At 42.5% G+C, this 61,168-nt stretch overlaps 1 protein-coding gene and 1 long non-coding RNA gene across 3 annotated transcripts; one reads left to right on the top strand and one right to left on the bottom strand.

Moving 5' to 3' along the window:
- Positions 1-465: 465 nt before the first annotated feature.
- LOC144272777 (uncharacterized) lies at positions 466-21,491 on the bottom strand. 2 transcript variants are annotated; one of them, XR_013347676.1, is made up of 3 exons: positions 21,058-21,491; positions 15,268-15,475; positions 466-846 (listed from the first exon to the last, which is right to left on the bottom strand). It is a non-coding gene; the product is annotated as an uncharacterized LOC144272777 (long non-coding RNA). The 2 variants fall into 2 exon arrangements; XR_013347677.1 differs by having other exon boundaries at positions 15,268-15,471.
- PDP2 (pyruvate dehydrogenase phosphatase catalytic subunit 2) lies at positions 21,121-36,553 on the top strand. Its single transcript, XM_077831082.1, has 2 exons — positions 21,121-21,238; positions 28,808-36,553. The coding sequence occupies exon 2, from the start codon at positions 28,861-28,863 to the stop codon at positions 30,466-30,468; it is 1,608 nt and encodes a 535-aa protein (XP_077687208.1). The 5' UTR covers positions 21,121-21,238; positions 28,808-28,860; the 3' UTR covers positions 30,469-36,553.
- The last annotated feature ends 24,615 nt before the right edge of the window (positions 36,554-61,168 follow it).

Here is a 61,168-nt window from a genome sequence, read left to right as displayed (position 1 = left end):
CTAATTACATTGACCACGAGGCCTGATCTACACTTCAGACTTAGGTCGATGCAAGGAAGCTTACATCAACCTAAGTGTCTGTGACGGGTTAGATCACAGAAACCCCCTTGGGACTGCCACCTGATGTGCTGAAACTACCTCTGAGCCCGTTTTTCCTGGCAGCTTGGGACTTTAGTACCCTGTCTTGTTGAGCCAGACATGCTAGCCAGCTGCAAACACAGACCCAGGTCTGAACCACATCCCCCAAAACCTGCAGGCTTAACTGAAAACAGCTTAAAAAGTGCTCCTGTCTCCAGCACCCAGAAACCCAGTTCCCAATGGGATCCAAACCCTAGATAAATCCGTTTTACTCTGTATAAAGCTTATACAGGGTAAACTCATAAATTGTCCGCCCTCTATAACACTGATAAAGAGATATGCACAGCTGTTTGCTCCCCCAGGAATTACTTACTTACTCTGAGTTAATTAATAAGCAAAAAGTGATTTTATTAAATATAAAAAGTAGGATTTAAGTGGTTCCAAGTAATAACAGATAGAACAAAGTAAATTACCAAGCAAAATAAAACAAAAACACACAAGTCTAAGCCTAATACAGTAGGAAACTGAATACAGATGAAATCTCACCCTCAGAGATGTTCCAATAAGCTTCTTTCACAGACTAGGCTCCTTTCTAGTCTGAGCCCAATCCTTTCTCCTGGTACAGTTCAGGTGTAGTTAGGTTTCCAGTTCAGGTAGTAGTTCAGGGGATTTCTCATGACTGGAACCTCCTTTGTTCTGTTTTACATCCTTTTATAGCTTTGGCACAAGGTGGGAATCTTTCGTCTCTCTGGGTCCCCACCCGTTCTTCTAAATGGAAAAGCACGAGGTTTAAGATGGATTCCAGTACCAGGTGACATGGTCACATGTCCTGTGAGACCCCAAGCCTTCATTCTTCCTGGCCTAACACACAGGAAGGCTTGCAAGTAAACAGAGCCATCTATAGTCAATTGTCCTAGTTGATGGGAGCCATCAAGATTCCAAACCACCATTAATGGCCCACACTTTGCATAATTACAATAGGAGTTATATTTCATATTTCTAGTTTCAGATACAAGAATGATACATTTATACAAATAGGATGACCATACTCAGTAGATTATGAGCTTTGTAATAATACCTTACAAGAGACCTTTTGCATGAAGCATATTCCAGCTACATTATATTCACACTCATTAGCATATTTTCATAAAATCATATGGAGTGCAATGTTACAGTGTCTACACTAAAATTCTGCTCCCCCCTATGTAACTGCCCCACTAAGCTGACTTAAGCACTCCATCTCCACCAGAGGTATAGTGCTTAGGTCGATGTAGTTAGGTTGACGCAGTGTCAGGGTAGACACTGCATTGCTTACATCGACTGTTACTGGCTTTTTCCAAAGCCATCCCACAATGCCCTACACTGACAGTACAATCAGTACAAGTGCTCCTGGTGAAGATGCACACTCCCAACACAAGGAGCATAGTGTGGATACGCAAAAGTCATTTAATTACTGTGGCGGCTGTATGCCAACCTAACTTAGGTTGACACAATTTTGAAGTGTAAACATACCCTGAGTCTACTCCGCTCGAGGAGGTGGTGTTACTAAATCAGTGTAGAGATTCACTTACATCAGCAAGAGCCAAATTTAAATGAAGACACTTCCACAGCTAGGCTCTTGATCCAACTCTAGCACTCTTACTGATCCATACTTCCGTTTAAGATCAGACCCATAGCCTTTATCTGTCAAGTGTTTAAACTAATTATATTTGACTTTTAAAAGAACCCTCTATTTTGCATGAATCCTTGGCCATGTTTACATTACATAAACTTATGTCGACCTAACTTACCTCGCCATACAGTCACCACAGTTATTAAATCGCTTGTGTGTGCGTGCACACCTGGCTCCTTCTGTCAGCAGTGCATGTACTCACCAGGAGAGGAGCACTTTTATCAATTGTATTCTCATTGCAGGGCATTGAGGGATGGCTCCAGTAACAGGCAGCTTACGTTGACCTAACTGTTTAATGTAGACCAGGCTTTAGTTGCGATGCTGTAATACAATTCTGTTCTCAGCATTTGTAGTAGAGTATGATAAATATTACAGTACATGAGGCCATGACCATTGTATCACTTCATCTCCTGCTGGGATAACAGGCATTCCTCCACTGAATCTGTTGTACTGACATAGTTAATTATAGTCTGTCAGTGCATTTATCTTTACATCTATCCTAGTCTTTGCTATGTGGGCCATGATCTGGAAGCAGCATTTACAAGAGAGCAACACTCTCAGAATTATAATGGACAAAATACTAACTAGGGTGTAGTTATATCTAAAAGTGTAGAACTTACTGAAATGCAACCAATCCAAATAAACTTTTATAAGACAAAACACCCATGACAGGGTGGTCTTCCCTTTAAAGGCAGTAGTGCCCAGGGTCAGCCCACCTGCCACCTGGTATGGCCCTTTAAGGGTTTGAAGGTTCAGTTTAAGGACTTAAGGGAGATATGGAGAGAAAGTAAGTGGTCTGGGGAATGAATGGTGCTTGGGAGGAAATCTGGTCACTGTATCTTTAAGGGCCCAAGGCCAGGAGCCTTGCGGAGAGGATAGGGCCAGGTTCACCTCTGCCCCTAACCAACTGGGAATGGGCTGGGAGAGGGGAACCAGCAAAATGCTGCCTCCTGTCTCACAGTATGGCAGATGCTCTGCAGAGCCTTGAGCTGGTAGGGAGAAGATGCTTGTAGAAGAAGCCTTCCTCTGAGCCTGAGGAGTAAGTGGAGCCAGCTGAGGGAGAAGCTGATTAAGGCCCTACAGTGGGCTGAAGTACCCCCAGCTCCAGGAAGAGAGCTGGGGCTCCTGCTTTGAGAAGAGACAGTAAGTGAATTACCCCCAGCTACAGGAGGAGAGCTGGGAACTCCATGTTTGAGGGAGTGACCAGTTGAAGTACAACCCCAGCTCCAAGAAGGGAATTAGAGATCTCTTGAACAGTTGAGAGCTGATCAGACTCTTATAAGAACTCAGAGTGGGGTGACCTGGTGCCATTAACAAAGTAAGTTAGTCTTTCTATAAAGACTTTATAAATCAGACCCTAAAAAGGTGGTAATTGTCTAAGTTTGGAAAGGACCTGAGCTGGAGCTGAGTGTATGTACCCCCAAAGGGGTTGTCCTGGAGGCCAGTAGCCCTTAACACCAACATACTGGTAATAGGTTGAAAATGTTTTGCACTGGCCATAGAACAAACTTCCAACTTAAGCTCCCTCTGTGGCAGTAATAAAATAAGAGTTGTTTTCTTATATCTACTATATAAAGTGATAAAAATTAAAAAGTTGTACAAAATTCCAGCAAGACCAAAATAACATGTGCCCCTGACACTGTAATATTCATCAGCCTGTTCAGCTTGAATTCTTTCATCACGAACACATTAGATAACAGGGAGAACAACTGGCAGTAGGTGCTTCTGTGACAGCTCAGCAATGGTAGGGTATTTGAAGATTGCAAACAACTGTTAAATCTCATTATCCTCAAACATAGTTGTGCCTTAAACTGTGTAAATGATTGGACATACTTCTACTCCCTTACACTTCTCCAATCCATTTGCCTTACTCTTACATCCACTGTGCACCCATTTTCTTTTGACTATGCAAGATAAAAAGCAGAGGAGAACTGAGCCCAAGCTTGCTCTCTGCCCAAAGGAGATTTACTGGTACCGCACAGGCAGCAACAGGCTAAGCTTTCTTATGTTCCCTACAGGCATTAGTTTCTTTGCCTATTAAATCTTTGACCTATCTGCTGATACTGCCAATAGGGGTATTGATTACAGTGGTGGTGGTTATTTTGTGGACTCTCATAGGGTGAGCTGGCCCTTTAAGGGGGATCGGGCTCAGCTTCACATGTGCCAGCGTTAGCCCACCTCCCCAGGCAGAGAGAATGAGTTCAAGGGTCACATGATGGGGAATATGTGACTAAGACCTAGGCCTGCTGGGAGATATAAAGGGTAGCCTAGGGCCATTTGGGAGAGACTTCAGGGACCTGAATTCTTATTTCAGTGACCAGGTCTGTAGTGACCACTGCAAGACCTCCTTGCTGAGCCCCTGCTACACTACCCTCATCTTCGGGAACAAGTGGTAGAGCCCCTCAGTATGTTGGAGGCTGGTCCAGGCTGCTGTCATCAGAGTTGGAGACTTCCTGGATTATGGCCAGTAGGAGTGGGTGGACCCCATAATGCTTGCCTAGCAGGTGGGGCTGTCTCCCTGATGTGTCACCTGCCATGTATGCCAGGACATGAAGGCTGCTCTGCCTCCCTGGGTTACCCTGAGTGGGCTCTAAAAGAAGGTGCTCCCAGGCCCTCCAGAGCTGATCACTGAGCCCTTCCTCCCTTTCCCTATCCTCATCTGCCTTCATTGCATGACCCAAGTGGGCTGCATGCTGTCAGCTGGTCTGCCTGAACTGCACCTTGTGAACAACTCTGAGCACTTGTGTTCCATACCATCCACTTCTTGCCCTTAAGTCCTGCCTGGACACTAAATGGCATGACGCGTTTAGGTGGGTGAGGAGCTGTGGTGGGCCAACCTATCTTCCACTCAGGCCCCATAGCCTGCTGGGGATATTAGTTGGTAGCTCCTCCATGAAGCCATGGCTGGTGTGGTTCAGAGTCTCCTGATACTCGTTCTTTTTGTGGCAAGAGGGAGATCCTAGTGCATGTCTGTCTATAGTATGCCAGGTTACAGCCATTTTTCTGGCTCCTCCAGAACCTCCTGCTCAAGTGCTGCCCCATGAAAACTGAGACCTCCTACTCAATCTCCTTCTGGCACTGCCCAAGATAACAATTCAACAGACCAGAAGGAGGAAGCTCAATGGGCGCTGTGCTCTGCGACTGGGACACACTTCTGTTCCTTCCTTTCCTCATGTATCCAGGAAGAGTTCTTGGGGCAGTGACCTCTGACTCCTTGGACTCCTTTGTGGAGCAGTGGGTGACGACCCAGGTTCACCGTCCCTCTTTGGATCCCAACTTCTGAACAAACAACCTCACTCCTGCCCCTGTTCTCATTTGTTGTCCCTTGTAATCTATTGATCCTTGGTTCAGTGGCCCCTCCCTTGATTGAGGAAGGTTCTGAGTTTTAGTTGAACTTTACCCATCCTTCCAGGACATCAAAGAGGTAGAAAGTCCAGAATGAGTAGATCTGGCAGTGTGATGGGGTGTCTGCCCCACACTGGTGGAGAAAGGGTTAAAAGCAGCCATGGGGAGGCTGCGCAGCAGACAGCTAATCAAAGAGGGGCTGCAATGTGCAGCCAGTCAGGGAAGAGCAGGCCCATATATAAAGAGAGCTGCAGGACAGAGTTTCCTCTTGGGAGCCCAGGGATAAGGTACTGGGTCCCTGAAGGGATGAGGGAACCGCCAGCACCCTGGGCCGGGCCGGGAAGCGGGAGCTCTAAAGATCAAAGCCCTTATACAGGTGCTAGAGCTACAGGGAAGTGGCCCAGGGAAATGGACGGAGGGGGTTGAAGGAGACACAGAGTGTGGCTGCGGCCTAGAGGGTCCCTGGGTTGAGACCTGAAGTAGTGGGGGGGCACAGGTCTTCCCCCACCTCACCCATACTTGCCACTGAGGGGAGTGACCAGTGAAGGGCTGAAGTTTGCCACTGAGGCAAGTGGCTACAACCTTGGGCTGCAGTCAGTCACGGAGACGATGGCTGGACAGAAGACTGCTGTTCCCCCAGAATGGGGGGAGAAAGGAATGGGGCACAGCCGGAGGGCTGTGTCCTGAAAAGAATGCCACAATCCTTGAGGTGAGGTGGGTCCGGAGCAGAAGTGATGGTGGTGAGATACCAGCAAAGGAGGGCGCCCTGGGAAAAGACTGAGCTAATTCCCAGGATGGCCAGCAGGAGGCACCGTGGTGGTGTGTTCTTCCCCGTTACAGACAGTGAGTGCTTCTGTAAGGAATGGATAAGGGCCAGTGAGGAAGCCTAGGCTGAGTAACAGTCTAGGCAGAAGGCCTGGGAGGGAGACCTCCTAGGAGGAGAAGCCTCAGCAGGGGCAAGACTTAGAACCCTACACAAAGGTGTGCCCAGCGAGGGAGGCTGGATAGAAGATTGATGTTTTGAGCTTTATGTTAATGAATCAGACTCCCAAAAGAGGAGAAAACACTTGCAGTATGAAGTCTCATTCTCTAGGGAATTGAGGGGAAACTGAGGCAGCAGCAGGTCCCAAATCCAGACCTGATAAGCCCTGCTATGTGGACTTTTTTGATGAACACCAATTTATTTAGGCTGCTGAACAGCCTTCATTCACTAATGATGGTCTGTCATTGATGACCTAGGTCAAATCTGCAACCACGGGCTAACGATGAAAGGTTCTATATCCCATTACAAATCCCTGAGCCATATATTAGTCCATATGGAAAATATATATGGATATGTGAAGTACATTAAAGTTTCACAAGCCTCTTAGTAAAAGGAACACTTATCGGTCCTGTTTTGTAAACACGGGTGTGCACAATTGGAGGGCAAGTAGGGGCAGACCCACCCCGCTAATAATTGGCAGGGGCACAAACTCCTCTGTCCCCGGTGGAGGCACAGAACGTGCCCCTCCAAAAGCGGTGGAATTTAAATTCCTGCACCTGCCCCTGTTGGCAGAGTACCAGACTCATTTCCATGGTTTAGAAAGTCACTATGGGCCCAGTCCAACATGAATTGACTTCAGTAGGGAGCTGGACTGGGCCATGAATATGCATTCTGTGTTGCTATGCAATGCAGTGTTTCAAACACACAGTCCTCTGTTTGACTGTTTACCGGACTAGTGCAGGGTGTCCTTGTGTGCCCTTCTCTAGTTATTGTTTTGCCTAGGACTGTCCATTGTCGTTTCTATGAAGGCCTTCAGCAAATGTAAACGTTCAAAAAGATTCTTGTTTGTGAATGTACTCTTAAGCAGATGCAGACTTGTTTAAAGACAACAGATTTTTCTTAAAGTAGTTTACCACGGTGAACAATGAAATGGAATATTCCCCAGCACTAAATGATATACCCTTTACATCAGATATCATTTGTGATAGCTCAACAAAAATATAAATTTGATCCCTGAAAACTAAACCCAAATTATGTGCACTGTTCTCTCTCATGGAGAGGAGAAAATTAAGGTAAAATGAGGCCCTAAAGTTTCTAGAGAAACAGAACCAATATAGCATGATCCCCTCCTACTCGTTCTCCTATGCTGTAGAATATGCAGATCAGCTAACACCAGGTAGTTTCAGCTTGACCAGAATGTCACTTTTATTAAATAATAAAAAAAGCAATTGTATTGTAAAATGGATGTAGAAAGCTAATTATAGTTAGCCTTGGAGGCTGGCAGTCAGAACTCCTAGGTTTTGTTTTGAACACGGTCACTGATTTGCCATGAGACCTTGAGCAAATCATTAAACCATTCTCTGTGCCTGTTTCCTTGTCTGTGAAGTGGGGATAATAATGCCCCAGAGGAATAGTGAGACTCAATTAGTTTTTATCAAGTGTTTTGAGATCATCGGAGAGAGCTGCTATAGAAGTGCAAAGGTATTATGCTTAAATGTCAGCACTCATAAGAAGAGAAGGGGCTCAACGATAAGTAGTCTGAAAATGCCATCTAGTGGCCTGTTTTCACATCATTAAGATACAAGAACTACCCCAAGAAACTTTTTCTTTGAGAAAACTTAGCCTATTCTAGTCATAAATGCTAGTGACCAGGGGAGGGGGGAAAATGGTCTTGGTAGCAGGGCTAGAAATCCCTGTTTTGGCTGTAAGGACATAGTCATAGAGTCAGTGTTCTGTGTGTTTAGAAATCACTTCATGTTACTGCTCTCCTTTATCTGACAGATTGGAGGCAGAGCTGATGCTAGGCATAAGTAGACTAAGCAATTGCTTGGGGCCCCACACAGCTCAAAGGGACCCCCTATTCGCTTTTATTGTGTGTTGTGGGCCCCCCACCCCAATATTCATGCTTAAGACCCCCATTGGGCTAGCACTGGTACTGGTACTGGTACTGGGAGAATCCTCAGACCAATAAAACGTATGTTCTGTTAACTAACTTTTAGGGCTGTCAAGTGATTAAATAAAATTAATTGTGATTAATTGCACTGTTAAACAATAATAGAATACCATTTTATTTTAAATATTTGTGGATGTTTACTACATTTTCAAGTGCTCACTTTATTTTTAGTTTTGATTACAAATATCTGCACTGTAAAAAACAAAATAAAATTATTTTTCAATTCACCTCATACAAGTACTGTAGTGCAATCTCTTTATCATGAAAGTTGAACTTACAAATGTAGAATTATGAACAAAAAAACCTGTATTCAAAATCAAAACAGTGTAAAACTTTAGTGCCTACAAGTCCAGTCAGTCCTACTTCTTGGTCAGCCAATCATTCAGATAAACAAAGTTGGTTACAATTTGCAGGAGATAATGCTTCCCGCTTCTTGTTTACAATGCCACCTGAAAGTGAGAACAGGTGTTCACATGGCACTGTTGTAGGTGGCGTTGCAAGATATTTATGTGCCAGATGTGCTAAAGATTCATATGTCCCTTCATGTTTCAACCACCATTCCAGAGGACACGCTTCCATGCTGATGATGGGTTCTGCTTGATAACAATCCAAAGCAGAGTGGACTGACGCATGCTCATTTTCATCATCTGAGTCAGAAGCCACCAGCAGGTTGATTTTCTTTTTTGGTGGTTTGGGTTCTGCAGTTTCCACATCAGAGTGTTGCTGTTTTAGGACTTCTAAAAGCATGATCAACACCTCATCACCCTCAGATTTTGGAAGGCATTTCAGATTCTTATACCTTGGGTCGAGTACTGTAGCTATTTTTAGAAATCTCACATCAGTACCTTCTTTGCGTTTTGTCAAATCTACTGTGAAAGTGTTCTTAAAACGAACAACATGTGCTGGGTCATCATCCAAGACTGCTATAACATGAAACTTTTGCAGAATGCAGGTAAAACAGAGCAGGAGATCCAGGACCAAGGAGTTTAGTCACAAATTTAACTGATGCATTATTTCTTTAATGAGCATCATCAGCATGGAAGCATGCCTTCTGGAATGGTGGCCAAAGCATGAAGGGGCACATGAATGTTTAGCATATCTGGCATGTAAATACCTTGCAACGCCGGCTACAAAAGTGCCATGCGAACGCCTGTTCTCACTTTCAGGTGACGTAAATAAGAAGCAGGCAGCAGTATCTCCCGTAAATGTAAACAAACTTGTTTGTCTTAGTGATTAGCAGAATAAGAAGTAGAACTGAGTGGACTTATAGGCTCTAAAATTTTACACTGTTTTGTTTTTGAGTGCAGTTATGTAACCAAAAAAAATCTGCATTTGTAAGTTACACTTTCACGATAAAGAGATTGCACTTCAGTACTTGTATGAGGTGAATTGAAAAATATTATTTCTTTTGTTATTCATTTTTACAGCTTGTAATAAAAATAATAATATAAAGTGAGCACTGTGCACTTCATATTCTGTGTTGTAATTGAAATCAATATTGAACATATAGAAAAACATCCAAAAATGGTTAACAAATTTCAATTGGTATTCTATTGTTATAAGTGCGATTACTTGCAATTAATTTTTTAATCACAATTGCAATTAATTTTTTAATCGCAATAAATGTTTTTGAGTTAGTCACGTGAATTAACTGCGATTAATTGACAGCCCTACTAACTTTTCGTCAGTAATAGTTCCAATTCGACTTTGAATTTTTTTATCTTCTAAAGACAAAAACTTTTGGGTACTTTCAAGGAGATGTTAGTTCAGTGGTGACATAAACATAAGCTTCACTCTAGGTGTAAATTGACCAGAAAATGGGTGTAAGTGGCAAAGTACTATAGGGTGACTTGTACTGACTGGGCATTCAATGGTGTGCAAAGGCTAAGGAGGCAGAAAGGAAGCATATCAGGAAAAGCAACAAGGATACTCTATGTAAAATAAGGTAACTTATCTTGCATCTCCTGTTAGTTGCTTTTCATGCTATATTGCTCCTCCCACTCTTTGGGCATGTGAGGTCCTTCTGCACAGCCACTCAATATCAGATCAGCAAATGGTACTATTTTACCACTAATACATGGCTTCTCACAAGTTAACAGTTGGGCCCTGATTTTCCTTATTTACATCAGTTTTACTATGAAATTCTGGCTTCAATAGAGTTACTCCTGACTTTCACTAGTGTAAGGCAGAGGGGAAATCAAACCCCTGCTGTGACACTTAACACACTAAAAGAAAAGGAGGACTTGTGGCACCTTAGAGACTAACAAATTTATTTGAGCATAAGCTTTCGTGAGCTACAGCTCATTTTCTTTTTGCGGATACAGACTAACACGGCTGCTACTCTGAAACTTAACACACTGTTTGTATCACCATTTAATTTCAGTGTTTGTTTGTTTTTTTAAAAACTTGCTTGTGCTTAGACCAGATCTAAACTTGGTCCAGTATGTGTTGAGTTTCCTCTTGGTCTCATCACTGTTGAACATAGTAGAGGTTTCAGAGTAGCAGCCGTGTTAGTCTGTATCCGCAAAAAGAAAAGGAGTACTTGTGGCACCTTAGAGACTGTAGGGAGCCAGGGTGGCTTCCCTCCGAACCAGAGGGTAAAGAGCCACCCTCTCAGCCTGAGTGGGCAGGGCCAGATCAAGCCAATCCCCGGAAGGGGAGGGGTGGGACAGGAAGTACAAAGGGCGGGGCCCTTTGCCCAGAGAAGAGAGCACCAGGGAGGGAGGGAGACACAGGCTGCTCCCTTGCGATCCTGCTGCCGACCCAGGGGAGGCCCTGGGCCAGGAGGAACCTGACTGGGAGGAAGGCCTGTGGCGACCAGGACTGCCAGCCGCTGAGTACCCGGAGGACCTGGAGGGGCCCGGCTGTAGCCCGGGCCAGCGTGAGTCCGACATAGAGGGGGAGCTGGAGCTGCCAGCAGCAGAATACCTGGATGAGCTGGAGGGACTGGAGAGATATGCTTGAGAGACAGGGTAGGAAGTAGCCCAGGGGCAGAACTGCACCGTGAGGTGGGTGTGTTTGGTCAGCGGGCGTGGATGGCCCCCTGCTGACCGAGCGGCGGGACCTTCGCCTCCTGCCACTGTCAGGGCCCTGTGCTGGAACGCAGTGGAGTTGGGTGGGCCTGTGTTCCCCTACCCCGGCCAACCTGCCTGAGGGGCGTGCTACAAACCCATACCCAGCGCTCCCCTGCCTGAGGGGCGCGCTGCAGACTCCGGCCGGCACACCTCTCCCTCTAATTCCCCAGCGCCCGAAAGGTGTGACTAAGGCCCACCAGTGGGACCATAGCTCTCCATCGCCCCCTAGGGGCTCGGAGGACCGACTGAAACCTGTCACAGAGACTAACCAATTTGTTAGCGCAAAAGCTTTCGTGAGCTACAGCTCACTTCATCGGATGCATCCGATGAAGTGAGCTGTAGCTCACAAAAGCTTATGCTCACATAAATTGGTTAGTCTCTAAGGTGCCACAAGTCCTCCTTTTCTTTTTGAACATAGTAGAGTAGCCCATGTGTATTAAGGGATAGGCTAGGACAGGATATATGTGCTGCAGTTTACTTTGGTATATTACTGGATCAAATTGATTGGCATATGACACACTCTGCACCAGGACGATGTATTTGCATTAGGCACTTGCACTTGTGAAGCTACATCTATGTCACCAGCACAACTTCTCTTAATGTAGATAGAACCAGACTGGCCTCTGCTGCACCAGTGGGTGTGGAATGAGGCCAGGGAGACTGGAATGACATTTTGCTAGTGGCTGATTGCGCTTATCCCATGTGCATTTACTGTTTTCAGTTTGTTTGCATTTCTGGGATTTGGATATTTGTTAGGTTATTTATGTAATAGGCTCAAAGTTTGGAGTTTGCCTTAATGAACCTAAAGGAATGTTATTGCTCTGACTGAAGTTTTGAGCATATTTATTTTGTTATTTATTGGTGTCTTTATTAAACACACAGATCTAACCTTCTTGTAAAGGGTTCCTGGTGATGTCCCATTATCCCAGCAGAACAATATCTACTGTAAACTCCTGGTTCAGTGCATGCCCTCCACATGGAGGCACAAAAGTCTGTCGTGTGAGACAGAATCATTTTGTGTGTAGCTTGTGTATGTGGTGTGTTTTTTTTTTTTTTAATTTAACTCTATTGGTGCACTTCTAGTATGCAGGGAAGGCCTAACTCAGTCTGTATGGTCTGCTGAGGGCAGCTCAGCCCATTCTTAGACCGGCCTCCCTTTGCAAGGGCTACTAAATACGTTTAGATATATTAACAATTCCCAAGTATTTAAATCTGTTATCGGTTGGTCAAACCTAACTGAAGCTGATGGGTGTAACAGCTGCCTTTCATCTATAATACATATAAAGTAGCCATTAAGCTCCTTGGGCCTTACCCATAGTTTTGATTAAGAAAATGGATGGCAGCATCAGATTCTGCATGGACTATAGAAAATAAAACTAAATCTCTTTAAAGGATTCTTATCAATTGTCATGAATAGGCAATTCCCTGGATGCTGTGGCAGATTAAATCTAGTTTTCCACACTGGATCTTAAAAGTGGCTATTGGCAGGTGGAAGTAAATCCAAAGGACAAGGAGAACTTTTTTTGGCAGCTGAACAAAGCCTATGGCAATTTAAAATGACAGCCACACATGAAAGACTAGTGGTAAGCATATTACATGGCATGCCTCTCAGCTTGTTTGTTATGCCTGGATGATGAACTGGTGCATACTAAAAACTTTTACAGGTGGTCCCTGATAAGCTGAAGGCTGCCAATCTGAAACTGAACACAAAGAAATGTGAGGGTTTTTTTTTTTTTAAATATTTTACCCTGGGCACAGTTGGCAGAGATAGCTGCAGTGCTATAGAGTAAATTCTACTCTTGTTACAGAAGATTTATTTGGGAAGTTTGTTAATACTGCAAAACAACTTACACAAGTTTCACACTTACTGATGTCAACAGAATTACTCCTAATTTACACTGATGTAAAGCAGAATGGAATCAGACCTCTAATGTGCTATCTAGTGTGCCCCTGTTAGCCAAGAAGGCCAATAGTATTTTGGGATGTATAAGTAGGGGCATTGCCAGCAGATCGAGGGACGTGATCGTTCCCCTCTATTTGACACTGGTGAGGCCTCATCTGGAGTACTGTGTCCAGTTTTGGGCCCCACACTACAAGAAGGATGTGGAAAAATTAGAGAGAGTCCAGCGGAGGGCAACAAAAATGATTAGGGGACTGGAACACACGATTTATGAGGAGAGGCTGAGGGAACTGGGGATGTTTAGTCTGCGGAAGAGAAGAATGAGGGGGGATTTGATAGCTGCTTTCAACTACCTGAAAGGGGGTTCCAAAGAGGATGGCTCTAGACTGTTCTCAGTGGTAGCAGATGACAGAACAAGGAGTAATGGTCTCAAGTTGCAGTGGGGGAGATTTAGGTTGGATATTAGGAAAAACTTTTTCACTAGGAGGGTGGTGAAACACTGGAATGCATTACCTAGGGAGGTGGTGGAATCTCCTTCCTTAGAAGTTTTTAAGGTCAGGCTTGACAAAGCCCTGGCTGGGATGATTTAGTTGGGTATTGGGCCTGCTTTGAGCAGGGGGTTGGACTAGATGACCTCCTGAGGTCCTTTCCAACCCTGATATTCTATGATTCTATGATCTACAGCACTGAATTTCAATGAAAACTGCACCCATGTATGCCAGGTCTAAATTTGGCTTGCCTTGAGGGTTCCCCCTTGGTGATCACAACATAGTACAACAGCCCACATGTATGTAGGGATATGCTATAGTAAATAAGATCTAGATTCTATAACAACTCTGATCCATCTACATTTCACACCAGTGTAATAGCATTGATGTAGTTACACTGGTACAAACCCCTAGTGTTGATGTGCTGCACTGATGTGAAGTGGGGCTTTCACTAATGCACTTTTCTTTGGTATGCTGGATTAAGTTGCACTGGTGCAAGCTCTGTTTTGCACCAATCCAGTGCATTAGGAATTTATACTGATGAACCTACATCAATGTCTTTACATTAGCCTGATTTTCCTTAATGTAGCTAGAGCCAGAGGCCTGGTGTAAACTGAGAGGTTATGCCAATTTGATTTAAATCAGGTGTTAAATTGATACAAATCCCTGTGTGGGCACTCTTATTTCACCTTATTAGTGGGGTTTTTCCAGTTAATCTTAAACAGATGCCTAATCAAATTGCCAAATAAGATAAACCAAAATATGCTGTGTTCAAACCAAAATAAGTGTCCACACAGCCTTTTGCACCAGTTTAACTAAATCAGTGTTTAAAAATCCCATCTTCAGTTAAACTAGGTCAACTCTGTCTGTAGACAAGGCCTTGGTCAGTGCTGTAACAGCAGGGGTAGGATGAGGTTGGGACTGGAATGACATTTTGCTAATGTCTGTTTGTGCTTATCCTGTGTGCTTCAGTGTGTTCAGTTTGTTTGCATTTCTGGAATTGGGATATTTGTTTCAGGTTATTTATCTAACAGGTGTTCAAAGCGTGGAGTTTGCCCTAAAGAAACTAAAGGAATGTTATTGCTCTGACTGAAGTTCTTGAGCAAATTTGTTTGTCCCAGCTTTGTTTTTATTTGTTTCATCTCTAAAATTAGATCTGTGTCTATTAACGTGCTAGTTATTCATGCCCACCTTTGGAACTTCAGAAGATGAGGTGTAGCCTAGTGAAGTGCGTGCTCCGCACAATACCTACCATAAACATGTGGCTCAGTGCATGCCTCTGCATGGAGGTTCAAAAGTCCATGTGGGGTGAGGCAAGGCCATTTTGCCTTTCAAAAACCTATGTAGTTCTACTGGCACACTGCATGTGGGCGAGGCCTAACTCAGACTGTGTGCTCTGCTTAGGCACTTCCTAATTACACTTCCTAATCACACAACTGAACACCCTAGCTCTGCCCCTTCCCTGAGGCCCCACCCCCACTCACTACATTCCCCCTCCCTCTGTGGCTTGCTCTCCCCCATCCTCACTCACTTTCACTAGGCTGGGGCAGTGTGTTGGGGTGAAGGTCCAGGCTCTGGGGTGGGGCCAGAAATGTGGGTTTCAGGGCTTGGAAGGGGACTCTAGGCTGGGGCAGGGAATCGGTGTGGAGGGGGGTGAGGGCTCCAGCTGGAGGTGTGGGCTCTGGGCTGGGGATGAGGGGTTTGGGGTGCAGGAGGGGGCTCTGGGTTGGGTGGGGGCTCAGGGCTGGGGCAGGGGGTTGGGGTGCAGGCTTACCTTGGGTGGCTCCCAGTCAGTGGTGCTGCAAGGCTAAGGCAGGCTCCCTGTCTGTCCTGGCACCACGCTGCACCCCGGATGCGGCCAGCAGGTCCAGCTCCGAGGCGCAGGGGCCAGGAGGCTCCACACACTGCTCTCACCTACAGGCACCATCTCCCATTCGCCACAGTTCCAGTCTTCTGGAATTTCCACAGTGCTCCAAGACTTACTAAAAAAATCAACATTAATGGTTGTGTGAGTTTCTCAACCAGCTCTCTTAAAACTCTTTGCAAGTTATCTGGAGCTGCTGATTTAAAAAATGTCTAACTTCAATTTCTGCTGTTTAACACTTTTTCCATTCCACTATTATCTCGGGGGGAGGGGGGGAAGAAAGGAGGGAGTTTCATCACATAAAGAACAGAAATATTTAATAGAAAAAGCTACTCTAGATCCAAACATTTTCTGACCCTTTAAGGTAAGTATTCTAAACAGTTGTTTGGTAAGTGAATATGAAAAGGTAGTTTCCATGCTTGAAGCTCCATCTCGAACTCACTCCTTGCTTCTTGCCTTTAGAATCACTTACATTTGGTGAAGTGTCTTGCTCAATTGTATCCATCTATTAACTCTGCTAAAATGAGAACATATCCAGAGATGTCACTGCTACATCAAAATCACTTTAATTCACTAACACTTACTACTTCTTCCCTAAAGGTATATTACCTTTTTGTCTCTTCCTAAGTTTTTGGCACCTCTGTTGCTAGGTATCAGAGTAACAGCTGTGTTAGTCTGTATTCACAACAAGAAAAGGAGTACTTGTGGCACCTTAGCGACTAACCAATTTATGTGAGCATAAGTTTTCGTGAGCTACAGCTCACTTCATCGGATGCATCCTTAAACGCAAACTTTGCAGACGTCTAGTCCAAGCATCCTCTATCTGATCAGAATACACCCAGTATCCTAGTTACTGCTGAATAATCAAGATTGTTCTGTAGGTCTTTCCTAGGATTACTTCCACTATGAATGATAGCTCACTTTCCAGTATATTTGACACCATTTGCAAAGGATATCCAATTCAGACCAGGCCTCTGAAATATGACTGTTGCAGAGGCTGCATAAAGTCACTGAGTCTTGCCCGTGCAGAGTGCAGCATCAGGATTTATGCATTGCTGAAGTGGAACAATTACAAATGTCATTGTCTTTGTCAGCATTTCTCTCTCCTGCCTAGTGTAACGGTAACTAACACCGAGCTGGTTACCCCCCCTCAGACTGTAATCAGAGGCAGCAATTCATTCCAAAAATAATGCCACCTTAATCTTTTGTTATGAAACTTGAATTGGCCAAGATTATGACTAATGAAGATCACTTTTAGTATTATATCGAGATTGCATTAATGGAAGATATTGCATTCAATGTTAAGGTTACACGATTAAAATTAGTCAGAATACTGAAGAATCTAAAATAACTAACCTGCCCTACTGAAAGCCTGTATATTCATGTACTTTACATCATAAGCAGCTATATAGTAAGACAGTAGTTTTATTTATTCAGCCCCAACATAAGCTGGGAACTTTACAGATACAGAAGACAGATCCCTGCCTTTTGAGTTTACAATCTTAAACCCTGATTTTTCCAATGAACTCTGTACCAGTGGGCCACTGCACCCAAAGGATTACAGGATTCAGTTTAAGGGCTTGGCTGTGGCTGGCCTCTCCATGGATATGGTGCCGGGGGGGGAGCGGTGCATGGAGTGGCACGTGGGCCACCATTGCCTTGTCCTCCCCTTCCCCCCAAAGACTGATCACAAGCATAGTCCTTGAGCACACATAGTGTCTTTCATAACCTCACATTTCTTCACCTACACAACCACACCAGTCAACAGGGCTAGCTGGCTGTGGAAATAAGCATGTGCTGCACTTATCTTAAGGGGTAATAGCAACTAGCAAAGTTTCCCTGGTGTCTCAAAGCTCCTACTGAGGTGATACAGCTGCACCCCACCAATCCAGGCCTGTGCTTTCAGGGCCTGCTGAAAACCTATTAAAATCAGTCAACAGATTCCCATGGGTTTTAAGGAGTATCAGAACAGGCCTTAAATGCATGATGTTTCAAAAATGACCTGTAACTTTTGGTTGCCACAGCTCTGGGTGCTCAACAACTTAAGGGTCCTTGGGGTTGGTTTATTTGTCAGAAGTGCTGAGTATCCACATGTTCCCCTGACATCATGAGTCAGTATTATGAAAATTTAACAATTAAATAAACCAAAAGAAAAACCCTTAAGTATACTCAGTGGGGGGCAAAAGAAAAGCTCTTATCCTACGGGTGCTCATTAGATACCTTTTGTTGTTCATTACTTGGAATACAGTAAACCAATTATTTAAAATCAAACATTTAAACTACCATCTCAGGAAAGCGCAATCTAGGTACTTGAAATTACGTTAATCTATTAGGGAAGATTATTTACGAAACTGTAAAATCCACCACCATTTGGAATGTGTAAAATAAGGTTGAATAAAACTAAAGAAAATGTACCGTAGGAACAACTCCCCAAGAAACAATTGGCTTGGAATGACCAATTGTATTTGTATTATTATGGTAGTACCTAGGCGCCTGAGTCACAGAACCCGACTCTTTCCTGGTAGGCACTATACAAAGAGAACACAAGGATGGTCTCTGCCACAAAGAGCTTATAATCTATATAGCTGACTTCCGTTTCTAATTTTTCTGATTCCGTAAAGCTATCCATAAATCAAATTCTAAATAGGCAGAGCTAGCCAGTTGGTAAAATTTGTTAAAAATGAGGAGTGCAGGTTTGTACCTGCTTGACTTTAAAATACTGAGGTTTAAAATTGTATGAACACATAGATGCATCTACCTTGCTAAGGTAGTTGCCAAGATTGTACATACAAATAAAGTTTTCATCACAAAGTCCAACTGTTCATATAAGTGGCCATTTGTGCGCTGTTACCCAGTTGGCATTTACAGTTGCAATAAGAATATAGAATGGCCATAGTGGGCCAGCCCAATGGTCCATCTAGCCCAGTATCCTGTCTTCCAACAGTGGCCAATGCCAGGTGCTTCAGGCGGAATGAACAGAACAGGTGATCAAGTGATCCATCCCATCACCCTTTCTCAACTTCTGGCAAACAAAAGCTAGGGGTTCTATCCCTGCCCATCCTGGCTAATAGTCATTGATGGACCAATCCTTCATGAATTTACCTAGTTCTTTTTTGAACCGTTATAGTCTTAGTCTTCACAACATCCTCTGGCAAAGAGTTCCACAGATTGTGTGGATTGCATTGTGTGAAGAAATACTCCCTTCTGCTTGTTTTAAACCTGCTGCCTACTGAATATCATTTGGTGACCCCCTAGTTCTTGTGTTATGGCACACAATTTGTGCTTGTGACCTGCAAATATTTGTGGCACATATGCATGCAGTTTTTAAAATTAGTCCCCAAATGTACTTTTCTTCTCTTCCCTTCTGCTCTCTCACTTTGGGGTACCAAGGGGCAATGCTGTAAGAACATCAGCTTCTAGCTCTCCCCTAACACTCCCACCCAGATCCTTGACCATACAGGTATCTCAGATGGATTTCCACCAGTTCTGTTGAGATAAAGAGTTAGAAACAGGTACTGGATCCTTCTGAAAAAGGTACAGCGCTCCTATATCTAGACAGGTGTGGCATACGAGACTGTTATATCTAGGAAAAATTGCAGAGCCATTGGCCATTATCTTTGAAAACTCGTGGCGAACGGGGGAAGTCCCGGATGACTGGAAAAAGGCTAATGTAGTGCCAATCTTTAAAAAAGGGGAAGAAGGAGGATCCTGGGAACTACAGGCCAGTCAGCCTCACCTCAGTCCCCAGAAAAATCATGGAGCAGGTCCTCAAAGAATCAATCCTGAAGCACTTGCATGAGAGGAAAGTGATCAGGAACAGTCAGCATGGATTCACCAAGGGAAGGTCATGCCTGAGTAATCTAATCACCTTCTGTGATGAGATTACTGGTTCTGTGGATGAAGGGAAAACAGTGGATGTATTGTTTCTTGACTTTAGCAAAGCTTTTGACACTGTCTCCCACAGTATTCTTGTCAGCAAGTTAAAGAAGAATGGGCTGGATGAATGCACTATAAGGTGGGTAGAAAGTTGGCTAGATTGTCGGGCTCAACGGGTAGTGATCAACGGCTCCATGTCTAGTTGGCAGCCGGTGTCAAGTGGAGTGCCCCAGCGGTCGGTCCTGGGGCCGGTTTTGTTCAATATCTTCATAAATGATCTGGAGGATGGTGTGGATTGCAGTCTCAGCAAATTTGTGGATGATACTAAACTGGGAGGAGTGGTAGATACGCTGGAGGGCAGGGATAGGATACAGAGGGGCCTAGACAAATTGGAGGATTGGGCCAAAAGAAATCTGATGAGGTTCAATAAGGATAAGTGCAGGGTCCTGCACTTAGGACGGAAGAACCCCAATGCATAGCTACAGACTAGGGACCGAATGGCTAGGCAGCAGTTCTGCAGAAAAGGACCTAGAGGTGACAGTGGATGAGAAGCTGGATATGAGTCAGCAGTGTGCCCTTGTTGCCAAGAAGGCCAATGGCATTTTGGGATGTATAAGTAGGGGCATAGCGAGCAGATTGAGGGACGTGATCGTCCCCCTCTATTCGACATTGGTGAGGCCTCATCTGGAGTACTGTGTCCAGTTTTGGGCCCCACAAGAAGGATGGATAAATTGGAGAGAGTCCAGCTAAGGGCAACAAAAATGATTAGGGGACTGGAACACATGACTTATGAGGAGAGGCTGAGGGAACTGGGATTTTTTAGTCTGCAGAAGAGAAGAATGAGGGGGGATTTGATAGCTGCTTTCAACTACGTGAGAGGTGGTTCCAGAGAGGATGGTTCTAGACTATTCTCAGTGGTAGAAGAGGACTGGACAAGGAGCAATGGTCTCAAGTTGCAGTGGGGGAGGTTTAGGTTGGATATTAGGAAAAACTTTTTCACTAGGAGGGTGGTGAAACACTGGAATGCGTTACCTAGGGAGGTGGTAGAATCTCCTTCCTTAGAAGTTTTTAAGGTCAGGCTTGACAAAGCCCTGGCTGGGATGATTTAATTGGGGATTGGTCCTGCTTTGAGCAGGGGGTTGGACTAGATGACCTCCTAAGGTCCCTTCCAACCCTGATATTCTATGATTCTATAAAACTGTTACTGAGTAAGGCTGAAATTCCATGTGCCTCAGGCCATGATAATAATGGATGGAAAAGCAGGAAACATCACTGATTTTTTTTAAATCATGCCTGCTATTTGAAGCTGCTTAGGGAGTCAGTTAAAATAAGTCCAGGGTAGATGGCTTAGTGGGTAGTGGACAAGGAGGCACCTGCTTTAGACATTTATTAGGTAGTATTAAATTTATCATTAGTGTCTCTGCAGGGGTAGAGGGCACGTTGTCTTGTTGCAGGGAGGGAATGGCTGTCTGTTAACTACAGTAATAGTTCCTGCTAGACTCAAACACACACCACGGAGCAAGATTGAGCTGGGCTTCCCCGTGGCTTTTAATGGCTATGGTGGGTAACGGGGTATGCTGGGCCCAGAAGCACGTCTCACCAGGCCTGGCTGTGGAAAGCATTTGGGGGACCCTACATGCGGCCTGCAGCACCACTGCTGAGCACGGAGTCCGAGCCACAGCGTGGAGTGGCCTCTGCCCTGGCGCTAGAGCCCCGGGGCCAGCCCCCAGAGCGTCTCCCCTACGGCCCAGCTCTGCCGCTCCTCTCCCCTCCCCGCGCTCCCCTCACACGGGGAAGAAGCAACGGCCACCGCCCCGGACAAACCTGCCTGAGGCGGGGCCTGTGGGAGGCTCCCCAAGCGGAGCAGCCGGTTGGCTGCAGGCTCTGCGCGTCAGGGCCCCTCCGCCCTGGAGCCGCCGGACAGCCCCGAGCCCGCAACCGGCACCGCGGACTAGTGTCTGGGCCGGCGCGGCGGGCAGCCTGAGAGCGGCGTCCCTGCAGCCGGGTAAGGGCGGCCGCGGGGCCGAAGTGCGTCGCTGGGCGGGAGCCGCCGCGTGGGGCGGGGGGAGCCGGGGGCTCGAGGGGAGCGGGAGCCGGAGCCGCTCCCTTGGCGCTGTGGCGATGCTGAGGCCGGAGCCGCTGCAGGGCGCGAAACCACGGCCTCTGGTGCTGCCCCTTCCCGCTTGCGGCGCCGCTGAGCCCTACCCCCGCCGCCTACGCAGCGAGTGCGACCCAGGCACGCTCCGCCGAGGCCTCGCTCCCCTGGGGAGGGGAGGAGCCGGGCGGGTCTCGGCCGCGCCCGTGTGTCTGCGCTGGGCCGGCCCCACGCTGGCTCGCCGCCTCGGGGTGGGCCCTAGGGAAGGGCAAGGCGCGCCCCAAGCCGTGGTGGCGTGGGCTGGTCCCGCGAGCGCACGGAGCCGAGGGCAGGGCGGCTCTTACCCGTCTCCCCTTGTGGGGGACGGGAGGCTGCTCCGATAGAAGAAAAGGAGGACTTGTGGCACCTTAGAGACTAACCAATTTATTTGAGCATAAGCTTTCCTGAGCTGAGCTGTAGCTCACGAAAGCTTATGCTCACATAAATTGGTTAGTCTCTAAGGTGCCACAAGTCCTCCTTTTCTTTTTGCAAATACAGACTAACACGGCTGTTACTCTGAAACCTGCTCTGATAGGGTTGCCGGGTGTCCGGTTTTTGATCCGAGCGCCCTGTCGAAAAGGGACCTTGGTGGCTCCGGTCAGCACCGTTGGGCTGTTAAAAGTCCGGTTGGCGCAGAGCTTGCAGCCTCCCTGCCTGGCTCTGTGCGGCTCCTGGGATGCAGCCGGCATGTCCCTTTGGCTCCTAGGGGTAGGGGCAGCCACAGGGACTCCACGCGCTCCCCTTACCCTGAGCGCTGGTTACGCAGCTCCCATTGGCTAGGGACCGTGGTCAATGGGAGCTGCGGAGGCGGCACCAGCATGTGGAGCCGCCTGGCCGTGCCTCTGCCTGGGAGCCAAATGTGTGACTAGTTCCCATGAGCCGTTTGAGGTAAGCACTGTCCAGAGGAGTCTGCATCCCAACCCACCTCCCACACCCCAATCCTCTGCCCCAGTCCCCTCTTGCACCCAAACTCCTGTCCGGACGCTGCACCCCAAGCCCCTTTCCCATCCTGGAGTTCCCTTCCGCACCCTGAACCCATCATTTCTGACCCCATCCTGGAGCCCATGTCATCAGCCAGAGCCCTCACCGCATTGTGTAGTCATACAGTACAGAACCAGACTGCAGCTTTACTTTTCAAAGGGAGTGTTTAGAATTACTGAGGTGCTCAAGACAAGTTCTGTGTAGAAAGCTTCAGTGTGAGGTCCGATAACACCACATGCCCTTAAGAGGAGTCATGCAGATTTGGGCAGTAGAGAATGCAAAAAGTAGATAAATAAACAAGGAGGTCTCTCTCAAATGATCTAACAACCATCCTTGACAAAAGTAAAAATATGACAGGTTTCAGAGTAACAGCCGTGTTAGTCTGTATTCGCAAAAAGAAAAAGGAGTACTTGTGGCACCTTAGAGACTAACCAATTTATTTGAGCATAAGCTTTCGTGAGCTACAGCTCACTTCATCGGATGAAGTGAGCTGTAGCTCACGAAAGCTTATGCTCAAATAAATTGGTTAGTCTCTAAGGTGCCACAAGTACTCCTTTTTCTTTTTGTAAAAATATGAGTTATTCATAGGCTTCATATTGCTTCATGGCAATAAGCCACTCCTGTTAATGTAGGAAGAGTGGTATTAGAGCTGTTTGGAACACTTTAGATCAGTGGTTCTCAAAGCTGGTCTGCCGCTTGTTCAGGGAAAGCCCCTGGCGGGCCGGACTGGTTTGTTTACCTGCCGTGTCCACAAGTTCAGCCAATCGCGGCCGCAGTTTGCCGCTCCAGGCCAATGGGGGCTGCGGAAAGCGGTGTGGGCCAAGGGACATGCTGGCCACCCTTCCTGAAGCCCCATTGGCCTGGAGCAGCGAACCGCAGCCAGTGGGAGCTGCGATCGGCCGAACCTGCGGACGCAGTAGGTAAACAAACCGGTCTGGCGCTCCAGTGGCTTTCCCTGAACAAGCGACAGACCAGCTTTGAGAACCACTGCTTTAGATAACTTTTTGTCAAAATATGCTGGGTTGTCAAAACTGAAATGTTTTACGGAGAGAGACTCAATTCACTGAAGTTCTCACCAGGAAGGATTCTGAAGTCCCCTGTGAACTCTAGACAAATCCGGACATAAAGATTAATTGAAACCCTGACCGTTTTGATTGGAAAACAGACAGACACAAATCTCTTTCACAACAAATATTTGAAAGGTTTTGTTTTCACTTCACTGTGGAATGAAAACAAATTTGAAACCTCAGAAGTTTTTGCAAAACTGAATTGTTGTCCTCCATCCAGCTCTAAGTGGTAAGTTTAAGCAAATGACTTGCTAGGTCTTTAAAGAAATTCACAAAAAGGTGTTCACACTAAGACTATGTCTGTGTTAGCACTGTTGTTCGGATAACTTATGTCACTCAGGGGTGTGAAAAACACACACCCCTGACCAGCCTAAGTTACACTAACAGAAGTGTTGGTGTGGATGGTGCTATGTTGGCGGGAGGCGCTCTCCTGCTCACATAGATACTGCTGCTTTTTGGGGGTGGCTTATTTATGTCAATGGAAGAGCTCTCTCCCACTGGCATGGAGTGGCTACATTTGAGATCTTACAGCGCCGCAGCTGCATCGGTACATCTGTGCCACTGTAAGCTCTCTCGTGTAGCAATGGCCTAACAGTCAGGAGCCTAAACAATGGTTGGCTCTATCTGAGGTCTTTGCTAGGATGCTGCAAAATGGAATTTTCCTGGACATATGGCTTTCCCCTACTTCCACAACTCTGCCGTACCCTGAGCAGAGCCGAAGCATGGACTTTGTACCCCAAGGAAGGTACAGAGAGGGTGATGGAAACAGCGATGTGGCAGATGACACAGGATGACAAATTACCACCGAGCAACACAAGCTGTTGTCAAAGCAGGAATCAACATATATGTTGATGTTTGGTCCAGTTCACATTTTTAAAAAAAAAAGGGGGGGGGGGAGCACCAGTGTAACTACATCAATATAATTACACTTCTATAGACCCTTAATATTGATGCATACACTGATGTAAATCAGGGTTTACAATACTGCAACTTAGGCTTTGTCTTCACTGCAGACTTAGGTTCAACCACTGTTTTCCCCTAGAACATGCTCTGTGTTCACCTATCTATGTGATCATACAACCACCATATCCTGAGGTATAAGGCACACCTGGAGTTAGGTTATCCTACATATTACTAACCCAAGGTAGTTACAGTGAAAATGTGTAGCCATGGCCAGTCACAGAAATCAAGACCTGATGGTCCTCTACTCCTTTCCCACAAACCACCCACCTCCCACCCCAGAACCAATTCCTGTGTTACTATCTTGCCATCTACCTGTGCTCTGACTCCTGACTGGAAGTTGCTTATATGCCTCTGCTAAACATCCTCAGTCCCACATGGCCTGTCTGCATTCAGTTTCTCCAGCCTCACCTAGCTCCGGTTATTGGATACAGCATCAGAGTACATGGTAAACCTAAATAGTAGTGTGCAGCTTTAGGCCAAAGCAAGCAAAAAGCATTGTTTTAGCTCTTCCAAGAGGAATGTCGAACTGTATGATGGTATATCTCAGCAGCTGCAGTCTGAACACAGGATCATATGGACTGACAGCAGTGCAAGGAGAAGATAAAGGGGCTGAAGGTGAGGCACTGAAGACAATGGATAAGAATCCCAAATCCAGAGATGGCTGCTCCAACAATCTCTGTATTATGATGTTCAGAACATGGTTCTGCTCATCATGGCACCTTGAGCAAAGACCTCCATTTCAGCATGGATTCATCTGTGGATGACAACACATAGCCATGCAAATCTCTTTGGTGTTCTCTTCTGAACCAGGATGTTTTCAGATTAACAATGCCACTGTAACTGTTTGGGCATTCCATCTCCAGTTTTGAACATCTGTGAACCTGAGGCAAAAAGTTTGGCTAAGTAAAATGTGTATTGGTTGAGTAGTACAGTAGGCTCTGATCTAACAAAATATATATTCAGTAGAAGGGATGCTTCATAAGCATTCCATCTCACATATACCATAAAGCCCTTCTTACAGTAGAGAAACACATTTTTATTGAATGCATACTTGATATGAAACTATCAGCCAAACTTGCGAACTGTTGCAGAGATCTACCCAATGTTTAATAGCGTTTGAGTGTGAGTACTTAAGCATCAAATAGGTAAGAACTGCTCTAATGCCTATGATAGCTTTGCAAAACAATGAGGATTATTGAATTCAAATAGGTTTCCCTTTGGTAGGACAACTCCAGACAAATTGGCCTAACTAATTTACTCTACTCAACTGTAAATTTACTAACAGGATAGACACACAACAAATTGTAAAAGTGTCTGTTGGTGTGATGGGGAGGGGTTTGGCACTAAGGCATGCAGGCATGGGCAGTGGGTGAATGCACCCTTGGAGGAGGCTAGCTCCTGGCCCCTCTGCCCAAGGCCTCGCCTCTTCTGTCCCCCATTCCCCATTGGAGCCCAGAACACCCCCCTCCACAGCTGCCGGCCACCTGTGTGAACCTAGCCCCACAACGCTGGGTGGGTGGCATGGTCCCAGCAACGGAAAGATGGGTGGTGCAGTGCGGCATGGCCCCAGCCTGCGGGTCGTGTGCGCATTGCAGCCCCCAGTCTGCCTGCCCCAGCTTCTCGGCCACAGAAGGGAACAGCCAGCAGGAGGGCGCCTGAGGGTAAAGCGTGGGTGGGGCCACGCCAGGTAGTTTGGGGAGGCACAGTCTTCACAATAGTCTGTTTGGGGAGGCACAGCCTTCCCCTGCCCACGATACCCACCACCGATGAGTCACAATGCTGAAAATAGACAAAGCTGCTAACGGCCTGAGTTAGAAGTCTTGGTTGGAGTGCTGGAGGTAGAAATGCCTATATGAAATCTCCAACAGTCAGTCAATTCTTGGAGCAGTTGAACTGGGATAGATGGACCTGTGAGGTTGTTTTTTTTTTTTTTTTTTTTTAACTATTTTTAATTAAACCTGCTGAAAGCAAGTCCAGTAAAAACACTGTTTAAAAGTGGATCCGGTCGGGGAAGCCTTGAATGAACTAATGCTTCCCCTGGTGGAAGACGTTAGCTTTGGTGGGAATCTTTAAGTAAATATCACCAGTGTAGAAAAGGGCTTTGCTATTTTCCCATCTTCTGTTCTTGATGATTGGGATTTGCTGCCATTCATCAAAAGATATACTAGCAGGATTATCCTGGGTCTCTGTTGCTGACTTCTCTGCCAGAGAAGCCACCACACTGTGAAATCCCAACCTCTCTTAATGACTACTTGGAAGATGGGATGGTCCTCTCAGGTCATCTGCCTCAGTGGCATATATCAGTGTCACATATTGTTTTAAAAAATACACTCAACTCTGTGTGGGGATATCAGTAGTGTAATTGAAAGTGCTTGACTGTTCCTTCAATTTAAAGAGACAAGGTAGGTGAGGTGATATTTTTTTTTTTTTTTTTTTGGACCAACTTCACTGTCATAGTGCTATGGTATTACTTTGTTCTCCATGCAATGATGTTTTGCCCAGGGGTTAAACCCAGCTCTGATTAAGCAAGTGCAACTACCATTGTGTTGCATCTGCTACATGTAGGTAGAGAACAAAACTTAGCCCTGGAGTAAGAAGTGTACAACTATATGCTTGTCTACTTTCAGGCTAAATTTTTCCCTCTGCCTCTGAATGGCAGACAAGTGCTCTCTTACAGTGTGATGGTGATATGGTGAGCTTTGTAGTTGCAAAGAGTTCTTTCGGAATTAGTCCACAGGTTGTAGTCAATGTTCATATTCAGGGTGATCTAGATGGGACTGGAGATCTCAGTTTTATGACTGAAAATTCCTCTGCATAAAGGATCAATCAGATCTGAGATGAAAGGATCAGGTCCCAAGAATCTTTTATACAGTTTTCTAGCAGCCTCTTAACCATATAGTCCTAGGTGAACAATAGGCTTTTGCTGTAACCTTCTGTTTCCCAAATGTCACCAGTCAGTTTACCACAAACTTTAAAAGAGACATGTAGACAATGACATTATTTCACCCAAGATTAATCTAAATGTTAATATTCCCCTTTGATCTCTGAATCAATAGCTATAGTGATCGAAAAGAACTGTTTGTTTACATGGCTAATATCTAACAAGATATAACTAAACACATACAACTTGTGTTACCTCTAATTCTCGAACAATAGAGGTTTGCATTTCAAACTTAGTTCTAGGCTCCCTAACATGGAATTGCCCTAATTACCATTTACATACTTTTCTAAGATGTTTGTAAAGGTTGAATCTGGGTCATTTATCCTGTGAGCTGCTTAAACTTTTCTTACCATGTGCCACCACAGGTATCTAACACCTGTAGTGAGATGGTGGCAGCTTATCTAGATTGTCATGAATGCCTCCAGGTGTCTGCTGCTGTCAGGCCCAGTGCTTCCTCTCCTGTTGGTCACAGATTCACTTACAGATGAACAGTAATTGGTTTGACTAACCCTGGTGGTTTTGCATCCAAGCATTAAGACTGGGATCACTGCCTGTGGCCTTTTTAGACTGGTTTCTGGAGACTGACAAGATTCGGCAGCTCACTAACCCCCAGCCAGTGTGCGGTGGTTTGGGGATTTTTTGTTTTTGTTTTTTTTGTGGGAGTGCATACATATTATGTCATGCCATTGTGAAATTATTTGACAAGAGGGAGCAGGACTCACTGTCTGGATATAAGCAATTTAGAAGTGGATATGCCTATCCTCAGCAGCTTTCTGTTCTAGGAGCTATGCTACATGACTGTTTGGCAAGACTTGTTTTCTCTGGGCATTTACTATGTGGTGATTGGGTGTTTAGGACTAAATAATACATAATGAATACTTAGTAGCATAGTCATCATTCTGATGCTTGGTTTTTCTTATAGGGTCAGCACTGGTGAACAGAGGGAGATAATTATTTCTAGGTCTTGCCTGGGATAGCTAACGTACTTCAACCATCAGATAACTTTCTCTCTGTATTGTCTAAATGTTCCTTTCACTCAGATATCACTATCTTGATTTATGAGTCCCAGTACATGAAAGCACTGACACATGGGCTTAAAGTTAGACACATGCTTAACTGCTTGTTCTGCTTATTTTCACCTGTAGTCTATCACAATGAGCTATTGAAGCTTGCATTTCTCACCACTGTTGCAGTTTCTTACTTTAATCTTACTGTGATTAATGCGAAAAATATAGTTTTTGACTATTTGAGGTGTGATAAACTTACCCTACCTGTTCTGGTGAGATAATTATAAAAGAGACACACTTAGGCTCTTATATTCCATGAACTTACAAGTAAGTGATGGAAGAGCCGGTGCTTGTATAACACTCTCTTGTCCTTCAGTAGCGTATTAAAAATTCAGCTGTTTTTTCAAGTTCTAGGGGCTACATGTTGAACATTTGTGTGTGGCTTCTAATTTTTTACATCTGCCTTATTTTTAACTCCTAGGTCTTGAAAAAATTTCCTTTGCTGAAGGACTCACTCTACAAAGAGTTCATCTTATGATGTCCAGTACTGTATCCTCCAGGATTTTAAGTTCTGCAAGAAACAGTATCATTGTTTTGCAAGGAAAAGGATGTTTGTACTCAAGATACATCCCAAACAGAAACAAGATTAAATGGAAGTGTGGATTTGCCAAAGGGCCTCTTTCCCCTTTTGTGCTGAGCTGGAGCATCGACAATGTCTTCACCTTAAAAAAAGCATTCAGACATACTTCAACTGAAGAAGACGACTTCAGTCTTCAGTTGACACCATCACAAATAAATGATATACTAAGAGCAGGTGAATTCTCTCATAAAATTCATGAATTTGATGGTAAAAACACAAATTCTGTGCTGAAATTTGAGAGTAACCACCTGGCTGCCAACACACCTAATGAAGATCGTAGAAGTGCAGCCACATGCTTGCAGACCAAAGGGATGATGTTTGGGGTCTTTGATGGTCATGCAGGTTATGCATGTGCTCAGTCGGTAAGTCAGAGACTATTCTATTATATAGCTGTCTCTCTCATGTCTCAACAAACGCTGGAAGAGATTGAGTTTGCCATGGAACGCATGAAACCAGTTCTGCCAATTCTGCAGTGGTACAAGTATCCAAATGACATGTACCAAGAAGTAGCCTCACTGTATTTGGATCACCTCAGAGTTTTTTGGCAGGAACTATTGAACCTAGACATAGAACTGGGATTCAGTGTAGAAGAAGCCTTGATATATGCATTCAAAAGGTTAGATTCAGATATATCACTGGAAGCTCAGGCTCCCCTAGAAAATGAAATGATGAAAAACACTGCCCTTCAAGTGGCTTTCTCTGGTGCGACAGCCTGTGTGGCTCACATTGACAGTGTTCACTTACACATTGCAAATGCTGGGGATTGCAGGGCAGTCCTAGGGGTTCAAGAAGAAGATGGAATGTGGACTGCACTCTCTCTTACTCAAGATCACAATGCTTTCAATGAAGCAGAAATCAGAAGGTTAAAGGGAGAACATCCTAAATCTGAGGCGGAAACTGTAATAATAAACAACAGGCTGCTAGGGATTCTCATGCCCTCTAGAGCTTTCGGAGATGTCAGATTCAAATGGAGTAAAGAACTGCAACACAATATTCTAGAGAATGGTTGTGATGTTGAGGCTTTAAATATTTATCAGTATGCTCCTCCCAATTACTATACGCCTCCCTATTTAATTGCTGAGCCTGAAGTCACCTACCATAAACTAAGGTGTCAAGATAAATTTCTAGTTATTGCTTCAGATGGACTGTGGGACATGCTGAACAATGAGGATGTCATAAAACTTGTTGCAGAACACGTAGCACAAGCTAATGTGCAGAAACCAAGGATGACTTTTCAGAAACCAGCCAGCTTGGGTTACATGCAAAGTCTACTGCGTCATAGAAAAGCCAGGGGTGTTAGCTCATATGACCAGAATATAGCCACTCACCTAATAAGGCATGCAATTGGAGATAATGAATATGGAGAGATAGACCAAGAGAAACTTGCTGCAATGTTGACTTTACCTGAAGATCTAGCAAGGATGTATAGAGATGACATCACTGTTACTGTGGTGTATTTAAATTCAGATACAATTGACAGCTACTACAAAGAAAATGAATAGGGGTTGCATTAATATTGTACCATGTAATGGCCAACTCTGATACTGGGGACCATTAATGTTTACTTCTACTAATAGTCAAGTTGTTACAATGCTGTTGCCTGCAAGTCCCCTGTTTTTTAATACTGAGTAACCATGAGCTCTTTTGGAAATAATTTTCTAGAATGATTAATTTGTAAGACTTCTCTGGGCTCCCAGTTTTGTGCTGATTGAAGTAAAATGTACTGCTAGCAGTTCAGTAAAATGTAAGTGGAGGCAGGAATGAAAGACAGTGAACCTACTCCTGGTCCCTTTGACACCAATGGCAAAACTCCTGAAGTGAACAAAAAGCAGACAAATTGATCTAAACTAGTATAACTTGTCAGTGAAGGGTAGTACTTGCAACAGAACCAAGAGCAAGAAGGAGCCATTGTTCAAAGGCCTCATGTAAGATAGTGTGTCCTCCTTTCAAAGTATAGCAGTCAAATTTAGAGGTGTACACTAGGAATGGACACTGTTGTATCAGATACTTGAAATTGACTAATTGCTAATAATATTTTATGCCTACTGGAAGCAAACTAACCATACTTTTTTCAAGACTGGCTGACTTTAAAGTGTGAAACTGAATAAAAATAGCATGTGTGCAAATACATACATGTGTAACAATCCACAGCTCTAGCACACTTTAAAATAGTTTACAATCTTGTCTTTAGGAATTGTATATATTTCTAATTTAATGAGTACTTTTACCACACCAACAGTACTTGATTGGAGTATTTTCTTATGCATATTATTTGACTTACTAAAAATCCATTTTATATTAGAAACTGCTGCTTCAGTGCACAATATTTCATAGATCCATCTGTGAAATTGCAACTTAGATATTGTCTATCTATGTATTTGGAATTAATAAGTGCATCTGAAACTTAAATGTAGCAGTTAGAAACAATACTGCATTTACTTTTTCTTTAAAAAATAGAATCGACGACAATACTGGCATTTCACCAAAGAGAACTTCATTCTTGTTTTTTCTATTCCCCCTGCTTTTGGGACATGAACTGCTTACGTCCATGTGTACAATGCTGTTTAAATGCTCTTGATTACTATTCAGATCCTTATTTCCCTGGTGAATGTTTTTTTACTTTTTTTTACATTTAAAACCACTCGTGTTTGAGTTGTACTAAAAGAATCAATATTGTATAGCTTTCTTTTATACTCCACCTTCTAGAATACCGTATTTAAAGCTTGAAACTAGCTTTCCTTTTTTAAAATCTGGCCTACATTGTGGTGTAGTGACTTTTTTTGTTATGCATTGGCATAATTGCTGCCTTCAGGAAGGTGTATACTGTAGTTCTGGGAACAGAGGCCTCAGTTTTACTGTGGTTGCTGTCAGGAAAGTACCTGGGTGTGTGCTGCAGAGTTAGTAATATGTGGAACTCCACTTCACCTCCCTCCCCCCTACCCTTGTGTTCTATTTTTAAAAAAGGGTGGCATTTTTTCTTAATTTTCTTGCATATTAGAGTGTTAAAGATATCTACAGTTCAGAGGATATTTCTCCTCCTAGTAACTGTAAAGTAGATAAAGTCTTGGGTCTAAATTAGTAACATTTGTGTCATGTGGCTTTTCCAAAAAAATGCATTTATTTATCAGTATAAACTATCTATTAATGGTTTGTGGAGTATTTAAATAAGATTCCACATTAAAGCTACGTAGGAAACTGTACAAACTGTTAAAAATACTAATATGGATGATTAATCGTAGGCAGATTTGGGACAATTAAGTGTATGTATTTTGATGTTGTGCTAACAATTATTACATCCCTGGTTGCAACTGTAACAGCATTCTCTCCATATTATCTAAATGTTCTTTTCCCTCAGATTAGACTGTCTTGATTTATGGGTCCAAGTACCTGAACTTTAAGCCCATGCTTAACTGCTTTGTATAATAAGGGTTGCTTTCCTGAATCCAGATCCTAGCACCATAAAAGCAACATACCTTAAAGTATTTTGTTAAGCACATATCGGAGCAGAAAAGGCAATTTAACTTTGAGGCAGCTGGCATTTTTTCCATATTGCTAGTCAAATGTGGCATTTCTGTGCTTGATGTATACAGCAGAAAGGGTGGCTGAAAGAAAAAGATTTGTGTCTTGGATTGGTGGTGGAGGCTGAAGGAAAAGTGTGTGTGTGTGTGTATGTCAGGGTTGGGGGACTGTTATAGGGGGTGTTGAAGTTTTGGTGTCTCATAGTCTCATTTAGTCTTAATCCATCTCTACCTGCTCGGGTGGCATTGGGCTCACTGACATTCCTCATTTGGAAGAAGAGGAGAGAGGCTGTGGAGGAGGAATTGTAGGCTGCAAAGCTAAGGAGGAGACTAGTCTCGGAGCAAGTTTTTTGAGAGCCCTCCCCAAACCTCTAGTTCTCATTTAGCCTTACTCTCTGAATGGTTTAAGTGGGATATCTTTTCCCATGTGCCTACACTTGTTTTTTTGTAAGTGTCTATGCATGTGCAGCTGTATGGTTTCGTTGTTTACGTCAGTCAGACTGTAACCATAAAAATAGTGCTGTAAAGGAGTGTATATCTAGACTACCTCTTATTAGATAAGGGCACTATATCATTAGTGATGTGGCTAAGAGAACAAAGGTGCTAGACTCTGGTAGAGCAGATAAAATCAAAACTTTATATATATATATATAAGCAATCACTATGCTCAGTAAAATACTTAGAGGAAATGCAAGCCTTTATCTGTTAAAGTACAGTGTTGCAAATCTAAGTACTTTTAAGATATAGTTAAAATGACTTAATATTAACAAAATTAAAGACTATATAATTCATGTGGTCAGGGGTTTTGTTGTGCAAAAATTGAGCTGTGTGCAATGAGTGTCCCAAATGATCTAATGTTTTACTGCTACATATGCAAATATAATGTCGTTGTTGTTGTTTGTTAGCAAATTGGTGATTATTATTTTGGGGATTGCAGTCACATCTGACAATAGGAATGGTACTAGCTCTAATTTCATGCCAGTCTGTGCCTGATTTAACTTGTACCACTGTAATTATTGTTCCTTGGAAAATGGGAACATTAAAGCAAGTGCTGAGTGTTCAGTTTACTGGCAAATAATAGTGTTTAGCTGCACACACTCTTGTATTTTGTTGGAAACCAATGGTGGCCAATTCCTGTTGGTGATTAAGTTGATAGCAAAACTCCCATCAACTTCAGTCAGAATGTGGTCATAACTTATCTTTATAACTGCACAAACATGTTTAATAGGCATTAATGTGTACAGGATGCAGTGCTTTAGTGTTGTGGTAACATGCTTCAGTGCTAAACCAATTTAAATGAAGTTAATATGTTGATCATATCACACAGGATAACTTGGTAGTTAAGTTTAACTGCGTAAACCTTGCTGTATCCTAAATATCTACTGTAGCTTTACTGACAGTTTAATTGGCTTAGTTTGAGTCAACTTTGTTTGGAGATTAAACATTTTTCACTTTAACTGTATTTTTTATAAGATCAAGTCAAGATGTAGTAATAGGCAATAGGTAGTTTTATGAAACTTGTTTTTTGCATACCTAATGTGCCTCTTAAATCTAAATAAAATAATCTTAGTTGAAACACTGGTGTAGGTACTCATCCCTTCCAAGGAAATGTGTTTATGTAAATCTGACTTTAATTTGGATTTGAGCTATAACTTTCTGGCATAATTTTGAAACTTATTTACATTATGCACAAATGTTTGTTTGGTTAATAATGCTTTTCTCTCTCTACTTACAATGACTTATTTGTATTTAAATTTTCAAACCTTCATACGGTTTGTTGCTTTTTCTATCTTCTTTGTAAAGATTGAAGTGAATTAATATTTTGTAAATAAATATATACATCCTACACGTGTGTGAAACTGATTTCAAAATGCCACTTTAATAGCCAAACCTTATTTGTCTGGGGGGCCCCTAAGGTGGGTGTTAGTGTACTGACCTCTACGGTGAGGCCAGGATCAAAACACCACCTCTGCTGATGTCATCAGCCAGTCTTCTGGTTTGCTGAATGTGAAGGTTAGAATCAGTTAACTTTCCTGGGTATATTTAATTGAACCTTACTTATCTACTTGAAAGTCCTAAATTTCTTCTGGTGTTGCATTTTCTTTAATGGGGAGGCAGGAAAATTAGAAAGTAGTTCCAAGAATTGATTTTTTGAGAACATCTGATACCATGTAATAAAAGTTTCTAATTAATCTGAAAATGGTCCTCAGTCTAAACAGTGCAAATGAATGTTTATACTACAGGGTGGATTGATTTAAATCAAGGTGATTTTAAAATCACCAATTTAAATCAAGTGGAAAGCCTTGATTTGAATCATGACTTTTAATCAACTTTTCCATTTGTACTTCAGTTACTTTCTAAACAAAGATGCGTTCTCATTGGTTGATTATAACCATTAAAACATGTTGATTTACAACTAAATAGAACCTTTACACTAGACTTGATACACTTTTTGTTACCTGGGAGGGTAAACTAAAGCTATATCATTGCTTTAATGTGTATAGTTAATTATTTTCAAAATTTTATTAATTGTTCATTTTTAGTATGTTAGAAAATGGTGAATAATAAACTACTTATTTAGTAAACTAACTTGCTCATGATTTGTGTCAAGCTGCATTAGAATGGTAACTGGAATTTAATTAAACATATTTTTTATTAAAACAGCCTTAAATGTTTTTGTGTATATAAACTTCTCTTATCAAAACATGTTTCACATTCACAACTAAATGATGTATTTAAATAGAGGAATTAGCCAGTCATGGAATTAAACTGATGACTTCAGGTCAGCTTGGGACAATTTTCAGATATGCCTAAGTGAAAGTGACTGGAGCTTACGTTCCTACTTGCCTAAGTCTCTTGAAAATGAGACAGTCTCCTAAGTTATGTAGGCTGTCCTTCAGGTTTTTAAAACTAGTAGATCTCATTCTCTTCCTCCTCCATTTTTATTCATAGACTGGAAAAGAAAGAAAAGCTTTCCTGCTTTTTTCAACTCCAAGCAGTTTCTCAACTTTGAATGAATTTGTCCAAAATAAAGAAAATATTCTTTCTTTGTCTGCAGAAGAGGCTACTGCTGTCAAAAGCTGGTTTAGCATTTCAACAAATTCTGGTTCCAGGTGCTCAGCTAGTAACTTCCACCAGTTCGGTGGTGTGACTTTCTTTAAAACACTATCAACAAACATGTAATGCTTGAATAGTTCCTCTTAGGCCATGTCTATGCTATCACTATCGGCAAAACTTACGCCGCTCAAGGGTATGAAAAAACACACCCCCACCCCATCCAACATAAATTACACCAACAGATGTGCCAGTATGGACAGCACTGTGTCATTCCTGCCGCCATAGCTACTGCATCTTGTTGGGGATGGTTTTAATTATGTTGGCGTGAGAGCTCTCTCCTCTCAGCATGGAACGGCTGCACAGGAGATTTTACAGCGGTGCAGCTGCATCGATAGTGCTGTGCCATTGTAAGGTTTCTAGTGTAGACATAGCCTTTAGCTGTAATAGTTCTATCTATTGTCATGATTTTCTTCACAAATTGTCATTAGAATTGGCCAGTTCTTAATAAATAGCTCAAAACAGCCAACCAGTGAATTCCATTGTACATCTTGGGGGAGAATTAAGTTTGGATCCTTCTGTTGTCTTCAGTGAAGCTGAAGCAAAGTATTTTGCAATTTCAACAAGTACAACTCCAGGAATCAAGTCTTTGGTTAAAAGAGGGGTCAAATGAGCGCTGCACCATGTAAGTTTCAAGTTCCCTTCATTATCTTCTAGATTTTTTTTTTTCTCATTTTTGCTGTGTTTGCAGCATTGTCTCTGACAAAGCTTTGCACTTGACACTTGAATTTTTGTTCAGTTTGTTACAGCTCTTACTGCTATTCTGGTGTGTAGGCATTTCTTGATGTATCCATTCCTGTAAAAGACATCTTGTATTATCATACAGGCACATATTACTGGATCATTATGTACATTTGCCGGATACTATGTATGAAATGGAAATTGAGTACTTTAACAAATTTCCCCTCAATTTTTTGCAATCTGAGTTTTGATGGGTGGAGCAATGTCTGCTTTGCTGGATGGCGTGTAGCCTGATCATAATGATTGATCCATGTCAATTAAATGTTTGTTTTTGAACAAGATGAAAGGGAGACTGCTTGATTCATTTATTAAATAATCTTTTAATCTATGGAGTTGTTCTGGAATTGGCTGGTCCTAATTACCAACTCATCCATGGTTTTACTGGATGATAAACTTTTTTTTGTTTTTGATACAGGTAACTTACCGTCATTTAGAGAGGCGAGGTGGGTGAGATAATATCTTTTATTGGACAAACTTCTGTTGGTGTGAGAGAGAGAGAGAGAGAGAGAAACAAGCTTTTGAGCTAAACAGAGCTCTTCTTCAGGTCTAGGAAAAGTACTTGTCACACCTAAAACGCAAGGTGTAACAGCAGAGTGGCCCGTTAACATCTCTGCAATCATAGTTTAATAACATCACTGCCAGTGGTGGTAGCAAGAGTCTGAAGTTGTAGACCTCGCAGCTGATGGATGTTCATTACCCTGTAGCCAAAGCTAGAGCCTGAAACATAATGGTATTTAAAAACAACAACAAAAAAACAACAAAAAACTCTCTCTGAATATTACTCATTGCACTGCCTTGAAAAAGAGATTGTAAATGCAAGATTCCTCCTACTTTAGATGTTTGTACCACTGTTTAAATGATATGATTTTATTCTAAACACAGTTTTATACAGGAAAATAATAACTTATAGGGGTTTAAATAATCCCTATCTCTAGCAACATATCAAACAAGTTGAAAAAACCCCCACTTTAAAAATTTTTAACTTACAAATGCCTAATAAAACTTTACTCTTGAAGAGGAAATCTTCACCTAGGATGTTTGAGTATATTGAGCAATAAAAATTTGTAGAAGTAAATGTAATTGATAAACACCCCCACAACAACCTGACATACCAGTTATATTTTGAACATACATACCTTGAAATTCATAAGTAAGCAGGGGTGCTGGAACAATTTGTATAGTGGGGGTGCTGAGAGCCATGGAAGCAAACTGCTGTAAACCCTGTACATGATGGAAACCACTTCAAGGTAGGGGGTGTGGCAACATCCCTAATTCCAGCACCTATGTAAGTAGTCCACCCGAAACACACACTTATGAAAATCTAAGTTACATACTAGCATAGTAAGGCATGATTGGTAGGCAGTCCATTAGAATAGTGCAAAAAAATAAGTACCAGTTGATCAAGCTTGTTAAGATGTCTACATCATCTTCAGTCATTACCTTCTGAGGAGCATTTTTCATAATGTAGTTATGTCACTCTGACAACCTGGCCTTACATTTCTTTGTTGCACTGTTTACATATGGCACATTCCTTTTTAGCCAGAGGTACAGGAATTTCTTTAAAATATTCCCAAAGAGGGTCTCTTCTCCAGCCTGCCATCATGGCAGTTTTTTCCTCCAATCCCCAGGTATTGAAATCAACACTCGAGGCAGCACTTTGAAGAGTCTTGTCCCTCCTTCACATAGTGTCGCTTTGATACCAGCCTTGCTCCTTTCTGGTTGTACGCTCTGCTCCTTCTCCTTTGTTACATAATTTCCCTGTTCCCTTAAAAACGAACTAACAACAATCCAAGACTTCTGCTCATAAAACCCACATGTCTTTTCTATTATAGAGTTTATTTGTTCAGAGACAAAAAGGGAGGCAGTTGAGAAATTAATGAGTTTGGTTAGAATCATAGAATATCAGGGTTGGAAGGGACCTCAGGAGGTCATCTAGTCCAACCCCCTGCTCAAAGCAGGACCAATCCCCAATTAAATCATCCCAGCCAGGGCTTTGTCAAGCCTGACCTTAAAAACTTCTAAGGAAGGAGATTCTACCACCTCCCCAGGTAACGCATTCCAGTGTTTCACCACCCTCCTAGTGAAAAAGTTTTTCTTAATATCCAACCTAAACCTCCCCCACTGCACCTTGAGACCATTACTCCTTGTCCTGTCCTCTTCTTACCACTGAGAATAGTCTAGAACCATCCTCTCTGGAACCACCTCTCACGTAGTTGAAAGCAGCTATCAAATCCCCCCTCATTCTTCTTTTCTGCAGACTAAAAAATCCCAGTTCCCTCAGCCTCTCCTCATAAGTCATGTGTTCCAGTCCCCTAATCATTTTTGTTGCCCTTAGCTGGACTCTCTCCAATTTTTCCACATCCTTCTTGTAGTGTGGGGCCCAAAACTGGACACAGTACTCCAGATGAGGCCTCACCAATGTCGAATAGAGGGGGACGATTACGTCCCTCGATCTGCTCGCTATGCACTTACTTATACATCCCAAAATGCCATTGGCCTTCTTGGCAACAAGGGCACACTGCTGACTCATATCCAGCTTCTCATCCACTGTCACCCCTAGGTCCTTTTCCGCAGAACTGCTGCCTAGCCATTCGGTCCCTAGTCTGTAGCTATGCATTGGGGTTCTTCCGTCCTAAGTGCAGGACCCTGCACTTATTCTTATTGAACCTCATCAGATTTCTTTTGGCCCAATCCTCCAATTTGTCTAGGCCCCTGTGTATCCTATCCCTGCCCTCCAGCGTATCTACCACTCCTCCCAGTTTAGTATCATCCGCAAATTTGCTGAGAGTGCAATCCACACCATCCTCCAGATCATTTATGAAGATATTGAACAAAACCGGCCCCAGGACCGACCCCTGGGGCACTCCACTTGACACCGGCTGCCAAGTAGACATGGAGCCATTGATCACTACCCGTTGAGCCCGACAATCTAGCCAACTTTCTACCCACCTTATAGTGCATTCATCCAGCCCATACTTCTTTAACTTGCTGACAAGAATACTGTGGGAGACCGTGTCAAAAGCTTTGCTAAAGTCAAGAAACAATACATCCACTGCTTTCCCTTCATCCACAGAACCAGTAATCTCATCACAGAAGGCGATTAGATTAGTCAGGCATGACCTTCCCTTGGTGAATCCATGCTGACTGTTCCTGATCACTTTCCTCTCATGTAAGTGCTTCAGGATTGATTTTTTGAGGACCTGCTCCATGATTTTTCCAGAGACTGAGGTGAGGCTGACTGGCCTGTAGTTCCCAGGATCCTCCTCCTTCCCTTTTTTAAAGATTGGCACTACATTAGCCTTTTTCCAGTCATCCGCTTCCCCGTTCGCCACGAGTTTTCAAAGATAAGGTTGTTTGTATCTTAATCTCTGTGTACACATGAAAGGAGACGGAGCAAGGCCATTTGCTTGAAGTGCCCATACCATCCAGAAGCAAGGTCTGGAAGTTACTAGGCAGGTCACTGTGTTTCCATGAACTGGAGAGTAAGTTTGCAGGTGAGTGGAAACATAAACCGTCAGTCATAATTTGAGAACTGAGTAAATCAAAGGTCAGGCAGGGAGAAACTATAAAATAGCAATATGAGAGCGCCCTGGTGGCCTCAGTGCATGATCCTGCTGATGTCTCCTGGAGTCAAAGACCAGGTCCAAAGACCTGTGATGAGTTTTCTAGTCTCTTGCACCCAGGAGCACAGCCCCTGGGTCCCCCACAGGATCAAGCCCTTCATACAGTGTATGATGTGTTGTGCTCTATTAATAAAGCTTGAGCTCGACGGGAAAATCATCTCATTCTTTACGTAGAAGATCAGCCTTTAATGCAAAGTTTTTGATAGAAGCTCATAGACGGAGCATATTTATTTACATGATCTAAGAGATAATAGATTTTGTATTAAATTCAGATTTAATTTTATTTTAAAGAAAATTTACATAATTCAATTTAAATCTAACTTGATTTAAAAAAAAAATCCGTTTTTATCCATCCCGTTCTACTATTCTCTCACCGTGGAAGTCTGGTGTTACAAAACAAAACAACCTTCTGCCTGATCTTTAATGGAGTAGCCAGCAGAGGGAGTACAAGCTTACCAATCAGTTTCTCCAAGTAGTGCTGCAATGAATATGCCACAAGAGGAAAGAAGGCTCCGCACCAGTGGTGGCCTTACCCGGGGAAGACTGCAAGAACACAAATCAGTGTGTCTCACATAGAAAAAGGTGGAGGGGGTGGGGGAAGTGTCCTTAACTGAAAGAAAAACTAAATTTCCTTTTCTAAAGCCTTTGAAAGGGGGTAGTATTGTAATTCAGGCACTTACTTTTCACTTCAGTATAGTAGGGGTTCAAAACCTACTGTGTTTTTCCTGCTTATCCTTGAATAGTATATGGTGTATAGGAGAGCATTGGGGTGATGACACTGAATGTGCTTCTGATAGTCTTTTGAACTCATTAGTTTCATTACTCGGTGTTTCACATGTTATTCTCAGCTAGTGGAGATGCCCCTTGGAGTCTGCTGTTAAACTGGCAATACCCTGGCAACTAATGTAGAAACTTACTGTCACTTAAAAGTGCAGATCTATGGAAGTGTGATGGGGGCATCTTGGGAGGCAGTGGGATTCTGCGGAAGTGGCCTGAGAGGAAGGTTCTTCTGCTTCTTCACTCTCAAACATTGGGATTGCTGTTGTGAACGCAAAACAACCCAGAATAAAATTATTCTCACGTTTGGATTCAGTTAAGGTTTCTAAGGAATATTTCTAACTGCTCACTATGTCCTCGTCTTCAGGCTGTTTCTTACACACAGGTTTTACTTTTTTCCATAATTTTCCAAATGTAAATGGTAAACAAAGCCATCAATAGCAAACAACTGTCAAATGCACAAGCTCTGGTTTAAAAAATAAATTTAAGAATCATCCGCTTTAAAGATACCATAGATAGAATGGGGAAGAATATGCACAAATGACTTGACAAAGGATAAGAGATTAGCATCATCACAAGGGTGAAGTGATCCTTGGCTGCTTTTAGCCTTAAACCGGGTGATGCTAAACACCTGCAATTTCCAGTAAGCTTAATGGGAGTTGTGGGTTGTTAGTATCTCTTGGGAGAAAGCCTGAGTGGGCCCTTCTGCTATTTGTTTGTCTTCCAGCTTTTAATCAAATGTAGTGAGTTTGGGTTTCCCACTCTGTCAACACTGGAACGTACATTTTTGCCAGCAATTCTGAGATAGTGAAACATACTATTTTTGTCATGAAGAAAGTGATACGTAAAGACTCCTTTTCTCTCTGTGTGTGTGTGTGTGTACGTACATATGTAAATTAAAAATTTACATGTGTGGCTAAGGCTTTTTTATTGGTATGTTTACAAATATTTAAGCAGGTGCTCAGCTGCAGGTAAACAGTCATTAAAATAGCTTTCAGAAAATGTTTGCTGAAATTAGGTATTCTAGTAAGCATATAAAAATGAGAAATTTCTCTTGAAAGGAGTTTATTTGTGGCACAATGTAAAGTCTCTAAAACTAGTAAGCTTGCACCAGCTGGAAGATCACTTAAGTGGGAGTTCACTTAACCCTTAATATCCAGTTCCTGACACATGAACTCTAGGTACTATGCTATGTTCTTGGGGTGAGGGCAGGAGGAAGATGGGATATGCAGTTCTCATGTCCCTTTCTTTTTATTTGACAATTCTGTCTGTAAATCTCTTTACTCCGGGGCTGCCACAGGGAAGACTATTGATATAAGCTTCAGTGAATCTGTTTTTCTGTCTCCTGGAAAAGTGTCCCACAGTCATAGTTGTATAGAATTAACTACTAAGCCACAACTGAGGAATGACTAAAAGCAAGATTGTGCATATGAGCACAAGTTGTTTCAAATAGCTTCTTGGAGTAATAGAGGTGGATGGGTAGGGAGAGGGGAGGGGAGAAGGGGAGGGAAAGGATTCCTATTGAAATTAAATAAAAACTAGTCTATATTTTCTGGAAAATTTTTCCTCTTCACAAGAGGAAATAACACCTGCTTCTGCCTTTTGACTTCTCTAAAGTAAAGCAGAGAGAGCAGCAAGGAGAAATGTGGTCCATAGTATGGGGTGAGAAATGCATGATATGGCGGAAGAGCTCAAACAATCTGTGGGGAGGTAATCAGCCCATGGAGCATGTTCTGAATAGTGCTGTTATACATGCTATATATATGGCATGTATAACAGCAGTATAGTTAAGGAATACTTGTGGCACCTTAGAGACTAACCAATTTATTTGAGCATGAGCTTTTGTGAGCTACAGCTCACTTCATCGGATGCATACCGTAGAAACTGCAGCAGACATTATATACACACAGAGATCATGAAACAATACCTCCTCCCACCCCACTGTCCTGCTGGTAATAGCTGGTAATAGCTGGTAATCCAGGTTTTGTGCTGGAAATGGCCCAACTTGATGATCACTTTAGATAAGCTATTACCAGCAGGACAGTGGGGTGGGAGGAGGTATTGTTTCATGATCTCTGTGGGTATATAATGTCTGCTGCAGTTTCCACGGTATGCATCCGATGAAGTGAGCTGTAGCTCACGAAAGCTCATGCTCAAATAAATTGGTTAGTCTCTAAGGTGCCACAAGTATTCCTTTTCTTTTTGCGAATACAGACTAACACGGCTGTTACTCTGAAACCTAGCAGTATAGTTTAGTTTTGCTAACTGTTTAAATGCATTTAGTGCTCTTGAAAGGTGTTAAACGGTGACTAGAAGCCCTCTATCCACAGCATGGGGATAGCCTGTGCTATCATGGCTTGTTCTTTCTCGTTACCCTGCCAACGTGTCCTCCCTGCACTGTGAGAGATATCACCTCTAGACGAGAGAGAGTGGACTGGAAAAGACTTTGCTTGCTGACTTGGCTTCTCTGCTGTCTCAGTGCAGACTTGAAGAGTCCTGTTGTGGTGGTTTTGAGATCAGCTGTGCACTACAAACTGGGGGGAGGCCACCACACTTATTCTAACCAGGGTACCTAATACTCATCAGAAATGAACAACTGCTGTCGCTTATACACTGAGTTGGATTTGAACTTGTGGCAGTAGCAGAAAGCCCTTGATTGATCCAGTCCCTTTTTATTTTGTTACAAGTGCTGTCGATTAATGCTTTCTGAAACAACTTGTATAGTTTTTCAGTGGCTTCTTTATCACCTCCATTTTCTGCCCCTCCATCAGGTTTTTCTGCATGACAGCTTCATTGCAATGTTCATTTTAGCAAACTGCAATGGTTTGGTGAGCAGTTCTTTGTAGATAGAACTTAAAAGCGTGGAATGAACATCAACCACAAGATGTCAGTGTTTGATCTTGCAGAAGGAATGATGCATAGCGGTGATTGTTTTTTTCTCTCTCTCTCTCTCTCTCTCTGAAAGCTCTGTTCACTGATCTGTTTCTGTTTCCACGTGGATGTGTGGAATGCAGACAAAATGCTATAGTGTTTTTCAGTGACTTCAAATTACATTTGAAACATAAAATGGTGATTTTGGAGGCCAAATTTGCTTATACACTTCAGTCTTACAGCTCCTCTATTGAGTTGACTGTTGAAATCGTGGACTCTACCTGCTGGATCTCTTGGCTTCTCACAGCCTATCTTGGTTCAAGTCAGCATTCTCTAGCCCAATTATTTCAAATTGCCCTGGTTTAGGAGAAAATTTCTCCCTCATCCTGACCTTAGCACATAGCACTGAGGTCAGGCAGAACCTACTGAATTTCCTGAAGAATCTTAATTCACACAGGTAGGAAAAGGACAAAACTCCCTAGCCTGGGGAAGACTTTGCTGTAGCATCATCCCTACTTCTAGCTCCCACTTTGGCACATTCAAAAAGCTGCAGATGGTCACTGTTTAGCCCTGCGTACTATTCAATCTATCTGTGTGAGGCAGTAAAAAGCTATGGCCTAGAAGCACTATTATACTGTGATGCATTTCTGTTCCCCCAGAAGCCTGCTGTGGAGAGGGGCAGGAGACTCACAGGCAGATCTATGAACTTCATATGGCCCTAACAAAGTACGCACAGATAAGAATGCTTCTCCAAACAACTGGTTGAGTTTTATCTTGTTGCTGCATCTTTTGTATATGCGTCTATGTGTCTTTGTATTAATGCAAAATCAGGATGCAGCACAGCGGACACTTAAAGAGTGCCGATCTTTAAAAGAGTAGCCTGATGCTGTGTCAGTGTTTGAGGCCTGGATAATTTAGTTATTGAGATTAAAAATAACCTGAAACAAAACTGGTGGCTGTAGAGCTGGAGGTTCTTACACCCCTGGCTTATTTAGAGTCTTGTCCCTGGAAACACTTTCTTAAAATGTGAAGAGCTATTACCTTCTGCAGCTGCAGCATCTCTTTTTTTGAACTTTAAAATGATCAGCAGTATTGGGTTAGTTACTGTGGAAGTCATGAGTTGGTTCCTAAGCAAAGCTATTCCCATTTAGAAAATAACTTTGCTGAGATCAGTGATAATACTGCTGTAGTCTGTGTCCTCCTTATCCTTAGGGCCCACAGGGTATCTCCACACTGCAATAAAAGACCTGTGGCATGGCCATGGCTGGCCTGGGTCAGTTGACACAGTTCAAGGGCTCAGGGTGGCAACGCTAAAAATTGCAGTGTAGACATTCGGTCTCTAGCTGGTACCTGGGATCTAGGACCCTCCCATTGCGCAGGGTTTCACAGCTCCAGCCTAAGCCCAAATGTCTACACTGCAATTTTTAGATCTGAAAACCCGAGTCACTTGATCTGGACTCTGAGACTCAGCACCGAGGGCTTTTTGTTGCAGTGTAGATGTACGTACAGTGTACGCAATATAAGGTTCATTTGTTGATCGCTAAATCAAGCGACATAAGGAACAGATAAACTACCAATCAATGAGGTGCTTACATAGTGACTTATATCCTGCCTGGTTTGGAAAAGGCAGTTTTCTGGGGCTAGTTATTATTTGTCAGTGCTGCAGTTTTCCACACTAAGATAGACTATAGCAGAGCAAATAATCGAAGCACTCAAGTTCTCGAGGACCAGAGCTATTGATTCTATTCCTCATACCACAGTAAACAGCCCAGCTTCACCTTCTGTTTGATCCCAAAGTCCAGATTCAGATATGTTTGTGGCATCCTGCACTTTTACCATGAAAATAAATAGGATCTCACCAATCTATCAGACTAATTCATACTAGGATTAAGATAACAGGCATTAATGGAGACATAAAAATAAGTTTCCAAATGTTCGGTATGGATTCAGTCTTCTCTAGATATGATCATACTCTAAAGTCAGATGTGGGCTGGATTTGGGGTTTGATTTTGAGCCTATGTGTATTTTAAACACTATGCTGAATAATGAAACGGTGTAGCAAGGACTTGTCTTTTCTGAAGGGGAAAGTATTTACATTTTACATGTGAAGATCCACTTTAAGATGGTGTTTTAGCCCAGTTGCTATGCCCTGTTCTGGTAAAGGCCATCTTTTAAATATTGTACTTTCCTATTCAAAACATGGAAAAGACAAATTCTTCATAATTCTCACCATATGCACACATGTTGAAGACTGTATTTGTCAATATATAAGATCAGTGTATCTCACTCATTCTGCTATAGCAATATGCTAATAACTCTCCTGTTTGTCAGGTTTTTTTTCCCCCCTCTGCCTTAGAGACTCTAGCTATGTCTTGCATGAGCTTCCTGTGTAGTACAGCATCAGGTCTTGCTGCATGTATTGATAAATATTGTCTGGGACCTCTATCCTACTTATAGAGCTAAGTTTGTAAATAAGAATTAAGCAAACAATTACCACATTTGTTACCTATGGTAATAGCAGACAGTAGGCTCTATTTGCCATCACTTATTGAAAAGGCTATATATATATATGTGTGTGTGTGTGTGTATGTATATGTATATATATATATATATATAGTTGTAGTATGCCCTTTTTCAGAAATCTATGTTGGCTGTAATGCAATAGATCCCTCTGGTCCATATGTCTACAAATAGATTCTTTAATGATTTTACATAGAATGGAGTTCGGATCATGGGCTGGGATTTACTTGGGTCCTCCTTCATGCTCCTTAATAAAATCTGCAAACAAATATGCTTATGGAACTTATGCTCCCAGCCCAATGCACTCAGCATTCCCCTTTCCCAACCTACACATTTCAAACAGAGGAAGAGGCTTTCTTATCTGAACTTTAAAATCACTTAAGTGTCATGTTCCAGGCCACTGACTGGAAGGAGAGTGTCCCAGGTTACCTTTGTTTCCTTTTTTGGCCTGGGTAGTTAATATAATCAGTTTTTAAGTGGTTTCTTCACTCAGGCTTTTAAGGCCATTCTAGTACTATTTTCTTTGCCTGCCTAGTAATGGATACTTCTGCCTTCTCCACCTGCCAGCTCATCTTTTATTCATCCTGCTGATGAAAACAGAAGCAAAATCATACATGAAACTTGGCATTGCAGAAAGAGGGTTCAGCATAATTTTCCACTGCAGAATTAACAGCTTCCCTTTCTACTTCGTTTATCAGTTTTCTATTATTCACGTTAGCAACAGTTTCTAAGGAGTTAAAAATAGTGTAATTATTTTCTTTATAATATTTCTTTAGCATAATCAAAGAAGTCAGAGACAGGGTAGACCACACTACCCAATAAAATTAGTGAGATAAAATTAAAAATACAAAGTTCTTAAATCTGTGCACATTCCTGCTGCAGAGTGTAAATACAGTACCAAAAAACAAATGTATTTTCTTTGTATTGTCTTGAACCCTTAGTAGTAGGAATTTTCACAGCTATGCCTAAAGGCCTAATCCTGAAATTATTCTTGTGCTTAATTTCACTTGCATGAGCAGTCCTTCTCACCTCCATACAATTACTTATTTGCTTATGTGTTTGCAGGATCAAGGGCTAAGCAGTGTGATTATTAGCGATATTCTAGGGAAGGTCCATGAGGACTGAACTTATGCTGGCTGCCATTTTCATTCTCTTGGGCGTTATAAGGGGATTAGAAAAGGTTTGTACGCAGAAGGGAATTTAGGGAAAACACCTGGGGTGAAATCCTGACATTGAAGTCAATGGAGAAACTTCTATTTACTTAATGAGGCCAGGATTTCACTCATTAATTTTTATTAAAATAAAAGTAATTGCTTTGTAGTATCTTTCCATCCTCCTCATCTTTCATTTTCATTACTGTTCTTTTACATGATCCTGCAATTTCTGTTTCGGTCAAGAGACTTGTTCTCTTACATTTCACAGGTACAAAGCACAAGATGCTGGTAATACATTGTGCACCATCTGCTCATAATTACTACCCTCTCTTTAGTAAACGCCAGCAAACCAATTTAAACTCCACATATTGGTAACCTAATGCCTGCACTTCAACTGTGTTTGTTTTGAAGATATGTTTAGTAGAACCTAAATCTTTGAACAGTTGCAGAATTTTGCATAATCACATGACAATTTCTTGATAATTTATATTTAAATATATTTTTGCATTGTTGTAACATGTATACATTCTGCACTGCATGTTCCAAGATGTGAAAGGTGCATGTAAAGATGAGTGGGTATTAAATTGAAAAGAACTATTGATCCGTTTATACAAAAAAATGGCTGTTTAGTCGTAATAGTACAGTTGAAAATATGTATATGCTTTCCTAAAGAGATTGCTTCCTCTTTGTATGGCTTCATTAGGTGAAATCCTGGCCCTACTGAAATCAGTGGGGATTTTCCATTGACTTGAGGGAAGCCAGGATTTCACCTATTATTTTCTTTGTTGGATGGTTTAAGACCCTTTCCAAGTCCAATTTGTTTGGTTTTTTAAGACAAATAAAGAATCTGAATACAAATAAATAATTTCCATTAATGCAGGAAGTTTGTTATGGCAGGCTCTTCCTCTGAGCTGGTCAACCTTTTGTAGCAATTTCTCAGTGGGATCCAGTAGCTTCCGTGAAGTAGTATGGATGGCTCAGCAGTACCAAATGTCTTGAAACAGGTCTCAGAGGATTTGATTTTCCCATATTGTTTTGTTTGATCTTTGGTTAAAGACCCACTTCTACTTGAAACTGATTGTTTCACTCTTCTTCCTTGAGTGGTTACTTGAGGTTTCACTAGTGGACTGGGAGGGAACCATAATTATTAACATTTCAAAATATACTTCTTTTGGGGTCTGATTCAAAGCCCATTCAAGTCAAATGGAAAGGCTCCCTCTGATTTAAAAGACCTAATCTAAAGCCCATTAAGGAGCCATACATTTTAAAGGCATGAGAGAATTAAAATTATTATGTGTACACATTGTGTGTATGTAAATGATGCAAATTACATTAGACATTAACATTGTTGGACTCCAGTGGTGCTATTTCTATTTCCTTTTTCATGGCCGCACAAGATTAGCTTTTTAGGATTTCCCCCTTTTTTGCAGTAGCTGTAACTGGATAGGTTATTGACGGATTATTGATGAAAGCAAATCTAAAAATTCTGGTCATCTGCAAAGTCAGAGGAACAGATATTTCCATCATTCCTTGTTCTGTGTCCATTTCCATTTTAACTCTGAACTCATAAATCATAAATGAGCGTGAAGTATTCATTTCCCTCTTTCAGCACTACCATCATCTAGTATATGCTGATGTGGCTCATTACAATTTATTTCTGAGCACAGTCAAACCTTGTTTTCTGAACAGATGAATTCATTGTTGGAAAAGATGCTATACATAAAATTTGGGAGCCACCTGGATGACAAATTCTAGCTCATTAAGGGCAATCAGAAGAACAGCACGATTTGATCTACAGAAGTTTTGCACTGATGAAAAGAAGGCAAAGATTTAGCTAATTGGTTCTAAACCAAATGGACATTAAATTACAGATGGGCTATTTTGGTATCGTCATGGAGGATGAAAGAAATGACCTGGAAAAGAGAGGGATTCAAGGGAGTGTTTGTGGGAAGTGAGAGAGAATATAAAGGAAAGTTGGGCTAGTGAATGTTATGGAATGAGCAGGGAGAGTATGTGATGGAAACAAACTGGTCATCTGTGGTATAGCAGATTATCTACCTTCAGAGATGAGGCTTGCAAAAAATGGAAAGCCTTGGTGCAAAGCAGCTCTGCCCTCCCTTCTGATCTGTGGAAGGCAGATGCTTCTATTAATGGCAACATTTCAGTGCCAGAAACAGCCTGTAAAACCACTGCCCAGCCTGAGTCAGATAAAAGGGGCAGTAAGAGACAGGCTTCTGATGGCATAATGAACTCTAATAGAAGACCTGTGAATTGTTAAAATTATCTACTCCCACTGAAAACTAAAGGTTTACTGCATCAATCCAGGAGAGTATTTGGATTGAGAGCAATGGTAAACACTGTGCATAACTGCTGCTTTGAATAAACATCTGGCATAAAATACCTTCCAGAAGTTTAAAGCACTGACCCTTCGACAGAATGTTTTCCAACGGCAAATCAGTAACACCAAGCTGTCTTATCCAAAACAGACATGAAATCTTTGTTGGCCTAACCAATCTCTTATAGCTGATTTCAAATATGGTTGGATTTATATGTTCAGTTCAGTTAATTTATTTTGCCCTGCATTTGTGTCTTAAATTAATAAACAAGAGGGATTGTGTTAATCTCATTTTTTTTAAAGTACAACTTTCCTTCAGCAAAAACGATACCCTAAACTGGGAGACTGGACATGGTGTTTGTACTATGCTGAGGGAAGGCTCTACAATTTTATAATTTATCTATAGTTGGAATGGATCTATTGCCTTTTCCTTATAGGATTTGTAATCTTCCACTATGTAGAATTATGGGATGAAGAATCAACCCATCCCACTGCTATCTTCCTAGAACAGCTTCATTTTAATTCTGTACTTTCTGCCATAGGTTGCTATTAGACAAGAGATGAAACAGTGGATGGATGTTGTGAATTGCATCTATTGATGGTTCTAGCGCAGTGGTTCCCAAACTTTGACAACCTGTGAACCCCTTTCACTAAAATGTCAAGTCTCGTGAACCCCCTCCTAAAAATGAGTATTTCCAAGTATTTTCTCCCTTTACCCGAGTATAAATTATAAAAGCAGTGATCTTGGAAATATAAAATTTGTTTTTATGACATGTTTATTACACACTATTATTTATCGTTACAGTATTTGTATTACATTATGAAAACGGCAACACGCTTCCAAGATCTCACTTTCGTAGCTTGTATCACTTTGAATAAGCCTGTTATAAGACAAGGCTCCTATGTTTCATCAAGGAGTATCAGATGTGAAACAGCATGAAGGTATTTAAGAAGCCAACTCAAAGAGTTCCTCCTCCTCCTCCAAGCATTCAGGTCTTGAGCAGTCCAGGCAAACAACACACGTTACAACAAAGCTTAAGCTTGTTCTTCATAATAATTTAAAAAACAATACTAGCTGCCTATTTACTTTTAAAAACAGCAAAAAATACCCACCTCTCTTTCCATTTCTTATAAGGAGTCTTGATTTCTTAAATCTCCTCAGTGTGACAGGTATGCTTGCTCTGATCTGCTTAGCTCTTGGTAGTCGAAGGGCTCCAGTCTGCTGGCCCCGTGCTGCCCGGGGTCCGTAGGGACAGCTCAGTCTGCCATTAGGGAATGTTTTCCCGGGAACCCCCTGTAATATTTCACAAACCCCAAGGGGTTCACGAACCCCAGTTTGGGAACCACTGTTCTAGAGACACCAACAAAACCTTTCAATGGAACTATTTTCCCTGTAACTCAGTTATGTCATGTTCTTTAAATAACATTAAGATCTGAGCAATGACAGTGTAGTGTCTGAAATAAATCCAAGGTGAGTATAAGATGTGGGACTTGAGTGGCAGCAGACATGCCCAATACTAAACAGTTGTCAGTAAGCAAAGATCCAGAGAACTGCAGCTCAATTTAGAAGAGCTGTTTAGAAATGTCTTTCCCATTGTTGTTTGTTGTGTGTTACAGTCATGCCTCGAAGTCCTAGTTGTGGTTGTCCCATTAAGCCCCATTGTGGTATTCACTGTATAAACACAGAATGAGAGACAATCCTGCTTCAAAAATCATACAGTCTAAATAGATGAAACAAACAAAGGGTGGGAAGGGAAACAGAAAGGTAGTGGCAGAGCGAGGAATGGAAGCCAGGATCCCTGACTTGCTGTCTTCTGCTCCACCAAGCTGTGTCTAGGGGCCAGAGCTCTGGACTGGGAAGTGGAATGCTCTCTTCCTCCTGTCTGGAGAGTTTCTGTGGAAGTCCTGTTTCATCATCCTGACCACAAACTAATGGCCTGTGTCTTTCACATCAGAACAATAGAATATGACTTTTTACAGCATAATCTGAAATGCAAATATTCACATACGTATCATGAGTGGACACAATTCAATATTTTCTCATTTTAAACTTCTGCTAATTTTTTTTTCTAGCTGTCAGGAAATTGATCCTCTGAGGGCACTATTTAAAGGAACTCTGTCCAGTTAGAAAACTATGTTGCCAAGACCAATCGCTTTAAGGTTCAAAGAACAGATGCTGCAGCTGCAAAAGGTAATAGCTCTCCACATTTTAAGAATGTTGCCTAACACTTTCCATTGTAGGACCATGTTTTCAATTGCTTATATCGTATTGTATTGGATGCTGACCTGCATGATAGCAGATTAGATATTGACATCAGTGGCCCAATATAGCATGTTATAATCTGATTCCACTCAGATTTAATTGGGTACCATGGGTGAATGACTCATTTCAAATAAAATAAGAAACTTCTTAAAATTTTCACTGAGCTGAATCTGAACTTTGATTTTTGCAAAATGTCTGGACTTTTAAAATCATTACTTTTATGTGCTTGTATACTTAGTGGTTAAAGCAGATATACCAAGGGAAAGACTCTTTTTGCAGTATGATGGACCTGACTAATACCAAGCAGTACTGAGGGGAGAATCCTGGTCTCATAAGGTTTTCAAGTGGGGTTTCAAAACCAAACCAAAATGACTTGGATAAGTTTGAGATGAATGGTAAGAAACAAACCTCCTACTTGTTTGGGGCTCACCCATGTGTGATACTGAAACTGTCAGCTCAGAGAAAACAAAGAATGAGGCTTTTGGGGAGTTCATAAAAATATTATATTGTATAGCAATGTATGTTGTGACTCATCTTCAAAACCTTTATGCACCAATGGGCCTCTGATCCATCACTGGTCATACTGGGAATTTATCATACACAGATTTTATATGACAATATAATTGTTCACACTTTTTAAAGATTGTCTCATTATTTCTATTGTTGATGTCTATTTTCAGTGATTTATAACATGCCTGTTTGGAGGTTTGTACATCATACCAGTCTTGCCAGGATGGAGCCTCAGCAATCTTGCTGTCATGTAAGCCACTCTCTTGGCCAGGCACTAGAGAAGCAGACAGTTCTTCATTTTGTTGTTGCTGAATCCAGGTGGCATGGTGTCGGCTTCTACAGTGCCTGGCCAAGAGATGATGCTGGCTGGCTGAGGAAAGCATCTCAAGAGTGTAGTGAGGAGGGAGTTTTCTCAGTCTTTGTCACTGAGGTGCTGCTGGAGTCCTAGGTGACTTAGCTCTCCTGGAAATACTTTTTCTCATCTGCTTGATGTGCAATGGTTCTTTCTGACATGGGCCCTTGTCACATTCATCTGTCCCTTTGTGACTTACAGATTGGATTACTGTAATGCAGCTGGTCTTGAAAGACGATAGGGGCACGTCTACACAAGCCTCCCAGGGCAGGTAGACAGACTTTCGCTAGCAGGGCTTGAGCTAACACACTAAAAATAGCAATGTAGATGTTGTGGCTCAGGCTCTCAAGCCCACCTGCATGTTAAAGCCCATCTGGCTTTTCCAAAAGAAAATCGGAGCAGTTATTTATATTCAGTGGATACATTCTGGCATTGTGGTTATTTTTAACTAAAAGTGATTAAGTCTATAATATTTTTATGATTTGGCCCAGAGACAATTATGGTGGCATATTTTTAAAAACTGAAGAGGAAAAAATCAAATAGATAATATGGCATGTGTAATTAGGTTTACATTCATACACACGTGTACATACTAGTAGACTGAAATATATGATTTAAAAATGAAAACCATCTGGTGGTGCTCAATTGAGCGTGAAAACTGAATAAATGTAAAATGATGTGCATTTAAAAAATTGTTTTCACTGGGCATTCAGTTGTTGAGACATAGAAGCAAATGAAAAGAGCCTCAGAAAATGATCACTTTGACAAGTTTCAACTCTGTCTTCAGGGTTTGAAGCCCAAGGAGATAAGCAATATATGGGGCAGTGTTTGTGGCTACCCTCAGAATGCTGTATTGAAGTTATGATTGAGAATCTCTGTCTATTCTAACTTTTCCCCTTCGTTCAGCTGCTGGTAACTTTCTCAAAAATCCTTTGAGCCTAAAAAGGTCCATACTTGGTATCAGGTAAGAACAGGGTGTGACTGCGTGCGTATGTGTGTGAGGGAGAGAGAGAGAGAAAGAGATACAACCCTTTAAAAATAGTGAAAACTAAATCTTTTCAACTTTGGGGCCTGGTCTACACTGCCAAGTTTTTCCACCAAAAGGCAGCTTTTGGTGATGACACAGCAGAGGTGTACACACTGCAAAGTCACTTTTTGCAACGAAACTCCTCGGTTCCAGCGCTGTAATAAAACCACCTCAACGAGAGTGATAAGGCTTTTTTGCGCAAAGTGCCAGGGTAAACACCTTGCTTGCTTTTACTGCTGTAATTGGCCTCTGGAAGTGTCCCACAATTCCTGTGCTCTGCTCCTTGTTTTGAACTCAGCAGCCCGGCAGGGACATGCCCTCCTCTTTCAAAGCTCTGCATGCTGTGCTGCTCCGCTCTGGGAAACAAAGAGCAAATCCATGGGCGGCAGGTGAATGCACCGTTGGGGGAGGCTAGTCCCTGCCCCTCCCCCCACCCAAGGCCCTGCCTCTCCCCTTCCATTCCCCCCCCACCCCCGCCGGAGCCCAGAGCACACCGCACCCCCTGCGGCCACCACTCCCCTGCTTCCCCCCCAGCCCCAGCGCACCAGGCGGGTGGCGCAGCTGGAGCGCCCCCGGCCCCAGCATGCAGGGCCAGTGGCATGGCCAGAGTGCCCCCACCCTGGAACGCCGGGCGGGCGGCACGGCCAGAGTGCCCCCAGCACTGGGCGGGCAGTGTGGTCCCAGTGTTGCATGGACGGGTGGAGCAGTGTCGTGGCCCCAGCCCCTGGGTCTTGTGCGCACACCAACGTTCCAGCCTCTTGGCCCCAGAAAAGGAGAAAGGGATGGGAACAGCAGGCAGGAGGGGCCGACCTGGGGGTGGAGCGTGGGCAAGGCCACATCAGGCTGTTTGGGGAGGCATAGCCTTCCCCTGCCTATGCTACCTGCCGCCCATGAGCAAATCATTCACGTGGAATGCTCCTGCTGTCTTCCACACTATAAACACAGGCAGGCAGGGGTGGATGTGTGTGTGTGTGTGTGCGTGAAAGACAGACTCTGTTCTGTGCAAAGCCAGTGAGGGAGGTGGGGGCTGATGTCGTCGTTTCCTCTTCCCCCTACCTCAGAACAGTGGCTGTGGTTGTCTGAACTTAGGAGACAGCATGCCAACACACTCACTCTGCCCCAACACAGTCCACCCCCCCCATACACATGCTCCCTGTCACACACTCTCCCACCCCCCACACACACTTCAGTTGAAGAACGTCTGGCAATCTAGTAGGATGCCCATGAAACAATGGGATTGAGAAACCTGCTGTGATGGTTTGCCTGCCAGATGATGCTGTGCCTGCCCCATGAGGCATTGCAAACCCTTCCCAAAGCACCCTGTGGTCAGTTTCACAGTGGGATAGTAACAACAATGCACTGCTCTCTTTTTGGTTGCAAGAGCTGCTAGTGTGGATGCATTCCAGAAACACAAGGAGCACAGTGTGGACATGCAACAGCGGTTTAATTAAAGCACTTTAATAAAAGTGGTATAACTTTTAGCAAAAAAACTTGGCAGTGTAGACATAGCCTGAGTTATACAAGGGAGGAAAAATATTCTTCCAACTTGAAGAATATTTGTCCCAGCTTTTGTTTTGCCTGTCTTCATCTGGGGATCTCAGCACTTCATAAACATTAATTAATGTTGATCAAACCTGTGAGGTAGATAAGTACTGTATTATGTCTGTTTTACAGTAGGTCACTTGACTTGCCTTTCACACAGCAAGCTGGTGGCAGAGCACAGGACAAGAACATAGGAGTCCTTAGTTCTATTTTCCCTGCTCTCATGACTACATTCCTTCCCTATGCTAATTAGAATTTCACATCCACAACTGCATTATAACAAAAATTCTATAGTCTTATTCCCCTCCCCACCCCGCAGCAGAGTGACCTAATGATTGGCATGCCAGCCCGAACATTTAAATTGCTTGGGTTTTTTGTAATGCAAACGCTTACTTTGAAAACATATAGAACACCTGTTGTTTAAATGTTTTAGGTTCCTAATATCACCTATTTAATTAATACTGACTCACATATTGGGAAATGGACTAAATGTTAGAAACTTTTAATAATGTCGTAGTGGCAGAGTAGAACTACAACAGAATTTGACTCGTAACAAACGGTATGACAATCTGATCTGAATGCCACTAAGCGTAATTCTGTATGTTTGTTTCTTGGTGTATTTTAATTAGGTTCCAACTGTATCTTATCCCACAGTTGGAACTGACTCATGTTGCCTCCCACCCAGTGGAAAATTGGATCAAACCTTGTTGGAAACTTGTTCATATCAAGCCCCATTGTGAATACACACCAATGTCTCTTCTTATATTAGAGACCATGCTCTGTTCTGTGCTGTTGCATAGTTTACTGCATTGTTTGAGGATTCCAGGAGCCTAACATACTGTTGGGGGAACTGACTAATTGCACCATATTGTGAATGTTCTTTGATGGCATCTCATATGATTAGGGGAACTGACTCATGGCAGGACAGTCTTTTATTATGAGAACGTGACATTTTGTGTTTATTAGTCCTGTGACTCAGTCAAAAGAGGTCTGTTTTGATTTTGGGTGCTCTTTGGCAGAAGTAGTGCTTCATACTACTGTACCATGTTGAGAATCCATGCTTGGACTTGAGCTTGTTTGCTAAGCTACTATGCTGGCAACTGCTCAGAGATGACTGTGTTAGGAGGGAGGAATTGGTGCCATGGCAATGCTGGACCTGGCAGGTATTGAAAGGTAAATAATCTGAAAAGCCTCACCCCATCCTCTCAACCAAGGCATCCGCCATGCTGAGGAGGGAATTGCTTGGTTCCATGACACTATAAGTAAAAAAGGCACAGAGCGCACAGCTGCTGCTGGTGTCCTAAAGCTGCCTAGGCCCCTATGCACCGAAAATGGGGGTCAGATTTTTCTCATCGTTACTCCTAGAAAGCTCCAATGACTGAAGTCAATATGGCTATATGGGTATAACCATGGGCAGAAATCAGTTTAAGGGGTCTGAAGGCTCCTTAACATTGAAAATGCTACAGAGACTTTCATAAATACTATCTGGTCATTGCTGGGACCTTTATTGAAAATTGGCATTTTGTGGTACTGTGGTGTTGTTTGGTTTTGATAGCTGTTATTAAAATAATGTGTATGCCTATTTTGTTTAGGATATGAACAGAAATAAAATCTTTTATTGCTATTGTAGGTTTTCTATTTATTTTTCCATCTTTATATTATTACATTAACACCAATTACTGTTTCTGAAGACAGACAGATCTTGTCAAATCATGTCACATCAGACATGTATTAAAATTAACATACTTAAATGTAGAGCACCTACAACAGAAACCAAGCAAAATAAAGTACACTCTTCATTTTAATAATAAGATATCTATCTATATCTAGATATAGATATATAAACACTCTGCTGGTATAGTTTTCTGTGAAGATCCCAGATCCTTTACAGATGTTAATAATGTTCAAAGATAAAAATATTTCAGGAGCTGTATAAAGTGTGACAACATTTGTTTGAGTTAAAGCCCATCTGGGAAATATGGAATGTGCCAGTTCCTAACTTTAGTACTGCACATTATGAGAAATTTGTTGCCATTAAAAACAGAATAAACGAGGAGCAGCTATCTATAATGTAGAATTATTTACACCCAATTGTCATTCTAGTGGAGTGTGCAGGTGATGACATAAACTGCAAGAGCAAAGCTTGAGTAGTTGTCATTGTTATTATTATCGTTTGTGGCAGTGTCCAAGATGTGCTTGGCCTGTTCCAGGCATACAAGAAGGGATAGTTCTTGGCTAAAAGAGCTTCGTTGCTATTAGGACCCCAAGATGGAACCACAGCCCTATATTGATAATGAACATGATAATGAACACTTTTCTTCTTTGCTAACATTTCCATCTCTCTCCTGCTGCTGCAATCACAACTTCTCCACTTCTGGTCTGTGTTGGTCTCTCTCTCTTTCCTTTCAGAGTAACAGCCGTGTTAGTCTGTATTCGCAAAAAGAAAAGGAGTTCTTATGGCACCTTAGAGACTAACCAATTTATTTGAGCATAAGCTTTCGTGAGCTACAGCTCACTTCATCGGATGTATATGATGAAGTGAGCTGTAGCTCACGAAAGCTTATGCTTAAATAAATTGGTTAGTCTCTAAGGTGCCACAAGTACTCCTTTTCTCCTTCCTTTGTAAACCAAACATGCTGTTGAGGGTTTTTTTTTAGCTAATGAATTTAAAAATATATTTGTAACAAATTTTGTAAAATCAGCAATCTGATAGCTTAGTGGACTAATACTTTATGTTTCTGGGCAGTTAGTCTTTAGAAAGCTTTGGTGACAGCACCTAATCCAACCACTCGGTATTAAGTTGAAGTAGTTATTTTATTACCAGAACCTCAGGCTCCAAGCCTTCGTGAACCTACAGGACCTTGTTTGCTTCAGACCTCATGAACCAAAACTTGAAAGGTCAGTTGAGAAACTTATCATAAGATGACCCGGACAGTATTTTCTCAGCTCCAGACTGTCTTCTTGGAGAGAATGGAGGCATTAAATGGGCTCTGATGATTTGCAAAGGACAGTTATTAGCTATTTTTATTTTCATTGTTACATCATGTTCCTGAGGCTGGCATTCCTCTTTCTCAGAGAGAACAGCAGGAGCGGCCAGATAATCAGATCATACAGGACATTGAAAAGGGCAGAGTAATAGGCTATACTAAGGCTGCCTCTGACAGAGTGTACCAAGGATTTAAAACCTAACTTTTGTGACAGAAATTGGAATGGGAACAGAAAAAGGCACAACGTGAATCCAGTTTCAAGGCAACAAGTGTAATAAGAACAGGGAAGTGGCAGAAAATGCCCTTTAAGGGCACAACAAGTGAACTCATAAACATGAACACAAACTCTAACTGTCCTTTAGCTACCATTCGTATGCCTGGTTACCCAATCTACCTGTGCAAATGCTGCTTTGTGTGCAATGCTGGGTTTTGCATGTTCAGAGGGGTAGCAATATGGGCCCACCTGTTGCAGCCATGACTGAAGAGCTATCCCAAGACTTTTAAGCATTTGTCTCTCTTGGATACTGTAGAGGGATAATGTGCAAGGATGCCATTTTATTTTAACTGGAGCGAGAGAGTGGGGAATCTATTATGACTCCTAGTTCCAGATTATTATTTCTTCTTTCTAGAAGAAACCAATGACAATGCAAATTTGACTGACAAGTATTTGCAAAATCTCTAATGATGGTGCATCCAGTTCAGTTCAGTTTTAGTATCTGTTTTCAATCTGTCTCGCTGCAATATTTAACAGCTTTTAATTTCATAGAGTGTTTGTTTGGATTTTAATTTCTCTTGTGGTTCTAAGTATCTAAATTCTGGAAGAGTGGCTGGTTGTTTTGCACCAGGTGGAGTTCTTCTGATCCATTTCATCTTTGGTTATGGTAATGCAAATCTCCTTTTAACAAAATGGCAACTTCTTCTGGTGGGGACATGCTGATAATTGTCAGTCAACTAGTGGCCAACCTCTGCCAGACAAATCTTAGCCAGTACAATAACCTGCAACTGGTGATTTTTATATGACGTGCTCATAATGTAGGCATCTACGTAACATAATTTGGCCTGAAAATTTTTGTGCCCACATTAGTGCTCCTGCAGGAAGTCTAGGTTGAGGTTGGGCTAAAATCTAGTTTTTTGTATATTCTTGTTTATATTCACTTTGGCTCAGCTTTTCAGAAAAGAAGGGCCAAATTCTCTGCTAATGTAAATCAGTGTAATTCCATTGAAATCAGTGGAGCTGTGCCCATTTACAGTGTCAGGGAATTTGGCCCATAGATTTTTTTTTTAACCGTTCCTTAGATTTCAGTGGAAGCACCTCATGAGATCCAAGAGAAAACTTCATTGACTAGAAATGTTCTGTTGACTTCAGTGGAGGATTTCTCATTAATATGATTTTTCCTAGTATTATTTACAGTGCAGTAGCACCCAAAATGTGCTCAGTGCTGTCCAAACATTCAGGGAGAAACTTGAATCCATTTGTCTCTTCTCTTGAAATCAAGGTAGGTCTTTGTATTATTCTGGTGGCTTAGAAATTTAGCCTCACGCCCACTCATTCATCTCTTATCTTAGTAAAATATGTTTGTCTGTTTGTTTCCCCCCACAGAATCCTCAGTCTTGTTGATGGATATCTTAATGCTATTCTCTTTTAAAACAGAGATGACTTAAACAGAATCTGTGCTTATGACAAACTATTTTTGCATTTGTTTCTAATAACAGCAACAAAAACCCCAAACCCCCATGTTTTTCAACAAGCTACACAAAAATTCCCTTGCAGAATGAGTGTGTACCAAGATTCAAATTGAAATGTAATTTTTCTAAAACCATAAACTCCTGAAAACAGGGGGTTGATCACAAAACTTCTACTGCTTTCTCCTCTACCATAACACAGATATAATATCTTAATGCACTACAGATAATACCAGTTTCATTCTCTAATAAAACATGGTGCAAACAAAATGCCAATATCCATTCTCACTGGGAATGGTAATACCTTTTCACTGGCACCAGAGAGCATGATAATGCGTGTTAGCTGACATGCCAATGTTTAACTAAGATCTGTGAATGTAATTCTGCCCTGTCATTGTTGTGACTTTGAGGGAAAAAATTACAAATAATTGTGGAACTACATATAAACACACAGACAGCATATTACATTTTTCTTCAAGTGATGGTCCCCATATGTATTCAACACGTGGGTACGCATGTATACCATGACCCTGAGTTCGGGATTCTTTTTACAAGCTGTGTCCGTTGGCCTGCACGTGTGCTGTAGCTCTCCTCAGACTCCAAAGCAAGGACATAAAGGGTGGCATGGGCTGACGCCTCTCCAGTTCCTTCTTACTGCTGCATGGTCCAAGTTGGAATCTTCAGTGTCCTTAGCTCCTTTCTACTGCATCATTGCTGTAAAGATATTGTATACAGTTAGTTTTTGCAGTGTTGTAGCTGTGTTGGTCCCAGGATATTAGAAAGACACAGTGGGTGAGGTAATATCTTTGGTTAGACCAGCTACTGTTGGTGGGAGAGACCAGCTTTTGAGCTTAAATGAAGCTCTTCAGGTCTGTGAAAGATACTCAAGAAGGTCTGTCTACACTGCAATCAAACACCCACGGCTGGCCTATGGCAGCTGACTTGGTCTCGTGGAGCTCAGGCTACGGGGCTGTTTAATTGCGGTGTAGACATTTGGGCTGGGGGACATCTACACCTCAATTAAACAGCCCAGTAGTCTGAGCCCCACAAGCCTGAATCAGCTATTGCAGTGTAGACATACCCAAAGTGTTGCAGCTAAATACAAGATGGAACAGATTGTTTAGCATAAGTAGTTAGCACACATTTCAAGAGACCATTCAAGGTGAAGTGGCCAGTTAACAACTC

This window comes from Eretmochelys imbricata, chromosome 12, assembly GCF_965152235.1.
Source record: "Eretmochelys imbricata isolate rEreImb1 chromosome 12, rEreImb1.hap1, whole genome shotgun sequence".
NCBI lineage: Eukaryota > Metazoa > Chordata > Testudines > Cheloniidae > Eretmochelys > Eretmochelys imbricata.
This window is presented reverse-complemented; position numbering and strand designations above follow the sequence as displayed.

What these genes read in the sequence shown, in the direction of transcription:
- PDP2 (XM_077831082.1), top strand. Translation starts at nt 28,861, where the DNA reads ATGATGTCCAGTACTGTATCCTCCAGGATTTTAAGTTCTGCAAGAAAC.